Source organism: Staurois parvus, unplaced genomic scaffold, assembly GCF_062004578.1.
Source record: "Staurois parvus isolate SC_StPar_1 unplaced genomic scaffold, SC_StPar_1.0 ptg000209l, whole genome shotgun sequence".
NCBI classification, from domain to species: domain Eukaryota; kingdom Metazoa; phylum Chordata; class Amphibia; order Anura; family Ranidae; genus Staurois; species Staurois parvus.
The window spans coordinates 9,698,937-9,771,025 of NW_028318005.1; the positions used below are offsets into that span (position 1 = coordinate 9,698,937).

The window sequence follows — 72,089 nt, forward strand, 5'->3', positions numbered from 1 at the left end:
AAGACACCCAAAAATCAAAGTGATCAACCTACAGAAAACTGAATTCAAACGATGAGCCATCATTGCGTTCCTAACACATTACACAGTGCATATCAGTATAGATATCTAGCATGATAGGTTTCCCCGTTGAGATCTGATGTGTTTTCAAAGTGTTCCTTTAATTTTTTTTGTGTAAAGGTGAACTTATCCTTTAAAATAAATGCTAAGAGGAATGCACAGTCACATGATTTGTCACAGACTTCCTATCAGAATGTTCTTTGCAGCATAATGTAGGGAGAGATTGGTGGGACATCATAGACTCCTCAATGCAGCCTGTATTTTATGAATGACTGGGTGTCTGTCAAACAGTCATAGCCTTTCTCCAAATATGAATGGGCCCCTAAATCATGAAAATGAGATATAAAAACATGCAGATGAGTTAAACTGACCATTATATTATTCATATTTTTATTATATATGCACTTATTGGTAAAATGTATAGATAAGCAAGCACTGAGAGCTTTGTTCTTTTATCCCCCACAATTAGACGCAGGCGTCATTCTTGGTAAACAGTCTCACTTAAAGGGAATCTTTAAGAAAAGCTATCTGTCCTGTTTTTGCCTTTACAAACACATTTTTCCATTTGGACATGTTCCCTCTCCCTCCATGGCCAGTTGACAATGCAGCTAGCAGGGGGCAGACTGCATTAATAGTTGGCACTTGTCTCCGGCTCCAAGCATTCTCCTAGGAAGAGCACTGGGGAGGTATGCAGATTGGGGGTCTGCATTCCTCAGGCCAGGTTTATCTCCATAAAGTGACCGGAACCAAGTGCTGGATATCAGTGTAACCATCTCATAGTTTAGCTACATTTTTATACTGGGGCCAGGGGGTGTCCTGTCCAACCACAAAGCTAGCCTTGTCTCTGCCAATAAACATGCAGCTGTTAAAAGTCCAGTTGTAGTTTTTCTAGAATTTATCATAAGGCCAATTGAATCCAGAGACACCAAATCTAAAAAAATAAATAAATCATTCAGCTAAAGTGCTGTTCTCCCATATTAAGCCTTGGTGAGGACTGCTGCGCTCTATGTAGACACAACCTATACCAGCTTTTTTTAAAGTCTGCACTCTACGATCTGTGTTTAACCTCTCGAGTGCTTTAAAGGCTTCAAAACAGCTGAATGAAGTTGATAGAAGTTTGCATCTCATACTGCTCTTATTCAAACTAAAGCCTGGGCGAATAAGGCTTAAGACATTGGTCCCCAAACTATGGCAAGGTGGTTACCTTAGACCAACCTCTCCAATAGGAAGGCCCTACAACCAGGGATTTCTAATTGCAAGCCACTGTATGCCGAAAGTTATTGGGTGGAGGGCAGATCATTTCAGTGCCCGTCCATATACCAGACACTATTGGGTCGGGTAAAGGCCTGGTTGTGACTTCCATATGAGGGGCAGCCCAGGACATGGAGACTGCACGTTGTCTCCAAGAACACCAGTGGTAAGTCATATTTCCTTAATACAAGAACCCCATTCCTTCCAGTGACATAGGAGCATTTCTTTTACTCCTACTGCCCACTGATATTAGGATTTTTTTTTTTTGCTCCCAATGACCTCTAGGCCCCCACCCCAAACAGTGTGATAGGCAGTGGACTGGCCTTTTAAGTCTGGGCTTCCATTGCGAATCTCTTCAGAATACACAACTTGTTTGGAGCCTTTTTACAGAAATTATTTGACTTTGTTTTTGGGTCAGTGGCTCATAAAATATCAAATAGAGCAAATACGCAACAAGTAACATCAGAAAATTTCTAAGACCATGACTTGCATTGTATACAGTCAGGTCCATATATATTGGGACATTGACACCATTCTAACATTTTTGGCTCTATACACCACCACAATGGATTTGAAATGAAACGAACAAGATGTGCTTTAACTGCAGACTGTCAGCTTTAATTTGAGGGTATTTACATCCAAATCAGGTGAATGGTGTAGGAATTACAACAGTTTGCATATGTGCCTTCCACTTGTAAGGGACCAAAAGTAATGGGACAAAATAATCATAAATCAAACTTTCACTTTTTAATACTTGGTTGCAAATCCTTTGCAGTCAATTACAGCCTGAAGTCTGGAATGCATAGACATCACCAGACGCTGGGTTTCATGCCTGGTGATGCTCTGCCAGGCCTCTACTGCAACTGTCTTCAGTTCCTGCTTGTTCTTGGGGCATTTTCCCTTCAGTTTTGTCCTCAGCAAGTGAAATGCATGCTCCACTGGATTCAGGTCAGGTGATTGATTTGGCCATTGCATAACATTCCACTTTCCCTTAAAAAACTCTTTGGTTGCTTTTGCAGTATGCTTTGGGTCATTGTCCATCTGCAGTGTGAAGCGGCGTCCAATGAGTTCTGAAGCATTTGGCTGAATATGAGCAGATAATATTGCCCGAAACACTTCAGAATTCATCCTGCTGCTTTTGTCAGCAGTCACATCATCAATAAATACAAGAGAACCTGTTCCATTGACAGCCATACATGCCCACTCCATGACACTACCACCACCATGCTTCACTGAGGAGGTGGTATGCTTAAGAGTATGGAGAAGGAAAGGAACTGCTCATGATCCTCTCTTCCCATCACTCTGGTACAAGTTGATCTTGGTCTCATCTGTCCATAGGATGTTGTTCCAGAACTGTGAAGGCTTTTTTACATGTCGTTTGGCAAACTCTAATCTGGCCTTCCTGTTTTTGAGGCTCACCAATGGTTTGAATACAGAGGGTTCACCACAAGATGTACTCTGGTGAAGTCTTCTCTTGATTGTTGACTTTGACACACATACACCTACCTCCTGGAGAGTGTTCTTGATCTGGCCAACTGTTGTGAAGGGTGTTTTCTTCACCAGGGAAAGAATTCTTCGGTCATCCACTACAGTTGTTTTCCGTGGTCTTCCGGAGTTGCTGAGCTCACCGGTGCGTTCCTTCTTTTTAAGAATGTTCCAAACAGTTGTTTTGGCCACGCCTAATGTTTTTGCTATCTCTCTGATGGGTTTGTTTTGTTTTTTCAGCCTAATGATGGCTTGCTTCACTGATAGTGACAGCTCTTTGGATCTCATCTTGAGAGTTGACAGCAACAGATTCCAAATGCAAATAGCACACTTGAAATGAACTCTGGACCTTTTATCTGTGTAATTGGGTTAATGAGGGAATAACACACACCTGGCCATGGAACAGCTGAGAAGCCAATTGTCCCCTTACTTTTGGTCCCTTAACAAGTGGGAGGCACATATGCAAACTGTTGTAATTTCTACACCGTTCACCTCAAATTAAAGCTGACGGTCTTGTTCGTTTCATTTTAAATCCATCGTGGTGGTGTATAGAGCCAAAAATGTTAGAATTGTGTCGATGTCCCAAAATTTATGGACCTGACTGTAGAAGACAGAGAACCAACTCCTAGGTCAATAGCAATTTCAGAGGAGAGTTTAGTAATGGCAGCCTGTGTATTTCTTTTGGCATTGTTTGGACAGTAAGCTTACATCATTTACAGGGAGCTTGCCCTGAACAGACAAAAGGTCAGATGGGAAGAATGGATTTTCCAAGACATTGTCAAAGTCTTACTTTTTCCGTAACCCCCCTTCCACTTAACTGCTTCTCTGTTGTAACTCACATAAAATACCTGGTTTCACAGCCTAGAAGTAGCAGTGTGGTCTCCTCTGTCATGTGACAGTTCTCAGGCCTAGCAATTGGCTACTAGACCTGAACCCCCCAGCCACATCTTAGCACTATCGAAACTGAAGATCGACCAGCGGATAACATTGCAACTTCCATGGCTTTAACTTTATGGAGCATGAAAAAGGAGGTGCTGGAATATGCAAAGGCAAGTAGGAACACCCATGGGGCCAATAAATTGGAATTTATTACAAGGAGATCATTTTTAGAGAAGTCAAGCCATATAAGAAGGCAAGAATTACCCCACCTAGCAGAATACAACTCTTAAGTTTTATAGTTTTGGGTGGACTGATCCCTTTAGGTATATGGAAGTCATGTCATGGACAACACAACTTGATTCTCCATAATGGCTATTCCTGAGTAAGCTGTATTCATCACAAGAACACGTGGCACAATGCCCTGAATCCTACAACTCCTCTTTTCCTATTTAAATAAGTGAGCATTTCACCATCACACTCAAACAGAAATGTACTAAATATATATATAATCTCACAGAAGTGAATACACCCCTCAACATTTTGTAAATATTTTATTATATCTTTTCATGTGACAACACTGAAGAACTTACTACTTTACACTGTAGCAAAGTGTGAGTGTAAAGCTTGTATAACAGTGTAAATTTGCTGTCCCCTCAAAATAACTCAACACACAACCATTAATGTTTAAACCGCTGGCAACAAAAGTGAGTCCACCGCTAAGTGAAAATGTCCAAATTGGCCCCAAAGTGTCAATATTTTGTGTGGCCACCATTCTTTTCCAGCACTGCCTTAACCCTTTTGGGCATGGAGTTCACCAGAGCTTCACAGGTTGCCACTGGAGTCCTCTTCCACTCTTCCATGACGACATCAAGGAGCTGGTGAATGTTAGAGACCTTGCGCTTCTCCACCTTCCATTTGAGGACACCCTACAGATGCTTAATAGGGTTTAGGTCTGGAGACATGCTTGGCCAGTCCATTACCTTTACCCTCAGCTTCTTTTGCAAGGCAGTGGTTGTCTTGGAGGTGTAATTGGGGTCGTTATGTTGGAATACTGCCCTACGGCCCAGCCTCCGAAGGGAGGGGATCATGCTCTGCTTCAGTATGTCACAGTACATGTTGGCATTCATGGTTCCCTCAATGAGCTGTAGCTCCCCAGTCCTGGCAGCACTCATGCAGCCCCTGACCATGACACTCCCACCACCATGCTTGACTGTAGGCAAGACAAACTTCTTGTGCATCCTTTTTAGAAAAGGCTTCCTTCTGGGACGACAGCCATGGTGACCAATTTGATGCAGTGTGTGGCGTATTGTCTGAGCACTGACAGGCTGACCCCCCCACCCCTTCAACCTCTGCAGCAATGCTGGCAGCACTCATACGTCTATTTCCCAAAGACAACCTTTTGGATATGACGCTAAGCACGTGCACTCAACTGCTTTGGTCGACCATGGCGAGGCCTGTTCTGAGTGGAACCTGTCCTGTTAAACCACTGTATGGTCTTGTCCACCGTGCTGCAGCTCAGTTTCAGGGTTTTGGCAATCTTCTTATAGCCTAGGCCATCTTTATGTAGAGCAACAATTCTTTTTTTCAGATCCTCAGAGTTCTTTGATACTGGTCACTGGAAGTTCAACATGGCACCTCATGGCAGAGAGGGAGAGTAATAACACCAAAGTTAACACACCTGCTCCCCATTCACACCTGAGACCTTGTAACACTAATGAGTCACATGACACCAGGGAGGGAAAATTGCTAATTGGGCCTAATTTGGACATTTTCACTTAGGGGTGTACTCATGCACTAGATGGGCAACAATGAGACGTCCCCCAAAACAGGAATTGTTTTACAGGTGGAGGTCATTTTTTTCCCTACTTCTCTTTTCTGACTGTTTATCACTAGTTTTGCATTTGGTTAGGGTCAGTGTTACTACTGGTAGCATGAGGCGATACCTGGACCCTACAGAAATTGCACAGGCAGTCCAACTCCTCCAGAATGGCACATTAATACATGCCATTGCCAGAAGGTTTGTTGTGTCTCCCAGCACAGTCTCAAGAGCATGGAGGAGATTCCAGGAGACAGGCAGTGACTCTAGGAGACCTGGACAGGGCCGTAGAAGGTCCTTAGCCCATCAGCAGGACCAGTAGATGCTCCTTTTGTGCAAGGAGGAACAGGATAAGCACTGCCAGAGCCCTACAAAATGACATCCAGCAGGCCACTGTTGAGAATGTCTCTGACCAAGCAATCAGAAACAGACTTCATGAGGGTGGCATGAGGGCCCGATGTCCTCTAGTGGGCCCTGTGCTCATTGCCCGGCACCATAGAGCTCGATTTGCATTTGCCTTTGAACACAGAATTGGCAGGTCCGCCACTGGCACCCTGTGCTTTTCACAGATGAGAACAGGTTCACCATGAGCACGTGACAGACGTGAAAGGGTCTAGAGAAGCCGTGGAGAACGTTATGCTGCCTGTAACATTGTTAAGCATGACCGTTTTGGTGGTGGGTCAGTGATGGTCTGTGGACAGATGTCCATGGAGGGACACACAGACCTCTACAGGCTAGACAATGGCACCCTGACTGCCATTAGGTATCGGGATGAAATCCTTGGACCCATTGTCAGACCCTACGCTGGTGCAGTGGGTCCTGGGTTTCTCCTGGTGCATGACAATGCCAGGTCTTATGTGGCGAGAGTATCCAGGTAGTTCCTGGAGGATAAAGGAATTGATACAATTGAATGGTCCCCACGCTCAACTGGCCTAAATCTAATTGAACACCTCTGGGATACCATGGGATATCATGTTTCGGTTTATCCGACACTGCCAGGTTGCACCTCAGACTGTCCAGGAGCTCAGTGATGCCCTGGTCCAGATCTTGGAGGAAATACCCCAATTACTGTCTCATTAGGAGCATGCCCGACATTGTCAGGCATGCATACAAGCACGTGGGGACCATACGAACTACTGAGTACCATTTTTGAGTTGCTGCAATTCAATTTCAGCAAAATGGACTAGCCTGATGCATAATTTTTTCACTTTGTAGGTTGATCATTTTCATTTCCATCAGAGGACTGAATTCAAAGACACCCTGAAAATCAAACGATGGGCATCCTTACGTTCCTAACACATTACCCAGTCCATACCAGTATAGATATCCAGCATGATATTTTTACCCATTGAAATCTGATGTTTTCAAAGTGTTCCTTTTTGATTTTTTTGAGCAATGTGTGTGCATATATGCATGTATACTGTATATAACATTTAAAAATTGGTTAAGAATCCCACAGGACTTCAATTACTGCACCCAGCTGCAATGTCTGCCTACTAACAAAACGCTTTGGTTGGGGCCTGGCTTGTGACATCACATCTGCTGGAGGATCGGCAGCAGCTTTTTTAGCAGTCGTGTCTCCATTATTTGAGTGCAATATACAGTTGTGCTCAAAACTTTGCCAAAATTTGACAATTTCTGCCAGAATATGTAGTGATATTGAAAATATGACTGATCGTGCCAAAAAAATGCTCTTTTATTGAAGGATGATGATCATATGAAGCCAGTTATATGTCCTTTTCCATCTTTATAAAGTTCTGTTACCTTGATATGCAGGACTTTTGACAGTTCTTTTCTGATCCCCATGGCTCAGTATCTAGCCCAGTCAGTGCTTCCATGTAAGAGCTAACAAACTCATTGACTATTTATATACTGACACTAATTACAATTTAAAAAGCCACAGATGTGGGGCATTAACCTCTAATTGGCATTTTAACCCGTGTGTGTGTCACCTTGTGTGTCTGTACCAAGGCCAAACATTCTAGGGGATGTAAACTTTTGATCATGGTCATTTGGCTCCTTTTTAAATCATAATGATAACAAAAATCACCCAAACAACTATTTGATAATAAATGGTGTCTTATGATCATCATCCTTCAATAAAAGAGCATTTTTTGGCATGATTGGTCATATTTTCAATATCAATGCCAAAATATCACAATTTCTGCTAGGGTATGCAAACTTTTGAGCACAACTGTATATGAATAAATACACTAGCTTTAAGCAGTTTTACACTGTGGTTTGCACCCTATTTTTTAGTGGTGCACCAAAATGAAAATTCTGGTGCTGAAACTGATACCAAAAATTCAGAATGCATGTGGCCGAAAACCGAAATGTCTGCGTATGTGGGGGTGGGTTTCATGTATATTTTGATTTATTTTTTTAAACTTATGATTTTATTGCTATCACAAAATGGGACCAATAGTCCCCTATGTGATAGCATATCAGTGACAGGTCCTCTTTGTAGAGGGCAGGGATTGGGGGGAGGGGGGGCAGAAGAGGCGCAGTGTATACAGTGATGGAGCAGTATAGACAGAGAGGCTCCCTCACTGGCTGTCACTATATGTCAGTGCTGCTTTTTAAAAGCAATTGCTGGCTTTTTTTTTTCTTCTTCACTATAGCTCAGATAATGAGCTGTCACTTTCCCCGGAGCCAAAGGAAACTGCTTCTTTTAGCTTAGGGGAAAAAAAACTAAAAAGAAACTGTCTCTTTTAGCTCCGGGAGAGTGACAGCTCATATTCTGAGTTATAGTGAAGAAAAAAAAAAGCCAGTAATTACATTTAAAATCCAGAACTGACATATAGTGACAGCCAGTCACTGTAGACACTGCTTCCCTCCTGCCTTTCTCTACCGCCCAACCTGCCCCACCCTCCATATCTGCAGTACACGCAGTCCCCTCTATCGGCTAAATTTTTCCGATCGGCAAAATGCCAATACGGCTATTTTCGGCTGATATGTTTCAGTGGCTGAAATTTCGGTGCATCCCTACTATTTTTTCTTCATTTCACATGCGGTTTTTGATTGAGAGTGCAGGAATAGGAGGGGCTTAGAGGCCTTGACTACCACCTTTTGTGCTCCAGAGTGCTGCTATGATCTCATCATTTGGAGATCCCACACAACCAGTAAGGGGGTTATCCATAATGGTGGTGGAACCCTCTTGAGTGGAGTGTCACTTTCAACATGGCTGCTTGTGTTTTACTTGAGATATGTCAGCACTGCAATCAAGTGTTAAATTACAAAGGTTTGCATTAGCAAGTTAAATACGTGTATCTAAACTGAAAAACACAAATTTAAAATATCACTTAGCAGTGTTTAAATGTGGTGTAACTCCACTTTTGTTGAGGAAAAAAAAAACCAAAACAGTCCCCTCTGGGTGATCTATGTACATTGCAAGAATTAAAAAAAAAAAAAACAACTTTGTTGCAGATTCTTACCTTTTGTTAATCTGGAGAAATAGCCTTCTGTTTGTGTCCATGTGCAGAGTGAATCTGTATGGGAGCAGTTTAACCTCTTGGCGCCAGCCGAGTGCAAATGTTCGGCCTCCCGGCACCTGGGCTTAGAGGCCGAGCGGCCACACATTTGCGCTCTATAAAAAAAAAAAAACGTGCTGAGAGCGAGGGCCCCCAGCACACACGTTCGGTACTGACGGAAAGGTTCTGATCTCCTCTTTCGATCGGAACCTTTCCCGATCATGTGACCACCGTGACAGCAAATCATGAGAGACAAGTAGATTGGGGCACCGATTTAGTCCCTGGACAAGTAGTTTTTTGGGTTTATTTTCAATCATTTCCACTCCCTGATGTTATCAGTTTACAAGATTTCTGGTAAGATCAGCAGAACTGTTGCTATAGTCAACTCCCCAAGTCAAAGCATTCCTGTAAAAAAGAAAAAAATTACTTGAATGTTGCCTATATTCTTGTACGCCTCTCTATTCAGCCCCACAAAGTCTGACCCCCGGTTTGCATCTATGTGGCTGTGCGGGCTGCATTTTGTACAGGCATGAGAGCTCATTTATTTGAATGGACTCCCGTGCCCGTGACACGCAGGGAAAAAGTCCCTGCACTTTTTTTTGGAAAACGCAGCCCGCACGAGAACCTTGGTTCCCAGTACGGTTGCGTTTTCCAGTGCGGGCGGCGTGCCATTAGAATGGCACCTGCCCGCAGGTCCGCATTTCTCTGTGCGGGTGGTGCGGCTGCATGGATTTTCGTACGGATCCACAGCGGCACCACCCGTGCAGATGTGAACCTAGGGTAATGGGAAACTGGGGGTGTCTGTCTTCTGGATCTACTGCAGCTCTCTCCTACTAACCCCCACATCATTATAGGAGAAATAACGCTCATTGAAATTAAATTATTTTACCAACATCTGCAGATTTTAAAAGATTGAAAGTAATTTTTTTAAAATGTTAACATTCTATAACAATTATTTGTGATTTAGGTTTAGTTCTACATTAACTCTCTCGTTGCCAGAGTAGTTTTTGCACATGTTATATAATGTTTTAGGGTTATTAAGTATTCTTCAGGCCTAAAACGATTTAAATTTTCTGAAACAGACCCTAGAGAACCCCACTGAATAAAATGGTGGTACTGGTGTACCTCGGTTTACAAACACCTTGGTTAACATAATTTTCTGTTTCCGAAAGAAAATCCATTAAAAATAAAGCCTCGGTTTACAAACGTTTTACAAATTTTTTTCGCAATACGAAGTGTATGTTGGTGCAAATTGTTAAATGCAATTACCAGCTTTATTTCCTTCACTATAGCTCACACAATTAGCTGTCACTTTCCCGCAGTTAAAGGAAGCTTTGTTTCTTTTAAGAAACTAAAAGGAAACATTTAGTTTATTTCCCCAAGTTAAAAAAAAAAAAAACAAACAAAGGAAACTTTCTTTCTTTTAGCTGGGGCGAAAGTGACAGCTGAATCTGTGAGCTATAGTGAAGAAAAAAAAAAAGTGGTAATTACATTTAAAAACCGGCACAATACAAAAAAAACAGCATGGCATCCCCCCTCCCATCCATACCAAGCCCTTTGAGTCTGGCATTGGTTTTGAGGGGAACCCCCCATGCCAAAAATAAAAAAAATGGTGTGGAGGTCCCCTCGAAGTTCACACCAGACCCTTATCCAAGCATGCAGGTCAGGAAAGAGGGGGGGGGGAATGAGCGAGTGCCCCCCCCTCTCCTGAACCATACCAGGCCACATGCCCTCAACATGGGGGGGCAAGGGAGCTCCCCCACCCAAAGCACCTTGTGCCTCTTCCCCACAACCCTAACCGGTGGTTGTGGGGGCCTGCGGGCTTATCGGAATCTGGAATCCCCCTTTAACAAGGGGGCCCCCAGATCCCGGCCCCCCCATGTGCATGAGGTACATAGTACCGATACTCATTCACAAAAAGTGTAGTGTGCTAAAAAGACAGGACATAAAATAAATGATATGTGCAATTAAACCATGGCAACATATAATGTTTGTGTAGTATTATGTTCAGCAGACTGTGTTCTTCTATTGTTGTGACTTAGATGACGTTCAGAGCACATTTTAAGCCCAATTCATGCAAAACTCCACGTAATCCCAAGGGGTTCACATACTTTTTCTTGCAACTGTACATTTATTGGTATTTTTATTTATTTTTACAAAAATATGTAGCAGAATACATTTTGGCCTAAATTTCTGAACAAACTTGACTTTTTTTACGTGAATTTTTTTTTATTAGATATGTTTTATAGCAGAAAAGTAAAAAATATTTTTCCAAAATGTTCAAGTAAAGTCTGCCATCACAACACTCTATGCCTACAAGACAGGCAAGATATGGTTTTGAACAGAATGGACACATTTCAGCTTTTTTCCTTCTTTGCTGTTGAACTACAGAATCAGTCTTCAGGCACAAGAGCTTTTACTGTCCCCTCCATTACAGTCTGTCCGCTTTGCGTTGCAACACAAGATACTCTAATAAAAGCCAAGGATTTCTTTAGAGATGTAATCTGTGCTCTTGCTACAACCTCTTCCCCAGCATGTAATGGAGCTGGAAAGCGAATGTCCTGGGAGAGAAGCACACAGCCTCCCCCAGGTAGTTTAGTGCCCAGGACCGCAGACACTAGGCCATTGAGTAGAACACCATGAACAACAGGTTTCCCAAATCTTGTCTTCTTGGCAAACTCCTGATCCAGGTGCAGTGGGTTCGTATCCCCAGTAAGTTCAGAGAACAGGGCGACGTCCTTCTGAGTGAAGATCCTAAGGAGCTCAGCACTATCACCAACCCGCAGGTGTAAAGGCCGCCACAATGCAAAGTTGTACCATTTGTATGATGATAATGGACAGCTGGAAATACCAAGTATTGTTCCTCGGGTGACCAAGTTACAGAACATTTTTCAAAATAGCTAGTCAAGGACTAGTTCTCTGCTGTTACCTGCCAGTGCCAACAAGAAGGGAGAAACCTATATATAGAGAAAAAAAATACTTTATTTAATAATCAACATGAATCAATATGTTTGTATATTTTATAAACACTGCTTGCTTTTATAGTTTTATATGTAATTTTATATGCTTTTGAGACCTGTCATGCCAGGATGCAATATAATGCATACTGCAGGGGTGAACAAATGTAGATGAATTCCAGTCTGTCTAACCCAGGAGCCAGATACACTAACTAGAGTGGACCTCAAAAGGTTAGAGACATTGTCTACCTGGTTCCTGGGATTTGTTCAGCCCTGGCATTCTATGATGAAAAAAAAAAAAAAAAAGATATAATTTTTTCATGGACTGATCCCTTACTATCCAAATGCTGCTTTATAGCTGCACATAAATACCAGGTATGCTTTCTTGCAAACATGAACTTGAACAGTAACAATAAATCTGTGGTGTGTTAGGTTTTGTTTCCATTCCAGAAGCTCAGAAGGATCACAGAACAAGTCTGTCCAGTTAGAAAGTTCACTGGCAGGAGCTTCTGATCTCAGACGTGCATGAAAACCCAGTGTTATTGTTCTGTACAGTGACAGCTTGTCAGATAGGTTTACCTGTAAAACACGCAAAGAGCACTCCTGGTTCTGATACCGTCCCAGAAGGGTCAGCGATGTCCACAGCTTCACAAATCCACTGCAAGAAAAGAATGTCAACTTAATCAGACATGCAATAAACCATTGACAATACATAATATGGAGTTCTGAAAATACATTTACAATAGTGTGCTGCTAGCAAGTATAGAACTTTAAACTAATCACACAATTCTCCATAGATAAGATCTCATGCTTAGTATGTAAAGACTCCTTTTCAATGAAAGACGAGACCCCCTTGGATTGTGCAATTTTTAAATGTTGGGAAAACGATTCTAATCCTACCTCTTTGCATTAAAGCAGTCTCCTAACTTACTCATCTGCAATTAGAGGTTTGTTTACATACAGTGAGGAAAATAAGTATTTGATCCTCTGCAGAATTTTTAGGTTTGCCCACTTACAAAGAAATGAAGGGTCTATAGCTTTTATCGTAGGTGTGTTTTAAAAGATACAGGCAAAATATCAACCAAAATTCCAGAAAAAACACATGATACAAAACGTTATAAATTGAGTTGCAATTCAGTGAGTAAAATAAGTATTTGATCCCCTACCGACCAACAATAATTCTGGATCCCACAGACTAATCTGTGTACCACATGAGCACATAGCCAGTCATGTCAATTTAAGAAGGCACTCCCAACGACAACTTGTTATGTGTATAAAAGACACCTGTCCACAGAATCTCTTTCTTCCATTCAAACTCACCATTAAACCTAAAGAGCTGTCAAAGGACATCAGGGAAAAGATTGTAGAGCTGCGCAAGGCTGGAATGGGCTACAAGACCATTAGCAAGAAGCTTGGTGAGAAGGATACTACTGTTGGAGCAATTATTCGCAAATGGAAGAAATACAAAATAACTATCAATCACCCTCAGTGTGGAGCTCCATGCAAACTTTCACCTCATGGGGTAAGGATAATCATGAAAAAAAGTGAGGGATCAGCCCAGACCAATATGGGAGGAGCTTGTGAATGATCTCAAGGCAGTTGGGACCACAGTCACCAGACAAACCATTGGTAACACAATACGCCGCCATGAAATCCTGCAGTCCCCGCAAGGTCCCCCTCCTTAAGAAGACACATGTACAGGCCTGTCTGAAGTTTGCCAATGAACATCTAAATGATTCAGAGAAGGATTGGGACAAAGTACTGTGGTCAGATGAGACCAAAATTGAGCTCTTTGCCATTAACTCGATTTGCGGTGTTTGGAGGAAGAAAAATGCTGACTGTGACCCCAAGAACACCGTCCCTACAGTCAAGCACAGAGGTGGAAACATTATGCTTTGGGGGACATTTCTCTACTAAAGATACAGGTTGACTTTGCTGCATTAAGTGGCTCAAGAAGAAGCACATTAAGGTCATGGAGTGGCCTAGCCAGACTCCAGACCTCAATCCTACAGAACATTTTTGGAGGGAGCTGAAACTTCAAGTTGCCAAGCAACAGCCATGAAACCTGAAGGATTTAAAGAAGATCTGTAAAGAAGAGTGGATCAAAATTCCTCCCGAGATGTGTGCAAACCTGGTAACCAACTAAAAGAAACATCTTACCTCAATGTGCTTGCCAACAAGGGTTTCTCCACCAAGTACTAAGTCATGTTTTGCTTGGGGATCAAATAGTTATTTTACTCGCTGAACTGCAGCTCAATTTATAACATTTGTATCATGTGATTTTTCTGGGTTTTTTTTATTGATATTCTGTCTCTATCATTTAAAACACACCCATAATAAAAATTATAGACCATTTCTTTGTAAGTGGCCAAACGTCAAATATCTGCAGGGGATCAAATAATTATTTTCCCCACTGTATGTGTTTAGTTTCGCAAATAGTATAAGACCTTTTGAAAAAAATAGCAAAATGTATGATCCTATGTGCTTGCTTTAAAAAAACATCCATCTTTAGAATTTTAGTTTACAGATCTATCCCCTATGGCAGAAATTCTCAACCAATGGAAAGTACTGATAGTCGAGACAAGCTGCAGCAATGAATCAATCATCTTTTCTAGCTTTTGTTTATTCGGCTGCGGCAGGAAAGAAGAAGGGGTAGGTCGGACCTCATAACTAAGGTTAAAAAGCACCTAAAACATGGGACAAGGTACTACATGTACTTTGACTCACCTGGGAAGTGGTTCCCGAACACTGGGTGGTGGCCTCCCTCCTCCCAAATCCCCAGCCAGCTGTAGATTGCCTAACCAAAATAGTGCCCTCTACCTCCCATAATAGCCATCACAAATTGTTTTAACCACCTCCTGTCCAGCTGTTGTATATAAACGTCTGGGCGGTGGCAGGGTCGGGTGGCTGTTTATAAACAGCCTCCCTGCCCCCTGGGAGCACGCAGCACCGCGACCCGGTGCCCGCTGTGTCCTCCGTGCACAGTGGAACACTGATCGTCGGACGGGACCTCTGTGCAAGGTCCCGATCATGTGATCACTGATTGGCCAATCAGTAATCACATGCAGAGTAGTAAGCCAGATGTAATTTCTCACATCTCTGCTTACTATGTGTGAAATCTGTGAATGATCACAGAGGTCACATGGTACAAGGCTATTCACAACAGCCTTGTAACATGTGACAAGCTGTGACCAATCACAGCTCACACAGTAGTTCTCAATGGCTGCAAGAATGCAGCCAGAGAGAAGGAGAAATGTTTGCTTTTACAGCCTTTATGGGTGTAAAAGCAATGTGTAAAAAAAAAAAATAAAAAATAAACCACACACACACACTACAGTGTCACCATGTTGACACTGTACTGCTAGGGTGACAGTATGTATATTAAAATAAATAATATAAAAAAATAAAATAAAAATGTAAAAAAAAAATGTTTAAAAATTATAATTTTTGGTTATAAACTAATTTTGGTTATTTTTTTTACTAAAGAGATAATGGAATACATTTTTTGCCAAGATTTATTATGAAATATTTATTTGCAAAATTTTATAAGAAAAATTTTTTTTTCAAAATTTTTGGACATTTTCATTTACATAGCAAAAAAAATAAAAATCCCAGTGGTGAATAAATACCACCAAAATAAAGCTTTATCTGTCTCAAAAAAATTCATATGCGTAGTGTTGCATGACTGCGCAATTGTCATTCAAAGGGAGACAGCGCTGAAAGCTGAAAATTGGACTGGACAGGAAGGGGGTAAAAGTGTCCGGACTGGAAGTGGTTTTAATATGACTTTTTTTTTTTTTTTACACAAAGTTGTCACTTTAATGATATATTGCTCGCACATGCCATGGGTATATGTGGAATAACACCCCAAAACACATTATTCTACTTTTCACAAGTATGGCCATACCACATGTGAGAGACTTTTTGGCAGCCTAGCTACATACATGCCCCCAAAAACCAATGACCACCTCCAGGCTTTCAAAGGGCATATTTCCTCATAGTACAAACCCCCCCCCCCCCCCCCAAATGACCCCTTTTGGAAAGTAGACACCCAAGGAATTTGATAAGAGGCATGGGGAGTATTTTACAGATATAATGTTTGTCACCAGGGTTTTGAAAAAAAAAAAGAAAATTTTTTGTTTTCTTTCTTCATTTTCCAGAAACGTGGCAACAAATTAGATCTGAAAAACACTCGCCATGCCTCTTAGCAAATAACGTACACATACACACACTTGCTTTACACGTTCTTCACATACCTGCTGTTGATTCTCAATATTGCACACAACGTCTTATCATCATATTTTAACAAGTCCAAGGGACAAGAGGCTCCCACCTAGAAACAAAAACACAAAGAAAAGGATAACTCAGTGGACTGAATAGCAGAAATTGTCATGAACTAAACTGTATATAAAAGGATTTTTTTTAGCTAGTGTAGGGAAAAGTTAAAACCTCTGTCATGTTTTTATTGAGGTCTCTGACTATGATAGGTAGATTCACCCCTCTGTCATGACAATAAATGAGCAAAAATCCAAAATGTAAGCGTTGTCTCCAGAGAAAGAGGTGAGGGAAAGTCTTCCAATGGGGACAGCTGTTCTTGTGGCAAACTTCTAAATGGAAGTTCTGTTCCCTGAAATGGATTTCCTCTCACTTTCTGTTGCATTTCCAGGACAGGAAGTAATGTCCCCAGATGAACAAATGCAGCAAAATAACTGCAAAGGGGTTTTAGCTCTTGATACTCTTTCCAAAACAAAAAGTGTTGGCTTTACATATTATGGCCAGGGATGAAATATTTTATTCATAGGGGCTCATTCATACGAGTGATCAGACTAGGGTTGCCACCTCATCCCTATAAACCCAAACACTTATTAATTACACAGGTTCTGTGGCTGATTAAGGTGGCAATTAAACTCACATAGTGCCTTGTCTGCATTAAATTAGCCTCAGAACCGGTGTAATTAATAAGTGTTCGGGTTTAAAAGGATGAGGTGGCAACCCTAGATCAGACCCATCCTCCGGTCTAAGCTGCCGTCTGCTGCGTGTGTAATCCAACTTGGAACTTCATACAGACAGCCCACAGAGGTGGATGCACGTGCAGCGGCTTCACAGACACAATCACATGTCATAATTTCACATGCAAGCAGGTGCATGGATCCGAATGCACAGGTTCTGTGTTCGTGCAGCTACTGCGTGTGAATCCACTTCTATGGGCTGCCTACATGCAGCTCTGAGGTGGATTCACGCACAGAAAATGAGTCTTTAGTGTCTGTCTATTAGTTGCTCTTTACACCAGTTAATAATGAGACAGGCAATTATAACCAATCACAGAAAAATAAGATAAAATCACAGGTAACAATGGAGTATTCTGCATGTCACAATCAGTTAAAAAGGAAACTACAATGCACCGTCAGGCAGTTCTCAATTTGAGTTAAAGTGGTTGTAAACCTCTGACATGAAATATGAACAAAGTATATCCTTCTATATTGTGTATTTGTATCACCCAGGGCACTAAGCGTAATTTCTTTTTGCTGCCTTGTTCCTCTATCTGCAGTCACTTGTGACAAGTTTTCCTGACACCAAGAGAAAAAAGGTGACAGGAGATGGCACATCCTGTAACTGACAGCCTTGGCTATGTTCCTGTGTGCTGTGTGAAGGAGGGTGTGTGTCCCTTCCCTCTAATCAGCTTTGGAAACGCTTCTCACTGAGTGTAACTTCAGCTCCCCGGCCCCTGTAATTCAGATCTGAGAGATCCTGTGTAAATTCTGCACTTTGAATGGATTTAGAGGACAGATTGCTGTAGATAAACAGGTCCAACTTATGTAGGAGGATTTGTTTCATCTCTGTGTATCACCTGAGGCTAGTCACTTCACTGGGTATGTGAAAGGGCTGGTTCACACCATAGAAACGCAGTCCAGATGCGCTTTTTCACACTTTTTTTTAAAGTGTTCCGGTGCGTTTTTTATGCTTTCCGGTTAATTTTTCCCCCTTTTTTCTCTTCAATTTAAATAGGGACATGTGCATTCCAGTGCGTTTTACTGCGTTCCAATACAGTTCTGTGCAGGAAAAATGCAATTTGTTCTACTTTTTTTCTGCAACTGGAACTGCAAGCACTGATGTGAACTATGACATTGACAACCATATAACCTACTTTCTGTGTAATGTGGAGGCAGAAAAAAAGCAACGGAAATGCATGTAGTGTGAACTGGCCCTAAGGGTTTATAACCACTTCAATTGTTAGAGGACCATTTTTACTATGAGTTCACATATTTACATGTGTTGTGCCTGCTGTGCCACATTTTTATGCTTTTATTTCATGTACAGATAGGGTGGCCTCTAGTGGTTTTCTGATTAGCATCCACATTGAAGAACCAAAGGGATAAAGACAATTATTCCCAAACAGAATCAGTTGTCGTGAATCATTCCAACTGACTGATAGTCTTGCACTGAATAGAACTGTAAAGCTAAGTTCACATTTGTGTGATGTGGTAATGCATGAAAAAAATCACATGAATTCCCGCAAAGAACAAAAAGCGTGCATCCTTTTTGCAGGCACATAGCGACACCCCAACACACCTTGCTAAAATGTGTGTGATGTGTTTTGGTGCAGTGGGATTAAAGGGAAAAAAGTCAACTTTCGCACACGAGAAGCCCAATGAAATGAATGTATACCCTAAATGTGATGCACCAAAATACAGAAACACCTGCATAGGCGTGAACAGAGCCCTACACACACTGCACTGACACTATGCACTACTAGATCCATGGAAATGTGGCTGCTATGCTGTATGCTTGAAATCAATTTAAAAAAAATACTAAATCAGAAAAGTGAAAATAATTCCAATGATGGGCTCATGCACACAGCTGATATGGGCCGTACACTGCCCAGACCAACATAGTTCTGCGGAGGTAACACAGGTGTTCCAATCAGCAGTGGAAGGGCAGGAAACCTGTATAAACCAATAACAGGCTGACAAGGTCTGTGGCCGTCTGTATCTGTTTGCATGTAATTGCACATGGAGTGGTTATCTGCTGTTCGGGATGGATGTGCGCTCCAGGACATGGACATTCTGGGGTTGATTTACTAAAACTGGAGAGTGGAATACCTGGTGCAGCAGTGCACGGTAGCCAATCAGCTTCTAAATTCAGCTTGTTCAGTTAAGCTTTGACAAAAAACCCTGGAAGCTGATTGGTCTCTATGCAGAGCTGCACCAGATTTTGTCCTCTTCAGTTGCAGTAAATCAACCCCTCTGTGTCTATAGGCACGGATCCATCCCTGCACACATGACTGCTTTATATGTAATTACATCTGAACACCAGTGAACAGTGTCAGCCTAGTCGGCTGTGTGCTTTTTTTTTTTTTTTTACTAAAGAGCATAGGAAGTTATGTTGATGGCAGATTAACAATTTTGTCATGTAGGGATGTGAAGAAAAATTCTCAGTCTTCTATCCTGGTATTGGAAGCCATAAAAGTCCATGAAGATCAGACACAACGGGTACTTACCTCTCCATGCAATTCCTTTACAGCAGACACAATCAGTGATTTGTACTGAGCTGCAGTCAGCTTGACACCTTCACGCTGAAATACTCTACAGACCAAACACAAGTATATCAGTAAGTACACAGAGCTCCTATAATTAGGGATGAACACGGGCGTGGTTGGATCCTAGCCTGAACCCAGGTCAGCAAGCCCATCAGGAACTGTTACCTGTACTGGGCTAATCATCTGCAGCTAAGGCATTCCCCACTCCACAGCCAGATGTATACACGCCCCTGGTATATGTGCAGATGCAGGGAATTACTCGGCCACCGATGATTGGACCAGTACAGGCGACAGCTTCCTGGCAGGCTCGCTCCTTGGGTTCAGACTAGGATCCGAATATGGCCAAGTTCATCTATAATTATATTTAGTGTATTGTGCCTGAGCAACTCACAGCTGGATCTTCAGGTACTGATACTCAGAGGGGTTCTTCAGCACAGTCCTTTCACATGAAATTGGTTCCAATGGAACGGGTCGCCCTTCCATGTTTACACAATCCAGTTATTTCTAGGAATATAAATCACAGGAAAATAAAATGCTTCCATTTAGATATATAGGCTCCCTAATAGAAACTAGTGGAAGTGCCCAAACGTGCCCCCTATGCTCCTTCATCCAGAGTGGGGGCACTCTAATACAGGAGGTGTGTTACTGGCCAGATCACCTGGTGAAAACAGAGGGGGAAAAAAAGACTAATTTAGCACATCTAGTGAATGGTAAGCTGCAATATATTTCATGTTTGGGGATAATACCACTTTATTGACAGCTGGCATTATACAGCCCACTTCCTGTGAGCCCAGGTTGTCATGGACACACCACCCTTAGGGTGCATCATCATTGCCAGTCCTGAGCTCACAGTACACAGGATGGCGCTCACATTAGATCACTTCCGGGGACCTGGAATCTTTCGTCCATGAACCCGACTCATCTGTACAGGAGAGCGGGCCGCACTGACATCCTCATCCTTCTCTCAGCTCAGTCATCTGGGAAGTACTGCAGCCAGAGCCAGGAGATGTGTATTGTAGGAGGATGTCAGCCATGGCAGCCCCTGGCTTTCCTCTATTACATGTACACCAGCCTTTCTTCTCAGCTGTATAATCCAGACAACCTATAAGAATCACCATAACCCTCTGTACTCTGTATGTCCTACACCCCGGAGCCACTACACTCACCATCCCTCCACCTGGACACCTCTCACACCGAACACCAGAGGAAAGACAAACCTGCACAAGGCTAACCAAACATGTCTGCACTGCCGGGGCAGCGAGTTCTCCAGGATCCAAGGCGACCGCCATATGTAAGAGGACCAAAGAACTAATCACTTTAGCTGCAATGTCCTCCGCAAAATGGCTCCGAAACGGAGACAAAATAAGAACTAAGCATGACCTCTATGGACTGTATCCTGCGGGCGTAACTTTGTAAATTGTCCCTCTAGAAACTGTGACTTGATCTGCATAGTTCCTACAGCAAAAGTATATTCTATGCAGTACAAAACCTGGTGTGTTACTGCCATCTAGTGGACAAATAGGAATTTACACTAGCGATAGACAACATCACAATGCTATAGTTTTCACTCCTTACATTTCATAACATTGAAATAAATTGGTTCAATAACCGGCGTGTTACTGCCACCTGGTGGACAGATAGGAAGTTACACTAAAGTCATAATACAGAAATTAGTTCAATAGCCGGTATGCTACTGCCACCTAATGGAAAAATGGGAAGTTACACTAACGTTACTACATCATAATCATATACAGGTGAAACTCGAAAAATTAGAATATCATGCAAAAGTTCATTTGTTTCAGTAATGCAACTTAAAAGGTGAAACTAATGTATGAGACTCATTACATGCAAAGTTCATGATAGTTCAAGCTGTGATTTGTCATAATTGTGATGATTATGGTTTACAGCTCATGAAAACCCCAAATCCACAATCTCAGAAAATTAGAATATTACATGCAATCAATAAATCAAGGATTGTACATAGAACAATATAAAAGTATAAGCATGCATATGTACTCAGTACTTGGTTTGGGCCCCTTTTGCAGCAATTACTGCCTCAATGCGGCGTGGCATGGAAGCTATCAGCCTGTGGCACTGCTGAGGTGTTATGGAAGACCAGGATGCTTCAATAGTGGCCTTCAGCTCTTCTGCATTGTTCAGTCTCATGTCTCTCATCTTTCGCTTGGCAATGCCCCATAGATTCTCTATGGGGTTCAGGTCAGGCGAGTTTGCTGGCCAATCAAGCACAGTAATCCCACGGTCATTAAACCAGGTTTTGGTGCTTTTGGCAGTGTGGGTAGGTGCCAAGTCCTGCTGGAAAATGAAGTCAGCATCCCCATAAAGCTCGTCTGTGGAAGGAAGCATGAAGTGCTCCAAAATCTCCTGGTAGACGGCTGTGTGGACCCTGGACTTAATGAAGCACAGTGGACCAACACCAGCAGATGACATGGCTCCCCAAATCAACACAGACTGTGGAAACTTCACACTGGACTTCAAGCATCTTGCAGTGTGCGCCTCTCCATTCTTCCTCCATACTCTGGGTCCTTGGTTTCCAAATGAGATGCAAAAGTTGCTCTCATCAGAAAAGAGGACTTTGGACCACTGAGCAACAGACCAGGTCTGTTTTTCTTTAGCCCAGGTAAGATGCTTCTGACGTTGTTTGTTGTTCAGGAGCGGCTTGACAAGAGGAATACAACATTTGAAGCCCATGTCCAGGATCCGTCTGTGTGTGGTGGCTCTTGATGCACTGACTCCAGCCTCAGTTCACTCCTTGTGAAAGTCCCCAACACTTTTGAATGGCCTTTTCCTGACAATCCTCTCCAGGCTGCGGTCATCCCTGCTGCTTGTGCACCTTTTTCTTCCACACTTTTCCCTTCCACATAACTTTCTATTAATGTGCTTTGATACAGCACTTTGGGAACATCCAACTTCTTTTGCAATTACCTTTTGAGGCTTTCCCTCCTTATGGAGGGTGTCAGTGATGGTTTTCTGCACAACTGTCAGGTCAGCAGTCTTTCCCATGATTGTGATTCCTACTGAACCAGACTGAGAGACCATTTAAAGGCTCAAGAACCCTTTGCAGGTGTTATGGCTTAATTAGCTGATTAGAGTGGGACACTTTGAGCCGAGAATATTGCACCTTTTCACAATATTCTAATTTTCTGAGATTGTAGATTTGGGGTTTTCATGAGCTGTAAGCCATAATCATCACAATTATGACAAATCACAGCTTGAACTATCTTGTTTGCATGTAATGAGTCTATCTCATCGCAGTAGCCCCCCTCCCCTTAAAGTTTGAAGGCATGTAAACTGGCCCTTTGTTTAGAAGATTTGGAGACCCCTGTTTTGGAATATTGAAATATATTGGTTCAATAAACAATGTGTTACTTCTCTACCTAGTGGAGGAATAAGAATTCACACTAAGGTTGCAATTCATCACAATTATATACTGTATTTTTCACACCTTTCATTTTAGTGGTCTCCAAACTGTGGTCTAGGGGTTGGATGCAGCCCTTTGCTTGTTTTTTTCCAGCCCATGGGCCGTTATACCCCCCACTGTTAGCTACAGTGGGGACTAGTTTTTGCCCCTGACACAGACAACAAGGTACTATTCCTCCCACTGACCCAACAATGAGGCACTATTCCTCCCACTGACACCATCGATGAGGCACTATTCCTCTGACTAATACCAATGATAAAGCACTATTCCTCCCACTGACACCAACAATGAGGCACTATTCCTCCTACTGACACCATCAATGAGGCCCTATTCCTCCCACTAATACCAATGATGGGGCACTATTCCTCCCACTGACACCAAAAATGGAGTACTATTCCTCCCCCCTATTACCAAAAAGAAAACATTGTTCACTCCCATTGGCACCAAGACAATTTCTACTCCCGCTGGCCACAGTCTGTGCCTCCTAAAATTTGAAGGACATTAAACTGCCCTTTGTTTATGTTGAAACAGTTTTATTCAGTAAAAGGCACAACCGTAAAAGTTCATGTCTATGTCCAATAAATGTACAGAGATGCATAGAGGCCAGAGTAATGTAAGACGAGACATCACAAGGTTATGAGAAAGTAAAGGTCATTAAGACATGTGAAGATTAGGAAAGCATTTGCAGATATTGTCAGCTCTATAACCATAAATAATATAATGTGAGAGATCACAATGAAAAAGTTATACTGGTCTTTGTTTAGAAAGTTTAGAGAACCCTGTTTAAGATCATTGAAATAAACTGGTCCAATAACTGGTGTGTTACTGCCAGCTAGTGGAGAAATAGAAATTTACACTGATTATAATAAGCCCAATCATATAAAGTACAGTATGTTTTCACTGCTTATATTGTAGAACAGACTGGTTCAATAACTGGTGTGTCACTGCCAGCTAGTGGAGAAATGGAAATCCACACTAAGGTTTTAATCCATCACAATCATACATTTTTCTTTGCATTTTAGAAGAACATTGAAATAAACACAGCTATACACTTAATAAGAATCTTGTTTTGTTTATTTATTTATTTTAGAATGGCATGGTGCGTAAAGAAAGTGTATTTAGGACAGTCTCAGTTGAATAAACATTTGTATGTATATTTGTAATACGTTGAATCTTGTTTTCTCATTCCATTGATACATTCTTTTCTCAAGTCTTCAAATAATAGAGTATTCCCCTAGGTGCCACCAGTATCTGCAATGTAATGTCAAATTATTTTTTTTTATAATTATATTACAATGATTTGTATATCATAAACATTTGCCATTTTTAAATAAAGTACAGTTTTCACCCATTTTTTGTTGCTTTTTAGTGTTGCTGATTTTCTGCATCTTCTTTGCAGCCTCTACCTGTCTATGTGCACACCAGCGATAGCTGTATGGCATTTCTCAGGATGGTGACAGCAATGTACCATGCCTGTGCAATGTGCATTTGAACAGTCGCTTGTAGTTTCAATTGCATTGGCATGTGACAGGGTGACAACGCAAGAGAACAGCTGGGAGGTAGAGACAGCATGTTGTCACCCTGTACTAGGAAGTGTCTGAAGAAGGACTTTCATGTCAGGATCACCAGATAGTATTTTAATGAAAGCTGCAAATTTAAAATGGTTTTAAAAACCCTTTTTTTTGGTTGCTTTAATATGGTAAAACGTATATGAGATTTTAGTGATTGGGATACATATTCTTTAACAACAGGGATGTTTTTTCAAATTGGCCTAATATGTTAAACTGTCTAAAGAAAAAGTATTGATTGTCCCCAATTAACTTTTTGGTCTGTTAAATATAACATTTAATTCATTTTGTTATATCTGTTTATTAACTACTAAAAAATCTTGTTGATCCTGCCAGAAATCTTGTGAGCTGATAACGTACTGAGCTCTCTTTCTGTGTGGACTGTTATCAGTTACAATGCTCACAGCCATCTTTGTGGACAACAGAACACCCCCATGTTATGGAGAAGAGGAGAGGGGGAGATGTTCCCTAGTCCCATCCTATGGTGACAACACTGCTCTATTGATAAAGTACAGAAATAAGTGTTGTCGCACTAGAAATAGAAAGTGAGTTACCAGCAGGATCAATAAATGACAAAAAGGAAAAAAAAAATAATACAGCCACCACATCCAAGGAGCTGCAATATATTACATTTTTATTCCTGAATTTAGATAAACTTGAAAGATTTTCATTAGAATTAGTTACTAGTAAGCCACAAGTCCACTTATCTACCAACCTACCCAGCTGGGCATACTCACCTTTCCTTCACTCTAACGCCACTTCATTCATCCACCAGTATCAGGAGCTTCTGGTAAGGGAGGAGCATATGACTCATTTCCCCTCCCCCCTGCCTCCCTTGTAGAATGCTAATGCTAGATTGGGGCTCAGCAACCCGTAGATTGCTGTCTGGGCTTGCTGACCCGCCACCCCAGAGCATCAAACAGTGCAGTGCAGAGGGATACTTGTAAAGTTGGAGCTGTAGCAAGAACCCCACAAGCCGATGCCTCTTCTGTAGTGCTGGCTCCTGTCCTATGCAGAGTGATACCAATGCACTCCACCTCTTATCCCAGCTAACGATCTCCAACCACCCCAACCACACCTTCTTTAGGTGCAGTAGTCAGGGGTGTACACACGTGGCAGGAGTTATGCACCGTCATGGTTGGTGGGTGTAGCACCTGCCAAGCATGACCCATTCAAGTAAATGAGGCTACTCTGCAAATACCCTGCAACTGTGTGCAGTACAGCAAACAAGGGGTTAAAGCAGGCAGTGTTGTGTTGCTTTCCTATCACCCACTTTAACCCCCTGGACCCCGCAAAAGCATGCAGTTGCAGGACATTTGCAGAATGGCCCCATTTACTTGAATAGGTTGCGATTGGCAGGCAGTAGCACCCACCAAAAGCAACATGGGGCTTAATTCCGACTGCAGCATGTGTACATCTTTGGCTGCTGCCTCAATAGCTAAAGGGGGGGAGGGAATGGGGGTGATAAAACCGCAACTCAGCCGCAGGGTTTTATTACCCCCAACTTTACATGTGAACCAGCCCTAAGGGTGCCAATGCCAAATGCAGCTAAGGGCTCATTCACAAGTGAAGCAGGCACTGCTGTTCCTCTGAAAAGCAATCTGAGTGTGTTTGATATGTGGTGAGAAGGTGATGTGTTGCCTCCCCACCACCTGATTTAAACCCATGATTACGTGCAATGCACATGATTGCGACATGGTAGTACGGCAATTAGAGGTTTAAATCAGGTGTGAGAAGGCAACACTGTGCCTGGTGATCTTTGACTTCTCCCATGTTAATCAGGTAGATCTCCACCTCTTTCAAGGATGCCTATCCCTGTGCTAGATGATTGGCTGGTCAGGTACCCAAAATTCTCTGTGAACAGTCCATGTTGCACTTACAACTAAAATCCATTGTCATCGAGGGGATGCACATCAACGCTGGTAATATAACATCCACATCAATAGCAATAAGTCAGCACCCCAAAGCTGAAGTTTAACAATTTACTGAAGTTCAATGGAAGTTCAAGTGGACAGGAAGGACCCATTTCTCTGGGTAGCAGGTAGAATATGCATTCTGTCTGTTGCCTTGATAAAGGGAAAATCTAGAAATGCAATGTCATACCTAAATATTCAAGTAAATAAAAAAAAGTTTATTCCAAACATAAATATAAAGTCCAACATGTTTCGGAAGTTACTCTCAACCCCCTTCATCAGAGCTGAAACATGAGCTAAAAAATATATATAGATAGAGATACACAGTATATTGCCAAAAGTATTGGGACACCCCTCCAAATCATTGGATTCAGGTGTTCCAATTACCTCCATGGCCACTGGTGTATAAAATCAAGCCCCTAGGCATGCAGACTGCTTCTACAAACATTTATGAAAGAATGGGTCACTCTTAGGAGCTCAGTGAATTCAAGCGTGGTACTGTGATAGGTTGCCACCTGTACAATAAGTCCATCCGTAACATTTCCTGGCTACTTAATATTCCACAGTCAACTGTTAGTGGTATTATAACAAAGTGGAAGCAACTGGGAACAACAGCAACTCAGCTGCGAAGTGGTAGGCCACGTAACATGACAGAGCGGGGTCAGCACATGCTGAAGCTCACAGTGTGTAGAAGTCGCCAACTGTCTGCAGAGTCAATAGCTAAAGACCTCCAAACTTCATGTGGCCTTCAGATTAGCACAACAACAGTGCGTAGAGAGCTTCATGGAATGTGTTTCCATGGCCAAGCAGCTGCATCCGAGCCTTACATCACCAAGTGCAATGCAAAGCGTCGGATGTAGTGGTGTAAAGCACGTCACCACTGGACTCTAGAGCAGTGGAGACATGTTCTGTGGAGTGACGAATAATGCTTCTCTGTCTGGAAATCTGATAGATGTGTCTGGGTTTGGCGGTTGCCAGGAGAACGGTACTTGCCTGACTGCATTGTGCCAAGTGTAAAGTTTGGTGGAGGGAGGATTATGGTGTGGGGTTTTTCAGGGGTTGGGCTTGGCCCCTTAGTTCCAGTGAAGGGAACTCATAAGGAGTCAGCATACCAAGACATTTTAGACAATTTCATGCTCCCAACTTTGTGGGAACAGTTTGGGGATGGCCCCTTCCTGTTCCAACATGACTGCACACCAGTGCACAAAGCAAGGCCCATAAAGACATGGATGAGTGAGTTTGGGATGGAGGAACTTGACTGGCCTGCACAGAGTCCTGACCTCAACCCGATAGAACACCTTTGGGATGAATTAGAGGGGAGACTGCAACCAGGCCTTCTCGTCCGACATCAGTGCCTGACTTCACAATTGTGATTCTGGAAGAATGGTCAAACATTCCCATAGACACACTCCTAAACCTTGTGGACAGCCTTCCCAGAGGAATTGAAGTTGTTACAGCTGCAAAGGGCGGGGCCAACTCAATATTGAACCCTACGGACTAAGACTGGAATGCCATTAAAGGTCATGTGCGTGTAAAGGCAAGCATCCCAATACTCTTGGCAATATAGTGTATATATAAATTGCAATTTTTTTTTTATTGTGTTTTGGCCTTGATTAAGAGGGTGAAGTGTAGCCCTTGAAATGTGTTGGATTTTATATACACTTTAAGTTTGAAATAAACCTATTTTTCGAATCTTATAGTATGGGGCTTAATTGCTAGGTTTAATTATCTCCATTACAACCTGATTTGATCGTAGAAATCTTTCAGTGCGCAGAAGGTGCCCACATATTATTCCCATCTCCCACAGTCACACCATCAACATACTATTGGATGACATCATTCAACCAAGTTTCAGGGTTCCAGAGCCTCTAACCCGCGAAGAGGGGCCCCTACCTGTCCCTGAATCATCCATCTCCATGGAACTTCAGTACACTTTTGAATCTCACTTTTGGAGTGATGGTTTTTTGCTAGTTAATAGGTAGCCATAAACTAATGGATGTGTATGGACTATATTTGGAGGATATTGTTAAATGTTCTCCTAACTTCAATAGCTAAGACAAGTCTGTTCTTAGATTCTATCAGTTATGAACAGCTCTGCCATCAGCATATACACTGCTCCAAAAAATTAAAGGAACACTTTGAAAACACATCAGATTTCAATGGGGAAAAATATCATGCTGGATATCTATACTGATATGGACTGGGTAAAGTGTTAGGAACGTAAGGATGCCCCATTATTTGATGGAAATGAAAATTATCAATCTACAGAGGACTGAATCCAAAGACACCCCAAAAATCAAAATGAAAAACTTATGCAGCAGGCTAGCCCATTTTACTGAAATTTCATTGCAGCAACTCAGAATGGTCCTCAGTAGTTTGCATGGCCCCCACATGCTTTTATGCATGCCTGAGAACATCAGGGCATGCTCCTAATGAAACGACGGATGGTGTCCTGGGGTATTTCCTCCCAGATCTGGACCAGGGCATCACTGAGCTCCTGGACAGTCTGAGGTGCAACCTGGTGGCATCGGATGGACCGAAACATGATATCCCAGAGGAGTTCTATTGGATTTAGGTCAGGCAAGTGTGGGTGCCATTCAATGGTATCAATTCCTTCATCCTCCAGGAACTGCCTGTACAGTCAGGTTCATAAATATTGGGACATTGACACAGTTCTAACATTTTTGGCTCTATACACCACCACAATGGATTTGAAATGAAACAAACAAGATGTGCTTAACTGCAGACTGTCAGCTTTAATTTGAGGGTATTTACATCCAAATCAGGTGAACGGTGTAGGAATTACAACAGTTTGCATATGTGCCTCCCACTTGTTAAGGGACCAAAAGTAACGGGACAGAATAATAATCATAAATTAAACTTTCATATTTTAATACTTGGTTACAAATCCTTTGCAGTCAATTACAGCCTGAAGTCTGGAACGCATAGACATCACCAGACGCTGGGTTTCATCCCTGGTGATGCTCTGTCAGGCCTCTACTGCAACCATCTTCAGTTCCTGCTTGTTCTTGGAGCATTTTCCCTTCAGTTTTGTCTTCAGCAAGTAAAATGCATGCTCAATCAGATTCAGGTCAGGTGATTGACTTGGCCATTGCATAACATTCCCCTTCTTTCCCTTAAAAAACTCTTTGGTTGCTTTTGCAGTATGCTGTGGGTCATTGTCCATCTGCACTGTAAAGCGGCGTCCAATGAGTTCTGAAGCATTTGGCTGAATATGAGCAGATAATATTGCCCGAAACACTTCAGAATTCATCCTGCTGCTTTTGTCAGCAGTCACATCATCAATAAATACAAGAGAACCAGTTCCATTGACAGCCATACATGCCCACGCCATGACACTACCACCACCATGCTTCACTGATGAGGTGGTATGCTTAGGATCATGAGCAGTTCCTTTCCTTCTCCATACTCTTCTCTTCCCATCACTCTGGTACAAGTTGATCTTGGTCTCATCTGTCCATAGGATGTTGTTCCAGAACTGTGAAGGCTTTTTTAGATGTCGTTTGGCAAACTCTAATCTGGCCTTCCTGTTTTTGAGGCTCACCAATGGTTTACATCTTGTGGTGAACCCTGGCCAACTGTTGTGAAGGGTGTTTTCTTCACCAGGGAAAGAATTCTTTGGTCATCCACCACAGTTGTTTTCCGTGGTCTTCCGGGTCTTTTGGTGTTGCTGAGCTCACCGGTGCGTTCCTTCTTTTTAAGAATGTTCCAAACAGTTGTTTTGGCCACGCCTAATGATTTTGCTATCTCTCTGATGGGTTTGTTTTGTTTTTTCAGCCTAATGATGGCTTGCTTCACTGATAGTGACAGCTCTTTGGATCTCATCTTGAGAGTTGATAGCAACAGATTTCAAATGCAAATAGCACACTTGAAATGAACTCTGGACCTTTTATCTGCTCATTGTAATTGGGATAATGAGGGAATAACACACACCTGGCCATGGTACAGCTGAGAAGCCAATTGTCTCATTACGTTTGGTCCCTTAACAAGTGTGAGGGACATATGCAAACTGTTGTTATTCCTACATCGTTCACCTGATTTGGATGTAAATACCCTCAAATTAAAGCTGACAGTCTGCAGTTAAAGCACATCTTGTTTGTTTCATTTCAAATCCATTGTGGTGGTGTATAGAGCCACAAATGTTAGACGTGTGTCGATGTCTCAATATTTATGGACCTGACTGTATACTCTCGCCACATGAGGCCGGGTATTGTCGTGCACCAGGAGGAACACAGGACCCACTGCACTAGCGTAGGGTCTGACAATGGGTTCAAGGAGTTCATCCCGATACCTAATGGCAGTCAGGGTGCCATTGTCTAGCCTGTAGAGGTCTGTGTGTCCCTCCATGGATATGCCTCCCCAGACCATCACTGACCCACTGCCAAAACCATCATGCTGAACGATGGTACAGGCAGCATAATATTCTCCATGGCTTCTCCAGACCCTTTCACGTCTGTCACGTGCTCAGGGTGAACCTGCACTCATCTGTGAAAAGCACAGGGCGCCAGCGGTGGACCTGCCAATTCTGGTGTTCAATGGCAAATGCCAATCGAGCTCTATGGTGCTGGGCAGTGAGCAAAGGGCCCACTAGAGGATGTCGGGTCCTTAAGCCACCTTCATGCTCATCCTGTTCCTCCTTGCACAAAGGAGCAGGTCCTGCTGATGGGTTAAGGACCTTCTACGGCCCTGTCCAGCTCTCCTAGAGTAACTGCCTGTCTTCTGGAATCTCCTCCATGCTCTTGAGACTGTGCTGGGAGACACAGCAAACCTTCTGGCAATGGCACGTATTGATGTGCCATCCTGGAGGAGTTGGATTGCCTGTGCAACCTCTGTAGGGTCCAGGTATCGCCTCATGCTACCTGTAGTGACACTGACAGAAAAAGATGAGTAGGGAAAAAAATGTCAGTGGTCTCCATCTGTAAAACTATTCCTGTTTTGGGGGTTGTCTCATTGTTGCCCATCTAGTGCACCTGTTGTTAATTTCATTAACACAAAGCAGCTGAAACTGATTAACAACCCCCTCTGCTACTTAACTGACCAGATCAATATCCCAGGAGTTTCATTGACTTGATACTATACTCTGATTAAAAAATGTTCCTTCAATTTTTTTGAGCAGTGTATAATAATATTAGCAGAAATCACTGTAACTATAAAATATTGAACACCGGACACACTGTTATAACAGAGGGAGGTTTATAACCCCTGTCAGGTTTTTTTTGCCATCTGTGTCCCATTGTGGAGATTTCCTTTCACTTCCTTTCCCATAGCCAAAACGAGAAATGAGAGGAACTAGTCTCCCCATTGGAAGATTTCCCCTCTGTCCCTTTTTTGGTGACAACCCAAAAATTGGGATTTTCTTTCACTCTCATCAATAATGGTAAACGGGACAAGAAGAGAGGGGGACACAGACAGCAATACAAAGCTGACAGGGGTTCTAGTCCCTCTCCACTCCATCAAAAATCAAAGAAAAAAATGTTTTACCTTTAGTTATACTTTGATCTCCATGCTCTTGCTTACCTTTGGATCTTTTTAGGCAGCATATGTAAAATACAAAATGGGATGTATAGTGAGGAAGCTGTACAGGTAAACTCTCCCCACCCCCACCTCTCACGCGGTGCTCAGTGGCTCCATTCATTCTACTTACCTATTCACGCCATCTTCCATGTTGTCGACTCCAGGCTCAACTACATGCGTTGTCTGTGTTGGTGGTCTGTATTATAAGAAAGAGATTTCGAAAAACATTTATGAGTTTTTTTTTATATATTGAAACAAACTTTTCAAATATATATTTGCCACCTGACATTTGGCTGCCTGCTTTTGCCTTCAGGTGGTTTAAGAATTTAGCTTTAGCTTTAAGAATTTTTCCCAAGGACAGATTTTCTTTAAAGACACCTGGATTTGGTTTGGTATCAGTCTCTTGTAATCCTCTGTGCAGGAGAAGGAGAGCCAATCAGGTCTGCTGCAAACACGTGTGCTGACATGAACATGCTGACAGGAGGAGAGAGTACAGTGAGCGGGGAAGGGGGGGGAGTCTTGCTGCTCCTCCTTCACTGTCCAATCACAGGCCAAGGGAAAAGACCATATGTACAGTGTACAGTCTGGCAGGTCTGTTTAAAGCTCAGGAATGGATGGACAGAATCCAAACCTGTCATATATGACTCTCATATACAATATCTCACAGACGTGCGTACACCCCTTACATTTTTGTAAATATTTTATTATCTTTTCATGTGACAACACTGAAGAAATGACACTTTGCTACAATGTAATGTAATGAGTGTATTTACAAATATTTACAAAAATGTGAGGGGTGTACTCACTTCTGTGAGATACTGTATGTATTTCAAATGTGTGGTTAGCTGTTTGCCAAGAGCAGAGCTGTAATATGTCAACTAACATCGTGCATAGAGATCAATAGCAAATGCCTCATTGTTTATGTTAAAAAGATTTAATCATAGTTGAAAATGATTCGTCTTTTGACCCCTCTGTGTAAAAAGATGGAGCACATTCTACTCCCGCAAATATTTATTTTTCCAGTTAGGTGCTAAGCCATAATTACAATTTTACCTTTAGCACCACCTACTGGTAAAATCTGGGACTATTACTAGTTTGGTCAGATGAAAATATGTCCTAAGAACATATTATATAGGATAGGGACACATTTTTGAGCACTGGGTTGAGAGTTTTACTTTCTTAGAAATAGGCTGATGGAAATGTGTATTCATGTTCCCTATATGGAAGGGACCTTTAGCAAAAGAAATATTACAAAAAATAATTTGATTGTTTCCTTTAGAACTCAAATGAGCCTTTGGTTTAAATCCACTAAATACATTTCGGGTGAATCAAAACAGAAGATGTTTAAAGTCTTACAGTTCATTTTCCTTGGGAGTAGCCACAACTTGAGTAGTAAAGCCAGTCCCTTGCCAGCATGCTGCAGAAGAAGGACCCTTGATCTCTGCGTGGAAGCAATGATCTCTCTGCAGAGTTCCAACACATCCCCTTACATAGTCAAACCGTGAGCCCTCCAGGTAGCAAGTCTTATGAACCTTGCTGACTGGACAGCTCTAGGTCTAACTTAGAAGGGGATGTGTTAGACCTCTGCAGAGAGACCTCTGCTTCCACACAGAGGACAGGCTTTTCTTCTAAGGTTGTTCCTGCTTTGTAAATAAAATTGCTTTGTAAAGCAAAACAAAACCCTCCTATCCTTTACAGCCAAGAAAGTTGATTCTGTTTGATCTGCAAATGCCGTGATGCTGCACATGTGATCAGTTATGACACCAGCCATTTGATGGTTTGACAGTTTGGTTGGGAGCAGAAGCAAATTTGGCATTCCTGGTATGCCTTGAATGTAACTGTTAAATGGATGGGTTTAGTTCCACTTTTACCGTAAGACTCTGCGCACCATTTTTTACATACTTGGAATATACAGTATTTAGCTGATTTTAACTGAAAGTTCAGTTGAGCTTTAAACATGGCAGAAAGTTCTATTCAAAATCTAATTCAAGAGGAAGGTTTCAATTCAGTCCATGACTGCTAAAAGAAATACACAAAATACAAGCATCACCAAAATCTTACCTGCCCTCACTGTCATTCCTAGTCATATTGTGAAACAAATGAAACAGAAAAAAATAAATGAAGTGAATAATTAGATATTGATTTGTATTCTCATCCTGCTTCTATAGAACATCTCAGTACAAAAGTGGAATGACTATGAATGTAATGAATTTAGCATTTGTACATGAACAATACTACTGAATTCAAATGATACTGTTTTAACAAATTTTAGACACATAATAAGGGCTCGGTTCACCCTATTGCGAGCTGTGTTTTGTGCGTAAGCAGCCCCTTCAATGCAGTGGTGTAAAGCACGCTGCCACTTAACTCTAGAGCAGTGGAGACATGTTCTCTGGAGTGACAAATCACGTTTCTCTGTCTGGCAATCTGATGGACCAAGTGTAAAGTTTGGTGGAGGGGGGATTATAGTGTGGGGTTGTTTTTCAGGGGTTGGGCTTGGCCCCTTAGTTCCAGTGAAGGGAACTCTTAAGGTGGCAGCATACCAAGACATTTTGGACAATTTCATGCTCTCAACTTTGTGAGAACAGTTTGGGAATGGCCCCTTCCTGTTCCAACATGACTGCACACCAGTGCACAAAGGAAGGTCCATAAAGACATGGATGAGTGAGTTCGGGTAGAGGAACATGACTGGCCTGCACAGAGTCCTGACCTCAGCCCAATAGAACACCTTTGGGATGAATTAGAGCGTAGACTGCGAGACAGGCCCTCTCATCCGACATCAGTGCCTCACCTCACAAATGCATTTCTGGAAGAATGGGCAAACATTCCTATAGACACACTCCTAAATCTTGTGGACAGCCTTCCCAGAAGAGTTGAAGCTGTTATAGCTGCAAAGGGTGGGCCAACTCAATATTGAACCCTACGGACTAAGACTGGGATGGCATTAAAGTTCATGTGCGTGTAAAGGCAGGCGTCCCAATACTTTTGGCAATATAGTATATGTGAACCTAGCCTTGAGAAAACCTCAATTTTGGCTAAAAAAAAGGAATTGCAACACAATCAGGTAGTTATATATTCTATTATATTTTTGGGTCCATGCACACTGGCTTACAAAAACGCTGCTCCTAGAGGAATTTAGTGTTTTGCCTGTAGAAGCAACTAATGTGATCCTATAGGGTAGATTTACTAACACTGGTTCCCTCAGATTCTGGTATAGCTGTGCATGGCAGCCAATCAGCTTCTAACTTCAGCTTCTTCAATGAAGCTTTGGCAATAAAACCTGGAAGCTGATTGGTTTGTATGCAGAAGTGCAACTAATTTTGTACTCTCCAGCTTTAGTAAATAAACCCCTATGTGTCCATGCACGTTAGGTCGTTTTACAGGCATATTTTTTGCTCAGCGTTTAGAGGCAGAAAAAAAAACTTCTGTTTTGCGTTTTTGGGAGCAGTTTTCTGGCAGAAACAATGCTGAACGCTCCTAAACGCTAGTATAAAAAATGCTCAAAATTAGAGATTTATTTCTGCCAAGAGCACTGGCGGGTTTTTTCTAAGACAGTGTGTATGGACCCTTAATCTTTACAGACCCTAATCTACCAAGGTTGCTTCTTTGTGATACTGTAACCAAGAGATGTTCTATGCATTGTTGGTGTACACAATGGCCCCAGAACTCTCATTTCCTGCTTGTGTGATTGGCTCACTGCTTTTGCCAGAAGCCTTCACAAATTTTAGGCATCCCACACTGTAAAGAGAGGGTTTCATTTAAACAAGAATTGCTGCCTAAATATACAGCATTTGAATAGAAGTCAAATAAAATAAAATAATAAAAATAAATATAAATTAGAAATAATGGAATTTTTTTTAAATAAATACAAATAAATATATACTTAATATATAATAATATATTATTTAAAGAAATATAAGCGAACGCATATAATGAGATCTTATAGTTAGTGTTATACCTAGTAGTCGTTAGTACTGTAGGGTATAGGTAATAATTTATATATTCATAAATTCACACAAAAAGAGAGTATAAAAGCAAGTTCTTTATTTATAGAAGTTTATATGTAAAATTATGTAAATAAATTAATTACGGATAAATGAAATAGCTGCTAGCACTTAAGGTATCGGTAACTGTCCCAATGTAAATGTATATCATAAAAGTGCAGTGCTATAAACTCATGAAACATAAATATCTTATATCATACTCGAATATATAAAGTGCAAACAAGTGCGTGAATAGTGCAATCAAATAAATAAATGAATTACTGAGAGTCCGTGACAACCACATATATTATAGAGCAGGCAGTGAAAACTGCTAATGTCATTTATCCAAGTATGAGATAAGATGTTTATGTTTCATGAGTTTACAGCACTACACGTTTATGATATACAATAATATATTATTAAATATTATAAAAAATAATAATAGAATATATAATATTAAAATATATAAAATATAAGTAAAAAATGGCCATAAAAATAAATAATAAAAGTATTACCTTTGCAAATGTTTTTCATTTAAGCAATTTTTTTTTTAACTTAACTTGTCTTGTCTTTGGGCTAAAAAAAGCCTAAAACAGTAGCTACAGTTCATTTGACCAGAAGAGAAAATACCTTTTGACCGCAGCCTAAGAACATTCAAGCAGAAATGACAATACCTTAAGAACATTCGATTTTGTCTCATTTGCAGAACAGGCACAGCTTTATACATTGTACAAAAAATCCCTAAAACTGATGATCCAATGCAGGTTAATTCACACAGAACATATGTACAGTACATGCAGTTTCAATGGACTACTCTTTTTTTTGATACACGCCTTCTGAGTGATGTCCAATGCCACCCACAGGTGTCAAACTGTGTCCCTCCAGCTGTTGAGAAACTACAAGTCCCATCATGCCTCTGCCTTTGGGAGTCATGGTTTCCACTGTCAGCCCTGAAATGCCTCATGGGATTTGTAGTTCTGCAAAAGCTGGAGGGCTGCAGTTTGACACCATAACCACTAGCATGATATAGAAGAAAATGGTCTTACCAGTCTCTACAGTCTCGTACAGCTAAGGGAGAGAAGGAATTGTTACATGATGGTATGTAAGAATAACATAAAATTTATTTTATGGATTATTTTCATTACTGTCTGCCTGTGTCCCCGTTGGGGAGATTTTCCCTCACTTCCTGGCCATACCCAGCCCAGCATTATTGCTTGCAGAAATTCTTGCAAGAATCCAACCCTTAGGAATGTTACTAGACTAGAAATAATAATACATTTGTATTTGTAATAATTGAAGGTCTACATTACCAGCATCCACAGAGGGCCCACAGCCCATGGCTGCAGAGAATAATGGTCACTCTTTGAGTCACCTCCCAGCGGCTGCTATTTCATTTAGAAGATTGGAAGATTATTTTCACAAAATAATTAATCTTCAAGGATTATGAATGGTTGGTATGATAAGAAGGCAGAAGCTGATGGTTTAGTGTTCTCATAAAAAGAAGGTTTAATTTGTTGGGCCAGTCTGTCCAGAACTGATATTTCAGTTTTGTGTAGATGCTCCATACAAGATGCTTATTGTTGGAATACAGAGTTCATGTATTTTGTGCAATAACTACATCAGTATTCAGTAGAGATATGCTCTTCAACCAGCAGATGGCAGTGTTTATACATTTGTAGCTGCATCTATGGTATACTCTATGTCTTTTCTCTGAATAAAGTTTCCTGCTTCCTTGTTGCAGTGAAGCACAAAAGCACATGTGCACTGTCTGTTCTGTAGGGCTATATACAGATTTCTAACACCTATACAAGGTGGAGTGATAACCAACTTGTTCCTGGAAGCTTCTTGTCTCCTCTGTATCACCAGGTATAGTACAATTAGATTGCTCAGTGAGATACCAAGGCTGTGCGGAAAACATTGCAAAAGTGCTATCGGGAGAAAGTCACTTCATCCACATTCCAGAGAGAACCTCATACTGTATGTAGGGTGGGTGGGTCTGCTGGGTGAATCAGTGCTGTGTAAGGCTCCATTCACACCTATGCAGTTTGCTTTTTGTCCATTTTGAGGTGCTTTTCGAAGCTTGTTTTGCGTTTTTCTACACTTTTTTTTGGTGTGTTTTTACAGCATTTTGCATTTTTTTCTCTGTTTTTTTAAAGTGGATTTTTTGTTTAGCTGGGAAGAATATTTATTTATTTCAGGTACTTATATAGTGCTGTCAATTTACACAGCGCTTTACATATATATTGTACATTCACTTCAGTCCCTAACACTCAAGGGGTGTACAGTCTAAGGTCCCTAACTTACATTCATACATACACATACTAGGGCCAATTTAGACAGGAGCCAATTAACCTACTAGCATGTCTTTGGAGTGTGGGAGGAAACAGGAGTACCCGGAGGAAACCCATGCAGGCACAGTGAGAACATGCAAACTCCAGGCAGGTGGTGCCATGGTTGGGATTCAAACCAACGACCATAGTACTGCCAGGCGGACGTGCTAACCATTTAGCCACTGAGCTGCCCATATAAATGCAAAATGCAAAACACAAAACGTGGCAAAAAAGCACTACCATGCATTTCAGAAGATTCTCCATTGAACTCTACTGTAGCAAAAATGCTGCTTTTTGCTTTTGAAAAAGTCCCTGACCCTTTCCAAAAACGCAGCAGCTCAAAAAAGCGTAGATGTGAACATGTTCCATAGGAAACTATGTTAAATGGACTGCAGTGCGTTTCTGCAAAAAGCACTAAAAAACGCATTGGTGTGAACGGAGCCTAATGCAGGCCATAGACGGGGAGAATACCGGATGGTTTTTTAACAAAAAAATGAAAAATCGGTCGTTCAATAGGCCGACGTTACCACCAACAGTAGAAAAAATCAGCCGATTTTCTTCCGGTCTACAGCCGGCATTTAATTACTTCTGTCCCTGCAGAGAGCCCCGCTATTATATTTGACATTAAAAAGTATTGTGGTTGCAACATTGTATCTATTTATATCCATTTCGGATACAGATGGGTTTTTTCGGATACAAATAGATACATTGTTGCAACCGCAATACTTTTTAATGTCAAATATATTAGCGGACTGGAATTCTCCTTCTTTCTCTTCTTCTTCTTTCTCTTCTTCTTTCTCTTCTTCTTCTTTCTCTTCTTCTTTCTCTTCTTCTTTCTCTTCTGCTTCTTTCTCTTCTTCTTTCTCTTCTTCTTTCTCTTCTTCTTCTTTCTCTTCTTCTTCTTTCTCTTCTTCTTTCTCTTCTTCTTTTTTCTCTTCTTTTTTTTCTTATTCTGCTTTTTCTTCTTTTTCTTCTATTTTTATTTTTCTTCTTCTTTTTCTTGCATGTCACGGCTCATGATCAAATTTTTTATTGGTAAAAAGATCGGCCGATTTGCCCATCATTGCCGATCGGCAAAATTGGCCAATTTTTTTCCAAATTAACCGATCAAAAAAATCTGCCAAAATCCAGAAAAACAACCGACCAATTAACCCATTAACGGTGCGAAAATTGGCCGATTTTCAACCCATCTATGGGCTGCATATCTCTATATCTCTTACTCAATGACAGCTGTACAAAAGGAGCTGAGAATATTCACACAACAAATCGAGTGAATTTTCTCTTCAGCATATCCCTGTTCACATATTGCACCTGATTGGACCAGGGTTTCTCATCCTTTTCTCAGTCAGGGACCTTTAGATACAAGTATGCAAAATGCCGCAGCACCCCAGTCTAAAATGTAAAAAAAAATAAATGTTACCAATCAAAGGGTAACCTGAGCCTGGAACAATGCACACAACCACCTCGATGAAAGTACCTTCACATCAGAAGCCCCATCATGGTGATTCACCAATCACATCAGAGCCCCCCCATCATATCATCAGTGTTCTTCATATGTATTAGAGCAGTGGTGGGCAACCTTTTTTTTCAACTGAGCCAAATCTCGCCAAAACCACGATTGAAATTTATTTTGAGAGCCACATTTTTAAAACTGAAAATACATCCCCCATATAGTAATTCATCCCCCCTAGTAATTCATCCCCCATATAGTAATTCATCCACCATAGTAATTCATCCCCCATATAGTAATTCATCCCCCATAGTAATTCATCCCCCATAGTAATTCATCCCCCATATAGTAATTCATCCCCCATAGTAATTCATCCCCCATATAGTAATTCATCCCCCATATAGTAATTCATCCCCCATAGTAATTCATCCCCCATAGTAATTCATCCCCCATAGTAATTCATCCCCCATAGTAATTCATCCCCCATATAGTAATTCATCCCCCATATAGTAATTAATCCCCTATAGTAATTCATCCCCCATAGTAATTCATCCCCCATATAGTAATACATCCCCCATATAGTAATTCATCCCCCATAGTAATTCATCCCCCATATTAAGTCCCCAAGTCCCCCCTGTGTCAATTCACTTACCTTTGCTCCGCGCGTTCCTCTCGCCGTGTTCCCGCGCCGTTCTGGTCTTCAGGGCGGACTGTGAGAGGAGAGGCGTTCGTCACGCTGCCCCGCCTACATCCTGGCTGCCCCGCCTACATCCTGACAGCTGCAGAGTCCTGACTTTTGGGGCGGCCGCCCCCCTCCCTCCTCTCGGGCGGCCGCCCCAAAAGTCAGAGGAGGGAGGGGGGCGGCCGCCCGAGAGGAGGGAGGGGGGCGGCCGCCCGAGAGGAGGGAGGGGAGCGGGCGCCCGGCACACAGAAGAGCCGCATTTAAGTTTGTAAAGAGCCGCATGTGGCTCGCGAGCCGCGGCTTGCCGACCACTGTATTAGAGTAACCCTTAAATGTTAGGGTCCCCCCTATCATATGAGAGTTTTCTGCATGTCAGAGTTCCCCCATCATGTCAGAGTACTCCCATAACGTCAGAGTCCCCCCATCTCATCAGAGTTATCCCCATATATCAGAGCCCCCCCTATAAATCAGAGTCCCGCCATCAATCCCCTCATCTCATCAGAGCTTTCCCTATTTGTCAGAGTCCCCCCTATATGTCAGCATCCCTCCATCACGTCAGAATACCCCCATGAAACGCCAGAGTCCCCAGTCATATCAGAGTTTACCCCCATAACAGAGTGCCATGTCTCATCAGCGTTCTCCCTATTTGTCAGAGTCCCCCCTATATTTCCAAATCCCCCTGTATATTAGAGTACTCCCATAACACCAGAGTCTCCCCATCTCATCAGAGTCCTCCCTATTAGTCAGAGTCCACCTTATACATCAGAGTTCACCCTATACATCAGAGTCCCCCACATCATGCCAGAGTCCCCACATCTCATCAGAGTTCTCCCTATATATCAGAGCCCCCCCTATATGTTTAGAGTCCCCCATCATGTCAGAGTACCCCTATAATACCAGAGTCTCCCCATTTCATCAGAGTTCTCCATATTTGTCAGAATCCCCCCATATGTCAGAGTCCCCCTATACATCATAGTACCTCCATAAAGTCAGTGTACCCCCATCTGATTAGACTTCACCCTATATGTTTAGAGTCCCCTATAATGTCATAGTACCCCCATAACATCTGTGTCCCCCATCTCAACAGAGTTTTTGTATACTTCAGATTTGCCCCTTCATGTCAGATTCCCCGATCACTTCTGAGTACCCCCATCATGACAGAGTACTCCCATCACGTCAGAGTACCCCCATAGCTTCAGAGTCTTCCCATCTCATCAGATTTCTCCGTATACGTCAGAGCCCCGCATCACATCAGATTCACCTCATCATTGAGTCTGCTCATCACATCAGAGTCCCCCCATCACACAATCCCCCCATCACACAATCCCCTCTCCCCATCAGAGCACTACCATTTGGCTCCAGCAGGGCAAGCAGAGGGCAGAAGGTGGAACAGGTCTGGGGGAACCAGACTTCTATCCTTGGGAGATGGTCCTGTACGCTGCCTGCTCTGGATGAGTGTCATGAGTAGCCATGGAGCGGGTGGGTTGGTCACCTTAGCACCATATAACACTGTGTGTACTGTCCTAGATCATCATTGGTTGCTATGGTGCTGGTGGTGGGCCCCGTCTGCACCATGGCAACTCATTCCACTGCTCCAGGGCAAACTGCTTACGGCACCCAAGGGAACGTAAACAGCACCCCAGGGTGCCATGGCAGCCCAGTTGAGGAACACTGGATTGCATTGCATAACTCCAGAATAAGAAAATATTGTCTATATATGAAATACATGTGTATTATTACTTGAATTGTGGGGTGTTTTGTGTATTTTTTCCGGATCTGTGCAGTAATTCAGTGTGACACTTTACCTCTGTGCAGGAGCTTCCTGTAATAAAGACCGCTCACTGCTGCTCTTTCCTTGTGTAGGGTGACTGGTCTTGTCTCCGCCCTCTCCTGTAATTTTCTGCAGGCAGCCTGTAGTGGGTGGGTTGTGCTGAACCCCACCCATAGCTCTGTTCTCCGCACAAGCTATGTACAGCACAGTGATAATGTCACCGCTACATTTACAAGGTAATACCTGGGTTTGTAAAGGCATTTGGTGCACAAAAAGTATATAACCTTTATGGCTATTGATGAATTTATTTACATGGAAAGTGTTCCGGATTTCAGCTTTAAATCAAGATGATTATTGTGTGTTTTGTAAAAAGAAAAGTGCTTTTAACATATAATTGAATAAAAGGTTTTCTTTGGATATTATGAAATATTGTTATTGCATGACAGAAAAACAAAATTCTAATGCCACCTTTAACCCGCTAACAATATATGTGTAATAAACACTTGTCTTGGCTCCACACTCTGTAATATTAGTCAACATGTCCCACAAAGCTATTCTTGTAGTAGTTATTGCAGCATGAGATCCCAATCTCCAGTATGGGAAGTTACAAAAATAATAAAAAAAATTAATCATTTGCACAGTCTGTGTAGGATTCAACGTGAAAGAACAAATTCTGTGGAGGTCTTCTCTGCTCCCTGGGGCTCTAGCAGGAAGACCCTCCACCCCCTACCTATAGCACCATGATGGGCAGAAAACGTAGGCTATCTGGAAAAATGATTGTAATTATAACAAAGGCCCTGTGCATATTTTTTGCATATGAAACAAATAACCACTTGACTACCGGGCACTTCTACCCCCTTCCTGCCCAGGCCAATTTTCAGCTTTTGGCACTGTCGCACTTTGAGTGACAATTGCCTGGTCATGCAACACTGTACCCATATGAAATATTTATCATTTTTTTTCACACAAACAGAGCTTTCTTTTGGTGGTATGTAGTCACCGCTGGGCGTTTGATTTTTCGCGCTATAAACAAAAAAAGAGCAAAAATTTTGAAAAAATAATGTTTTTCTCTTTGTTTCTATTATAAAATTTTGCAAACAGGTAATTTTTCTCCTTCACTGATGTGCGTTGATGAGGCTGCACTGATAGGCAGCACTGACGGGCACTGATAGGCGGCACTGATGAGGTGGCACTGAAAGGCGCAACTTATATTATATGGTTTTTGGTAAATCTATAGCAAAATTCTCAAGAAAATTGTATTGTCTTAGACTGGCCATACATTATACAATTTTCTTGAGATTTGTGCTATAGATTTACCAAAAACCATATAATATGAGGTCAAACCTAAACGACACTTTCAATTGTATATAATTAGGCAGGCCCTTGCATTACATAGTTGAAGGTAAATCTAAAGGAAATTGTAAGAAAATTGTATAGTGATAGAACTAAAGGTTTGTTGGGTAACATTTGTCTTTTTGCTGATGACACAAAGGTGTGTGATAAGGTTGATATTCCTGGAGGTGTTTAACGTGGAACATGATTTGGCATTGCTGGAAGATTGATCAAAAAAGTGGAAATTGCAGATCAATGTTTCTAAATGTAAAATAATGCATCTAGGGAGAAAAAATCCCTAGAGAGAGTACAACATTGGCCAGCACTACAGAGGAAAAGGACTTGGGGGTACTTATTTCAGATGATTGCAAAATGAGCAAACAGTGTGGCCAGGCAGTGGGGAAAGCAAATATAATTCTAGAATTCATCACTAGAGGGGTCACCAGCAGGAGGAAAGAGGTCCTGATTCCCCTACATAGCTCTTTAATTAGACCTCATTTAGAATGCTGTGTCCAGTTCTGGAGACCTCACTTACATACTGTAAATATATTGATAAAATCAAGTGAACAAGTCCAGAGGGCAGCATTTTCACCAGGAAATCAAAATCAAGAACACGGGGACATGACCCTAAACTAACTGGAGGAAAACTATTCTCAGAAAGTATTATTTTACTGAAAGAATAGTTGAGGCTTGGAATAAACTTCCAGCAGATGGAGTGAGCCAGTCAACAGTAAATAGCTTCAAACATGCTTGGGACAAACATATGTTTCTATCTAATCCTCACTGTGGTGGTGGGTGACAATGATGTTAGCGGATGAAGAGAGATGTTGTGGAGAACTAATACTTTTGATTCACTCAATGTGGACTAAATTTGTTTATAATAGTTTATAATACTATATTTGTTTTTTTTCAGAGGAGGCTTACATCCTTTTCATTTTCTGTGGACTTTCCTTTCTGCACAATTTTTTAAAAATATTTCTGTTAACAATTATTGATCATTTTATTAGTTTTATCAGCGCAAAACGTATTATTGTATTGCATGTAATTAGAGAGGATATGCTCTTATGTGTTCGCTGCTGTCTTTTAATTTATGTACAGTTTTGCATAGTTTCCACCTTGTTTTATTGACTGACAAATAGTAGACCCTTTAAGATGACCCGCTTTATATAGTACAAAATAATTTGCCCTTAAACATCTGTCACTGAACTACTGCAAAGAGTCAACTGTCATTTGATTTAATTTCCCTCAATGTAAGGCTGCACAGAGTCTGCTATAACTGTCAGTTGACTTTATTTCCTCAGCAGGGGCGGACTGACAACTCATGGGGCCCCCGGGCAATAGGGGATCATGGGGCCCCTGTGTCCTTGCCAGGGGTGTATTTACCACAAGGCAAACAAGGCAGTTGTCTAGAGCGGCATTTTTCAGGGGGGCAGCAACATTTTTCAGGGGGGCAGTGGCATTTCTCAGTGGGGCAGTGCCATCCCCTGAAAGAAGGAAAGGAAGAAGGTACACGCGCAGCACGGGGACCAGGTGGGATCTGAGAGAGGCTGCGGGCTGCTTGATGGTGTCTGCAGAGCATGACTCTTGTTCCCAGGGAGCTGTGAAGGTGGGTGTCTTATCTCTTGCCAGGGTTGGGGGGGGGGTTTGCCAGAGCATGGGGGGCGGTGGTAGTGGAAGGCTCTCTCACGTGGGGATGGGCGGGGGACTGGGGTGTTGTTGGTCAATGTCAGGCTCTCTTCGTGGGGAAGGGGGGTGTTGTCTGGTGTCAGGGTCTCTCCATGGGGGTTGTGTTGCCTAGGGCAGCACGAAACTTAAATACACCACTGGTCCTTGCCCAAACTCAAAAAAGCCTATGAAAAAGGTACCAGGGGCATCTCATGTGGCCCCCTACTGACCTTGGGCCCTCGGGCAGTGCCCGAGTTTCCAAATGGTCAGTACGCCCCTGTTCCTCAGTGATCTCTTGTAAAGAGTCTGTCAGTTGAGGTTAGTGGAACTATAGGCAAATTAAAAAATGACGCATGCTGCAGTCTAGCATTAGGCTCTGTTCACAACAACGCATTTTTTAGTGCTTTTTGCAGAAACGCACTGCAGTTCATTCAACATGGTTTCCTATGGAACATGTTCACATCTATGCTTTTTTGAGCTGCTGCATTTTTGGAAAGGGTCAGGGACTTTTTTAAAAGCAAAAAGCAGCATTTTTGCTGCAATAGAGTTCAATGGAGAAGCTGCTGAAATGCATGGTAGTGCTTTTTTGCCGCATTTTGCATTTTAATTCTGCCCAGCAACAAAAAAAATTCCACTTAAAAAAAAAAATAAAGAGCTGGCTTGTAAGCAAGGATTAGTACCTCTTTTAGCGAGACACCACCCCTGGGTGGGTACTGTGGATTGGGCCAGCTTATCTCTTTATAAGCAGGGTCCCGGAAGAACCATAGTGGGTTGACTGGAAGTCTGCAAAACAACACCATGTAGGTACACAGTCTGAGTGGAGCATGCCCCTCAGGGTAGGCCTAATATAGGCCCCAATGAGAACCCATCTCAGGAAACCTAAGGATGAGATAAATGGAAGCATTGTTAACTTTGAGTTTGAACTGAACAGTAATGCTAATGTCTGATGAAAAGAGGAAGAGGTGTACGTGTGTATGAGGAAGAACTGAGCATAGTAAAGCATTCAAAAGGCTGATTGTGTGGACATTCTTCTATTCCTGGAGGAGGGTATTTTGGCTGGGAGCATGTAGTTATTCAAAATGGCTGAACACATTTGTTGTACAGGTGAACGATACCCCATCTCGTTCGTGTTGCAGGAGTATGATGAGAGGTGCCCTGAGCCAACATGATTGTTGCTGGTGGCGAATCCGGTCCTTGATTATAAGCTAGGTATGTGCTGTTCTCCTCATATTTGTTATTTAACTGTGCATTGTATTACCAATTCTTATTTCACCATGTTGTTTCTATGTCTTGATCTGTTGCTGCCATCTGCTGGCCAGAATTTGCATGCTGCATGCCTTTGTTATAGCTAGTAAGTGTTTTCTCTGCTGGGCGTGGTTTTAGGCAAGCCTTGGTTCTGGTCACTTCCTGCAGCCATTTTATCTGCTATGTAGCTGTGTGACAGGACATTCATTACCCTGGGCTTGTGAAGGCATCAGTTTTTGACCAGCAGTTAGCCTCAGGAAAGATATCACAGGACAGCATCAATACCTCTACTACCTTACAGTATTGTATCACTGTTTGTCGCTGTATTTTGGACCAAATAAACCCACGCTGATTTCATTCCCGTGTATACGTTTGGATCCATCTAACCTGAACATCTGCCGGTCCGGTCTGCTCCACTGCTTGGATACGAAGGTAGGAAGTTACACAGCCATTATCAGATATACCTTCATTCGCCTTCATGTGGGGACAGAACAGTCAAAAACTGCCTTAAAGTCCATACCCCGCTACAGATTCCCTCAGAGTCCAGTACCACACTCAGGAATCTCCCTAGCAACAGGCCCACTTGCAGCAAATCTGCCCGGCTACAGTGCATGTTCCACAAGCCTATGCGGAAGCACTGCACATACGCAGTATCTATAGTCTCGCCTGGAAGTCCTCCACAACTCGCCAAGCCATTCCTAAAGTCCTATATGAACTTTTCCTCGCATAATAGAAGTACTGTTTATGCACGCTCCTTACATTGCTGTGGCCCGCAAAACCCCGCAATTCACTCTAAACATCTTAGAAATTTTATCAAAGTGCCCTATCGGAGCCGTGCTGCGATTTTCAGCGCCCAATTCAAAACTTCATTTTCTTAAAGGGACAGCGCACCTTAAGTCAAAATGGCCGAAAAGGACTTTGCACAGTTCCCCAGTGATGAACTAAAGCAAATACAACCTGATACTGATCATTATGAAGGGCAGGGAACAGAATCCACACTTCCAGCAGAACAAGTCGTACGACCAAGACGCTCTCTCAAACCGACAGTAAAAGTCATTGAAAATTATCACACCACGAAAGATGAGCTATGTGATAACCTGGAGGAACAATGGGAACGAGTTTCCTCCCTTATGTCCGGACTTAAATCCTCCTCAGGTGATGCCACAAGCTTACAAGTTGCCATCGGGCGGCTGGACACAGCTCAAGAAAGATACAATAAACTGTCCACAAGGTATATAACCTTTCTAAAAGACTCTAATATCGATGAAGCCCTATCAGAACTGAGCAAGGCAGAATCAATAGCCAGACAAAGAGACGTCATGGTGCTGGATGTTAAAGGTAAAGCGGAACTCCGTATCTCGCATTTGCAAGAAACTAAGTCACACAGATCAAATTCATCTAAACATTCCTCTCGGTCATACAGATCATCGTGCTCAAGAAGCTCAGCCTTGAGCGACAGATTACTAGAGGCCCGCATAAACGCAGAGCAATCCAAAGCGAGACGCTCCTTCACAGAAAAAGAAGCTCTTGCAAGGGCAGAGGCCAAGAGGGCAGAAGCAGAGGCAGAGGCCAAGAGGGCAGAAGCAGAGGCAGAGGCCAAGAGGGCAGAAGCAGAGTCAGAGGCCAAGAGGGCAGAAGCAGAGGCCAAGAGGGCAGAAGCAGAGGCCAAGAGGGCAGAGGCAGAAGCAGAGGCCAAGAGGGCAGAAGCAGAAGCAGAGGCCAAGAGGGCAGAGGCAGAGGCTCGAATAAAGATTTTCGAATCAGAGATGCAGGAGGAAATTGCATTAGCTAAAGTAAGACTACTTGAGCAAGCATTGAGCCAAGGTCTTGATCCAGTCTGCTCGCTACCACAGGAGATAGATGATCCAGTTGATCGCACCAGTGACTATGTACTGAATCAGTTATCTGCGCCACCCCCAGTTTGCAGTACCGTCCAAGCCGAGAACACTGAAACCTCCAAGTCAGCTCTACCTGCGGTACCAGTGCCACCCACAGCACCCGAGCAACCTAATAACCGTTACCCGGAAGTGCCCTCTCAAGGACGATTGTTACAGAAAGATCGCTATCAGGCGTTTTCTGGCCTACCTCCACAGCTCAAGCAGCAGTCATCACAATATACAGAGGCTAAACGAAAGCTTAACCCTGCAGCTACATCATTCTACCCGGAAGCATCTCACCCCTTCATGCCAGGCAGCCAATACGCCCCAGGGGCATCACAAGTCGTCATGGCAACAAGCAGTGAGAAATCAGATATGTCTGAGTTTGCCAGGTTTATGGTGAGCAGAGAGCTAACCAACACCAGTCTCTCAAAATTTGATGACCGTGCAGAGAGCTACAGAGCTTGGAAGGCAACCTTCAAGGCCGCCATCGCTAACCTCAACCTAACCGCAGAGCAGGAGTTTGACCTCTTGATCAAATGGCTGGGCCCAGGCTCCACAAATCGTGTCAAGAGCCTCAGAACTGTCTATGTGGGACAAGCAGAAGCAGGTCTTGCTGTCGCCTGGCAGAGACTCGAACGTACCTTCGGCAGTGCAGAAGCAATAGAGAAGGCCCTATTCAAGAGACTGCAGAACGTTCCAAGGATCAATCTCAAGGATGTCCAGAAGCTTCAGGATTTAAGTGATCTGCTCATGGAACTGGAGCTTGCCAAGGGTGACCCTCGTCTGTCTGGACTTTGCTACCTGGATACAGCTCATGGAGTGAACCCAATTGTCGTGAAGCTACCATACAGTCTGCAAGAAAAGTGGGCGGCATCAGTCTCAAGGTACAAAAGAGAGCATGACATCACCTTTCCCCCATTTATTCACTTCTGTAGATTTATCGATGAACAGTCCCAGATGAGGAATGACCCCAGCCTCGACTTCCTGGAGTTCAACACTACAGCTTCAGCAACATCATCGTCAAGGTATGAAAGCATCATGCATAAACACAGAGACTTCAAGAGCAGCGTGAGTGTTAGAAAGACTAACCTACCATCTCCTGCAGTACCCACGGGTAAACAGTACACCACCTCATCAGGAGATAAGACCTTCAATCGTGAATGTCCCATTCATAAAAAACCACACTCTCTGAACAAATGTAGAGGGTTTAGATTCAAAACCATACTGGAGCGCAAGAAAATCCTCACCGAGCTCGGGGTATGTTTCAGATGCTGCGCTTCATTGGAGCACATGGCTAAGGACTGTAAATCTGTCATCAAGTGTGAGGAGTGTCATAGTGAAAGACATGCCTCAGCTATGCACCCAATCCCACTCTCCAGAGATTCACCCACTGCCGTCACCACCAGTCCTGCTCCAAGTCATGGCGGGGAGCCCCAAAATTACGCTAATGCAGCGACTGCTGTTTCCTGCTCATGCTTGGATGTATGTGGGGAGGGCCAGTGCGAGAAATGTTGTGCCCGAATATGCCTAATCAAGGTCTACCCAGAGGGACTACCAGAAAAGGCAGTAAAAATGTATGCCATCATTGATGACCAAAGCAACCGGTCCCTAGCAGGTCCTAAATTCTTTGAAGCCTTTGGAATAAAGGGACCATCCGAACCCTATACCTTAAACACCTGCTCGGGCCGCATAGAGACTAGCGGCAGAAGGGCACAAGGATTCATCGCTTCTCCAGTCAGTGGGGATACGGAAATACCCTTACCGACGCTGATCGAATGTGATCAAATACCCAACCATAGGGATGAGATTCCTACCCCAGAAGCTGCATTTCACCAACCTCACCTAAGGCACCTAGCCAACGTTATCCCACCTATGGACATCAACGCCGAGATTCTACTCCTGCTCGGCAGAGACAATCTAAGGGTACACAAGGTGCGTCAACAGTGTAATGGTCCTGACTATGCACCATACGCCCAGAGACTGGACTTGGGATGGGTAATCATAGGAAATGTATGCTTAGATCAACCAGGAATTGACTCTTTCAAAACGTACGTGCGTGCAGATGGACGCACAACTTGCATTAAGCCGTGTCCTCATCACTATGAGGTGAAGGAGAAGTCTCCAGGCCTCATACAACCACCTGACGTCATTACTCCCCTCTTTGCCGACAACTTGGGGAGATCAGTCTTTCATACAACCAAGGACGACGATAAAGTAGCCTTGTCAGTAGAGGACAGAGAATTTGTCAAGATAATGGACAGTGAGTTTTTTAAAGACGAAACCAATCACTGGGTTTCTCCATTACCCTTCCGAGCTACCAGGGTAAGACTCCCGAACAACCGGGAACAAGCTCTGTCTAGATTTAACTCTCTTCAGCGTACCATGAACAGCAAGCCTGAAATGAGAGAACACATCGTTGCCTTTATGGATAAAATATTCCGTAACAACCATGCAGAACCAGCTCCATCCTTAAGGAAGAACGACGAGTGCTGGTACTTGCCTTCATTCGGAGTATATCATCCACGAAAACCTAATCAAATTAGGGTTGTCTTTGATTCAAGCGCCAAACATCAAGGTGTATCTCTTAACGATATTCTTCTCACAGGTCCTAATCTGACTAATAACCTAGTCGGAGTGCTGATGAGATTCAGGAAAGAGCTTGTCGCCATCACTGCTGACATTGAACATATGTTCCATTGTTTTGTAGTCCGAGAGGACCACCGGAATTTCCTCAGGTTTCTGTGGTACAAGGACAATGACACCAACGCAGAGATGATGGAGTATCGTATGAGGGTACATGTGTTTGGAAACAGCCCTTCACCAGCCGTAGCGACTTACGGGCTTCGGAGAACTGCAATAGAGGGGGAATCTGAGTATGGTACAGATGCCAAAGACTTTGTGGAAAAAGACTTCTACGTGGATGATGGGCTCAAATCGCTACCAACTGAAGAAGCGGCTATCGATCTGCTCAAAAGGACTCAAAATATGTTGTACCAAGCTAACCTTAGACTACACAAAATTGCTTCAAACAGCCTAACCGTAATGAGAGCCTTCGAGCGAGGTGATCATGCACCTGGATTCAAAGACATTAACCTGGGACTGGACAGTCCACCTGTGCAGAGGAGCTTGGGCCTCAGATGGGATCTCTCGGCTGACTCCTTTGGTTTTCAAATAAGTTGTGCAGACAAGCCATTCACAAAACGTGGTGTCCTATCAGTGGTAAACAGCCTATTTGATCTGCTGGGATTTGTAGCGCCCATCGTCATACAAGGTAAATCCCTACTGAGACAACTTTCTGAAACCATCAAGGATTGGGATACCCCACTTCCCTCCGATAAAGAGCAAAAATGGGAAGCCTGGAAGCAATCTTTGTGTGCTTTGGATGAGTTCCACATCCCAAGATGCTATATTAAAACCTCACTTACTTCTAGCGTAAAGAAGGAACTCCACATGTTCTCGGATGCCTCCACAGAGGCCATAGCAGCGGTCGCCTATCTGAAGGTCACAGAACCCAACAAGCAAAATCACGTTGGATTCGTCTTTGGTAAGGCTAAGTTAGCCCCCAAGCCTGATCATACTATTCCCAGGCTTGAACTCTGTGGGACTGTGTTAGCAGTGGAGATTGCGGACTTCATACAAGAAGAACTAGGTGTCAACATAGATGAAGTTCAGTATTACACGGACAGTAAGGTCGTATTAGGTTACATCTACAATCAGACGAGACGATTTTATGTTTACGTCAGTAACCGCATAGAGAGAATCAGGAGGTCCTCCAAACCTGAACAATGGTACTATGTACCATCCGAACTTAATCCAGCAGATCATGCCACTAGACCTATGTCTGTAGGTTCCTTTACTAACTCTACTTGGCTTACAGGTCCGGAGTTTCTGCTAAAACAGGCGGACGATTGTGTACAGGAAGTTTTCAGCATCCAGGATCCGGATAATGATCCAGAAATCCGCGCTGAAGTCAGTGTATTGGTCACTGGAACAAAGCAAATCTCCAGCCTCGGTTGCCAGCGCTTTGAACGTTTCTCCAGTTGGATGAGACTCGTCAGGACTATCGCAAGGTTAGTGCACATTGCGAAATGTTATCACAATACTCACGAAGATAAAGATTGTCACGGTTGGCATGTCTGCCATAAACCCTTCTCTGCGGAGAACATCTCTCATAGTGAGTCCCTCATAATACATCACGTCCAACAAGAGGAATTCAATGTAGAATGGAAGTGCTTATACAACAAACAGCAGATTCCAATAAAAAGCCCTCTCGCCAACTTAAATCCAGTTATTGACAGTTTTGGCTTGCTCAGAGTAGGTGGTCGTTTGAATCAAGCCCACCTAGGAGTTGCAGAACAAAATCCTCTCATCATTCCCAGCAAACACCATATCACCGTCTTGCTGATTCGACACTACCACAAAAAGACTGAACACCAGGGCAGGCAAATCACTGAGGGCAAGTTACGGTCTGCTGGCCTTTGGATTATAGGTATGAAAAGACGTGTGGCCCAAGTACTGCATGACTGTGTTCACTGTCGCAAAGCTAGAGGAAAACAACTACACCAACAAATGGCTGATTTGCCTGCGGACAGACTATGTACAGAGCCGCCTTTCACCTACGTTGGCCTAGACGTCTTCGGGCCATGGATGGTGTCCGCACGCAGGACCCGTGGCGGTCACGCAAACAGTAAGCGTTGGGCTGTACTATTTACTTGCATGAGTGTGCGAGCCGTTCACTTAGAGGTCATAGAATCCATGGACACATCCAGCCTTATTAATGCCTTAAGACGGTTCTTTGCAATCAGAGGACCAGTGAAACAGTTGAGGTCTGACCGTGGAAGCAACTTCATTGGAGCCTGTAGAGAACTGAACATAGACACCAAATCCATTCAAGATCACTTGGCGGAAAAGAGTTGCACCTGGATTTTCAATCCTCCTCATAGTTCCCACATGGGGGGCTCCTGGGAGAGAATGATCGGCATCTCACGCAACATCTTGAATTCTATGTTGATGGATGTAAACTCTTCAAGACTCACACATGAGACTCTAGTCACCCTTCTCGCTGAAGTTTCAGCTATTATCAATTCTAGACCCCTCGTGCCAGTATCTATGGATCCTGAAACACCAGCCGTACTGACTCCAGCTATCCTACTTACCCAAAAAACTGAGATTACGCTATTACCTAGTGGAGAATTTACTCATGCGAATATCTACCAAAAACACTGGAAACGTGTACAATACCTAGCTGATTACTTCTGGAACAGGTGGCGAAAGGAGTATCTCAATATTCTTCAAGGAAGAAGAAAGTGGCAACACCACAAACCAAACCTAAAAGAAGGCGACCTCGTGTTAATGAAGGAGCAACATACCGTACGGATTGACTGGCCTATGGGACTAATTACAAAGGTTCTTCCTAGCAAGGATGGCAAGGTCCGTAAAGTGGAGTTGAAGATCTTCAGAAAGGGTGAGCTTAAAATATTCGCAAGGCCAATTAATGAACTCATTTTGATACTACCCATCGAGAACATTCCTGCTGGGTGAACTCTCCTGAACTTGAACTTTGTGGTTCTTCTCTATTCCAACTCGGAATCTACTATATTGTTATGTTTATTGCATTCTAACATGTTCTTTGTTACAGGTTGTTTTATATTTTATGGACATTCGTCATAGTGAAATCCCTTATGGAATTTCAGACGGGGAGTGTGCTGTTCTCCTCATATTTGTTATTTAACTGTGCATTGTATTACCAATTCTTATTTCACCATGTTGTTTCTATGTCTTGATCTGTTGCTGCCATCTGCTGGCCAGAATTTGCATGCTGCATGCCTTTGTTATAGCTAGTAAGTGTTTTCTCTGCTGGGCGTGGTTTTAGGCAAGCCTTGGTTCTGGTCACTTCCTGCAGCCATTTTATCTGCTATGTAGCTGTGTGACAGGACATTCATTACCCTGGGCTTGTGAAGGCATCAGTTTTTGACCAGCAGTTAGCCTCAGGAAAGATATCACAGGACAGCATCAATACCTCTACTACCTTACAGTATTGTATCACTGTTTGTCGCTGTATTTTGGACCAAATAAACCCACGCTGATTTCATTCCCGTGTATACGTTTGGATCCATCTAACCTGAACATCTGCCGGTCCGGTCTGCTCCACTGCTTGGATACGAAGGTAGGAAGTTACACAGCCATTATCAGATATACCTTCATTCGCCTTCATGTGGGGACAGAACAAGGTACATTTGGCTCTGTCCTGGCTGCCTTGAGTTCTGGCCTGACTGGTTGGGCTGAGATTTGCTCTGGTTGGCTAGGATCGGCCCATCAGAGCAATATATTATTTAGTTAGGATAGCACAGCGGTCAGGAGTAAGTAATGCAGAGTGCAGAGCAGGGGCGGACTGACAACTCACGGGGCCCCCGGGCAATAGGGAATCATAGGGCCCCTGTGTCCTTGCCCACACTCAAAAAAAGCCTATAAAAGGTACCAGAGGAATTTCTTGGGCAGTGCCAGAGTACTCAAATGGTCAGTCCGCCCCTGGTGCAGAGTTGAGTAACAAGTAATGCAGAGTGCAGAGGTCAGTAGGAAGTAATACAAAGTGCAGAGGACAATAGGAAGTAATACCGTGTGCAGAGGTTTTCAAATCTGACAGATAGTACAGGGGGGACTTCTCCCCATATTATGTCAGAGAGATGGGGGGGGGGGGCAGCGGGCGCAGCTACAGCTATAGGAACATGTTACATGTTTCACCCTAAAAACAGGTGGAACATGTAACAAGTAAAAGGTGAACTTATCCATTAAGCTCAATGCTACCTTTTTAACAACTACTTTCCTTTGCTTCAGCAGGCAAAACATTTAGTATAGTGTGACCTTTTTGTTAGATAAAGTGGATGTGAACTAGGTGCAAAAGCTGGCGTCCAGGGAGACCAGATATAGTGAATGCGGGGTCCGGGGAGACCGGATATAGTGAATGCGGGGTCCGGGGAGACCGGATATAGTGAATGCGGGGTCCGGGGAGAACGGATATAGTGAATGCGGGGTCCGGGGAGACCGGATATAGTGAATGCGGGGTCCGGGGAGACCGGATATAGTGAATGCGGGGTCCGGGGAGACCGGATATAGTGAATGCGGGGTCCGGGGAGAACGGATATAGTGAATACGGGGTCCGGGGAGACCGGATATAGTGAATGCGGGGTCCGGGGAGACCGGATATAGTGAATGCGGGGTCCGGGGAGACCGGATATAGTGAATGCGGGGTCCGGGGAGAACGGATATAGTGAATGTGGGGTCCGGGGAGACCGGATATAGTGAATGCGGGGTCCGGGGAGACTGGATATAGTGAATGCGGGGTCCGGGGAGACCGGATATAGTGAATGCGGGGTCCGGGGAGACCGGATATAGTGAATGCGGGGTCCGGGGAGACCAGATATAGTGAATGCAGGGTCCGGGGTTTAGTAACACTTTAACTAAGACCAAATGTTTTATTCGCAGGTGGGGCTGTGTGTCAATCTTAGAAACTTGCACTGGTTTGATGAAGCCGACCCTGATTCCTTTTTTCCTCGTTGCTACAGACTGGGGGCTGAAGATGAGAAGAGGACTTTCATTGGTAAGGCCTTTTATCACCTCTAAGACTTTGTTTACATGGGAAGTACAAGGAGGTTATATACATGTGGATGCAGTGCTACAAAACATCTCCTCCATATGTGATATATGATGGGTATGCAAAAAAATTATAAACTATAAAATTAACGCACAAAAACAAAACAAATAAAGATAAGAATCCACATGGTGTTAAAATTACCAAAATATATGTACTATTAAATCCTAATGTTTCACCATCCTCAGAACATATTTATTCAGTGTAAATCCAACCAAATATCATTAGTCATGCAACAACAAACAGTTAATAAACACAATTTTGTGTGGTACTACGACACACCTCCCCCCATTACAATATATGACATTATAAAAGTCCTATATGGTGTTAATTAAAAGTCCAATAAAGTGCTTAATAGTGACACGTTTGTTATGTTGATCTGTTTTGTTTTTGTGGGTTTATTTTATAGCTTAGAATGTTTTGCATACCCATCATATATCACATATGGGGGAGGTGTTTTGTAGCACATCCATGTGTACATAACTTTGATTGGTTGTATCTCTTTTTGGATATGATTTTTAGGTGCTGGCAGCCACATGTTAGGAGTTTGTACACCATAGCACTGGACCTATTGCTATTTATCAATACAAGGGGGTGCCCAAATTCCATTCTCTATGCCCTTTGAGCGCCCCTTCCACTTCTCCATGTCATAAGGATGGATCTCAGCAATTCTTAGTAGAGTGTTACATTTTGCAGTCTTCAATGTTACCTGTAATATGTGGCCAGAGAGAGAAGTCCCTTAAATATCATGTCTACCCTATTAAAGTGTTACTAAACCAACAACAGTAAAATCAGTCTGTATATGCAGTAAAGCATGCTTGTTATATTCACTGTGGAACCCAAGGGGTTAATCCTCCGCATTGCTTACAAAGGATGTTTGATCCTGTCTTCTCTGATCCTCCCCTTCTTCTACTGTCCCCAATCCATCTGCTGATAGTACAGATCCTTGGGGGCATGCTGCACATGCTCAGTTTGGTGAGTTTTATTTTCTCTGGGAGAGTGCATGTGATTAGCACAGGGCCAATCAGCACTCTCCAAACAGAGGGTTAGGGGTCATGCAGCCTCATAGGACAATCAGGGGTGAACTAAAACTCCTCCTACAAGCTTTAACCAGTGCTCAGTCGGACACTGATAGAAGTCACAAGACTGCTCTAACTACTGATGAGAAAAGGTATTTAGCAGTTTATATTTATTAAAATAATTGCATTTCTATGTTGTGTGTACTGTGGGAGACCAGATATAGTGAATGCAGGGTCCGGGGGACCAGATATAGTGAATGTAGGGTCCTGGGAGACCAGATATAGTGAATGCAGGGTCTGGGAAGACCAGATATAGTGAATGCAGGGTCCGTGAAGACCAGATATAGTGAATGCAGGGTCCGGGGAGAGCGGATATAGTGAATGCGGGGTCCGGGGAGACCAGATATAGTGAATGCAGGTTCCAGGGAGACCAGATATAGTGAATGCAGGGTCCGGGGAGACCAGATATAGTGAATGCAGGGTCCGGGGAGACCAGATATAGTGAATGCGGGGTCCGGGGAGACCAGATATAGTGAATGCAGGGTCCGGGGAGACCAGATAAAGTGAATGCGGGGTCCGGGGAGACCGGATATAGTGAATGCGGGGTCCGGAGAGACCAGATATAGTGAATGCGGGGTCCGGGGAGACCAGATATAGTGAATGCGGGGTCCGGGGAGACCAGATATAGTGAATGCGGGGTCCGGGGAGACCAGATATAGTGAATGCGGGGTCCGGGGAGACCAGATATAGTGAATGCGGGGTCCGGGGAGACCAGATATAGTGAATACGGGGTCCGGGGAGACCAGATATAGTGAATGCGGGGTCCGGGGAGACCAGATATAGTGAATGCGGGGTCCGGGGAGACCAGATATAGTGAATGCAGGGTCCGGGGTTTAGTAACACTTTAACTAAGACCAAATGTTTTATTCGCAGGTGGGGCTGTGTGTCAATCTTAGAAACTTGCACTGGTTTGATGAAGCCGACCCTGATTCCTTTTTTCCTCGTTGCTACAGACTGGGGGCTGAAGATGAGAATGGGACTTTCATTGGTAAGGCCTTTTATCACCTCTAAGACTTTGTTTACATGGGAAGTACAAGGAGGTTATATACATGTGGATGCAGTGCTACAAAACATCTCCTCCATATGTGATATATGATGGATATGCAAAAAAATTATAAACTATAAAATTAACGCACAAAAACAAAACAAATAAAGATAAAAATCCACATGGTGTTAAAATTACCAAAATATATGTACTATTAAATCCTAATGTTTCACCATCCTCAGAACATATTTATTCAGTGTAAATCCAACCAAATATCATTAGTCATGCAACAACAAACAGTTAATAAACACAATTTTGTGTGGAACTACAACACACCTCCCCCCATTACAATATATGACATTATAAAAGTCCTATATGGTGTTAATTAAAAGTCCAATAAAGTGCTTAATAGTGACACGTTTGTTATGTTGATCTGTTTTGTTTTTGTGGGTTTATTTTATAGCTTAGAATGTTTTGCATACCCATCATATATCACATATGGGGGAGGTGTTTTGTAGCACATCCATGTGTACATAACTTTGATTGGTTGTATCTCTTTTTGGATATGATTTTTAGGTGCTGGCAGCCACATGTTAGGAGTTTGTACACCATAGCGCTGGACCTATTGCTATTTATCAATACAAGGGGGTGCCCAAATTCCATTCTCTATGCCCTTTGAGCGCCCCTTCCACTTCTCCATGTCATAAGGATGGATCTCAGCAATTCTTAGTAGAGTGTTACATTTTGCAGTCTTCAATGTTACCTGTAATATGTGGCCAGAGAGAGAAGTCCCTTAAATATCATGTCTACCCTATTAAAGTGTTACTAAACCAACAACAGTAAAATCAGTCTGTATATGCAGTAAAGCATGCTTGTTATACTCACTGTGGAACCCAAGGGGTTAATCCTCCGCATTGCTTACAAAGGATGTTTGATCCTGTCTTCTCTGATCCTCCCCTTCTTCTACTGTCCCCAATCCATCTGCTGATAGTACAGATCCTTGGGGGCATGCTGCACATGCTCAGTTTGGTGAGTTTTATTTTCTCTGGGAGAGTGCATGTGATTAGCACAGGGCCAATCAGCACTCTCCAAACAGAGGGTTAGGGGTCATGCAGCCTCATAGGACAATCAGGGGTGAACTAAAACTCCTCCTACAAGCTTTAACCAGTGCTCAGTCGGACACTGATAGAAGTCACAAGACTGCTCTAACTACTGATGAGAAAAGGTATTTAGCAGTTTATATTTATTAAAATAATTGCATTTCTATGTTGTGTGTACTGTGGGAGACCAGATATAGTGAATGTAGGGTCCTGGGAGACCAGATATAGTGAATGCAGGGTCCGGGAAGACCAGATATAGTGAATGCAGGGTCCGGGGAGAGCGGATATAGTGAATGCGGGGTCCGGGGAGACCAGATATAGTGAATGCAGGGTCCGGGGAGACCAGATATAGTGAATGTAGGGTCCTGGGAGACCAGATATAGTGAATGCAGGATCCGGGAAGACCAGATATAGTGAATACAGGGTCTGGGGAAACCAGATATAGTAAATGCAGGTTTCGGGGGAGACCAGATATAGTGAATGTAGGGTCCTGGGAGACCAGATATAGTGAATGCAGGGTCCGGGGAGACCAGATATAGTGAATGCAGGGTCCGGGGAGAGCGGATATAGTGAATGCGGGGTCCGGGGAGACCAGATATAGTGAATACGGGGTCCGGGGAGACCAGATATAGTGAATGCGGGGTCCGGGGAGACCAGATATAGTGAATGCAGGGTCCGGGGTTTAGTAACACTTTAACTAAGACCAAATGTTTTATTCGCAGGTGGGGCTGTGTGTCAATCTTAGAAACGTGCACTGGTTTGATGAAGCCGACCCTGATTCCTTTTTTCCTCGTTGCTACAGACTGGGGGCTGAAGATGAGAAGAGGACTTTCATTGGTAAGGCCTTTTATCACCTCTAAGACTGTGTTTACATGGGAAGTACAAGGAGGTTATATACATGTGGATGCAGTGCTACAAAACATCTCCTCCATATGTGATATATGATGGATATGCAAAAAAATTATAAACTATAAAATTAACGCACAAAAACAAAACAAATAAAGATAAAAATCCACATGGTGTTAAAATTACCAAAATATATGTACTATTAAATCCTAATGTTTCACCATCCTCAGAACATATTTATTCAGTGTAAATCCAACCAAATATCATTAGTCATGCAACAACAAACAGTTAATAAACACAATTTTGTGTGGTACTACGACACACCTCCCCCCATTACAATATATGACATTATAAAAGTCCTATATGGTGTTAATTAAAAGTCCAATAAAGTGCTTAATAGTGACACGTTTGTTATGTTGATCTGTTTTGTTTTTGTGGGTTTATTTTATAGCTTAGAATGTTTTGCATACCCATCATATATCACATATGGGGGAGGTGTTTTGTAGCACATCCATGTGTACATAACTTTGATTGGTTGTATCTCTTTTTGGATATGATTGAGGTGCTGGCAGCCACATGTTAGGAGTTTGTACACCATAGCACTGGACCTATTGCTATTTATCAATACAAGGGGGTGCCCAAATTCCATTCTCTATGCCCTTTGAGCGCCCCTTCCACTTCTCCATGTCATAAGGATGGATCTCAGCAATTCTTAGTAGAGTGTTACATTTTGCAGTCTTCAATGTTACCTGTAATATGTGGCCAGAGAGAGAAGTCCCTTAAATATCATGTCTACCCTATTAAAGTGTTACTAAACCAACAACAGTAAAATCAGTCTGTATATGCAGTAAAGCATGCTTGTTATATTCACTGTGGAACCCAAGGGGTTAATCCTCCGCATTGCTTACAAAGGATGTTTGATCCTGTCTTCTCTGATCCTCCCCTTCTTCTACTGTCCCCAATCCATCTGCTGATAGTACAGATCCTTGGGGGCATGCTGCACATGCTCAGTTTGGTGAGTTTTATTTTCTCTGGGAGAGTGCATGTGATTAGCACAGGGCCAATCAGCACTCTCCAAACAGAGGGTTAGGGGTCATGCAGCCTCATAGGACAATCAGGGGTGAACTAAAACTCCTCCTACAAGCTTTAACCAGTGCTCAGTCGGACACTGATAGAAGTCACAAGACTGCTCTAACTACTGATGAGAAAAGGTATTTAGCAGTTTATATTTATTAAAATAATTGCATTTCTATGTTGTGTGTACTGTGGGAGACCAGATATAGTGAATGCAGGGTCCGGGGGACCAGATATAGTGAATGTAGGGTCCTGGGAAGACCAGATATAGTGAATGCAGGGTCCGGGGAGAGCGGATATAGTGAATGCGGGGTCCGGGGAGACCAGATATAGTGAATGCAGGGTCCGGGGAGACCAGATATAGTGAATGTAGGGTCCTGGGAGACCAGATATAGTGAATGCAGGATCCGGGAAGACCAGATATAGTGAATACAGGGTCTGGGGAAACCAGATATAGTAAATGCAGGTTTCGGGGGAGACCAGATATAGTGAATGTAGGGTCCTGGGAGACCAGATATAGTGAATGCAGGGTCCGGGGAGACCAGATATAGTGAATGCAGGGTCCGGGGAGAGCGGATATAGTGAATGCGGGGTCCGGGGAGACCAGATATAGTGAATGCAGGGTCCGGGGAGACCAGATATAGTGAATGTAGGGTCCTGGGAGACCAGATATAGTGAATGCAGGGTCCGGGAAGACCAGATATAGTGAATGCAGGGTCTGGGGAAACCAGATATAGTAAATGCAGGTTCCGGGGGAGACCAGATATAGTGAATGTAGGGTCCTGGGAGACCAGATATAGTGAATGCAGAGTCCGGGGGAGACCAGATATAGTGAATGTAGGGTCCGGGGAGACCAGATATAGTGAATGCAGGGTCCGGGGAGACCAGATATAGTGAATGCAGGGTCCGGGGAGAGCGGATATAGTGAATGCAGGATCCGGGGAGACAGGATATACTGAATACAGGGTCTGGGGAAACCAGATATAGTGGATGCAGGTTCCAGGGAGACCAGATATAGTGAATGCAGGGTCTGGGGAGACCAGATATAGTGAATGCAGGGTCCGGGGAGAGCGGATATAGTGAATGCGGGGTCCGGGGAGACCAGATATAGTGAATGCAGGGTCCGGGGAGACCAGATATAGTGAATGTAGGGTCCTGGGAGACCAGATATAGTGAATGCAGGATCCGGGAAGACCAGATATAGTGAATACAGGGTCTGGGGAAACCAGATATAGTAAATGCAGGTTTCGGGGGAGACCAGATATAGTGAATGTAGGGTCCTGGGAGACCAGATATAGTGAATGCAGGGTCCGGGGAGACCAGATATAGTGAATGCAGGGTCCGGGGAGAGCGGATATAGTGAATGCGGGGTCCGGGGAGACCAGATATAGTGAATGTAGGGTCCGGGGAGACCAGATATAGTGAATGTAGGGTCCTGGGAGACCAGATATAGTGAATGCAGGGTCCGGGAAGACCAGATATAGTGAATGCAGGGTCTGGGGAAACCAGATATAGTAAATGCAGGTTCCGGGGGAGACCAGATATAGTGAATGTAGGGTCCTGGGAGACCAGATATAGTGAATGCAGAGTCCGGGGGAGACCAGATATAGTGAATGTAGGGTCCGGGGAGACCAGATATAGTGAATGCAGGGTCCGGGGAGACCAGATATAGTGAATGCAGGGTCCGGGGAGAGCGGATATAGTGAATGCAGGATCCGGGGAGACAGGATATACTGAATACAGGGTCTGGGGAAACCAGATATAGTGGATGCAGGTTCCAGGGAGACCAGATATAGTGAATGCAGGGTCTGGGGAGACCAGATATAGTGAATGCAGGTTCCAGGGAGACCAGATATAGTGAATGCAGGGTCCGGGGAGACCAGATAAAGTGAATGCAGGTGCTGGGTTTAGTAACACTTTAAGAAAGTGTTAGAAAGCCAGGTGGAATATTTCCACAAGCCACACAAGTGTTGAGGGGTTCTTGAGTCCAGCATAAGGTCTAGTTGCTGTGATATCCATTGTCCTCTGGGATGGACACCATCAGTCAGTAAACTCTGAGACAAACCCTAAATGGGTGACCATCAAGGCCCTTTATGTATAGTCCTTCTTTTTTCTTCAGCTGTCACTCTGTTTGGTCCAAAGTCAGGATCTGTAGACGTAATGCTCTGTTCTACAGCACAATACTACAGTATATGGGAAATATTTCTGTGTAAGATTTTATAACTACCAAATTACAAATAAAATAATTATAAAATCACAACACATTCTTTCTAAAATTTCACTTTGCACAATAAATATATCCATTTCCGTGGGAATTTTAACCTTTAGAAGATTTCTGGCTGACGGCTGCTCGGAGTATTCTCAAGAGAGTGTCGGGAAGAAGAAGCATTTCGGCTACAGATACAGAGATCATCGCATTGATCCCGGAGAATGCAACTAATCCAAAGAATGAACTAGGTAAAAACAGATCCCAACATGTTGGCATTGGACTGATGTAAAACGTACCTGTCACCAGATAAATAAAAACAGAAGAACATATAAAAATAAAGAAGATGGTGGCCAAAAACAAGTGTTTTTCCGTACATTGCCTGAGAATAGACATGTTTATCTCGAGTATGGGAACTGCTGGGCCTGTTTTGAAAATATTGGTTCCTGGTGTCATTGAAGGGTCTCATTTATCCAGGCCATGGTATAACTAGTAGTAGTCACATTGCACCTGAATTGTTCTGTAATGTTGAAGACATTTGTAGCTTCTACAAGCCACTTCTTCAGTTCTACCGGATGTTAGGAAGATAACCCAGCATCCATACGCACAGACATATTAATCCAGGTAACAAAATCAAAACAGGGCACACTCTCTTAGTGCATTGACGTAGTACACCAAGAATTTAATATAAAGCATAAAAATGCATACTCACAAACCGATGGGGGATAAAAACAGACAAGAAGAGTCCATAATAACAGTCCAAAGTGAGGATAGACCCTTAGTGAGGTAAGCTAACGCATTTCAGGAGACGAACTCCCTTCATCAGAGCCAGTTACCATGAAACGTGTAGATGTTGATTGTCCAAGAACAGGATGGGAGGTGAGAAAAGATGTGATACTTAACTAGAACTTGGTGGTACCACAACTTTCCCATCTCCGATCCAGTTCTTGGACAATCAACATCTATATATTTCTTGGTAATTGGATTAAGGTGTCTGTGCTACTGATGTAGGATTAAATGTTGGGGTATCTTCCTGCTAACAATTGGAGCTGAAGAAGTGGCTTGTAGACGCTACGAAATGTCTTCAACATTGAAGTTCAGCTGAATATGACTTACTACTACTAGTTGTAGTTCCCTGGCTGTACCTGGTTCTAATACCTTTGAGTCACTGACCTGCTGTATAATGTTGGAATTCCTTATCTCTTGTTCCAGATCAGTGATTCAGAAAGTATTAAAATGGTTGTAAACCACAGACATGAACTATGAACAAAGCATATCCTTCTATAGTGTGTACTCATTTCAGAGCACTAAGTGTCATTTCTGTCTTCTGCATTGTTTTCTACTATCAGCATGAATCGCTTCTGACAAATTTTCCTGACACCAAAAGAAAAATGGTGACAGGGGAGGGACCTTCAGTTGACAGCCTCAGCTCTGTTCCTTTGAGTTTTCTGGAGGGTGGTGTCTTTTCCGTCCAATCAGTTCTACAGAGCTCTCCTCACTGAGCTCTGCAGAGTGTAACTTCAACTCTCCACCCCCTTTTTTTATTTTTTTTTTTAACTCAGGCTTTAAAAAAACTGGACTTTGAACTGATACAGAGAAGAGAATACTGCAGATAAACAGGTACAACTTATGTACAACATATGTAGGAGGATTTGTTTCATCTCCTTGTATCACCTGAGGCCAGTCACTTCACTGGGTATATGGAAGGGTTTACAACCACTTTAAAGATAATGTATCAACATGACAACTATTCTCAAGGAGATAGTCAACAAGGGGAGCCCCCATACTTTTCCCCTAACAAGGTCACTTTAGATTCACTTGCAGTTCAAACTCACAATTGACCTAAACACTGCATATTTCTATTATGTTGCCATTCTGAATGAGGTAATTGAATTGTACTATAAACCATGTGATGACCCAGGTGGGACTTGAACCCACAATCTCCAGCTCTGGAGGCTGATGCCTTCTCCCAGGGGCGTATATACAAGGCAAACAAGGCATTTACCTAGGGCAGCATTTTTCAGGGGGGCAGCACTGTCCCCTGGAAGAAGGGACTGAAGAAGGGACACATGCGGCATGGGGATCAGGTGGGATCTGAAAGTGGCTGCGGGCTGGTTGACAGTATATGCAAAGCCCAACTCTCATTCTCAAGGATGTCCAGAGCTGTGAAGGCGAGCGTCTTTCTCTCTCTTGCCAGGTGGGGAAGGCGGTGTATGGGGGGCAATGGTAGTAGAAGGCTCTTTCAGGTAGGGGGGGCAGGGGTGTTGTTGGTCAAGGTCCCAGGCTATCTCCACCACGGTGGTGGGGAAGTGGTGTTGGTTGGTGTCAGGCTCTCTATACAGGGGGGGGCGATTTTTGTGTTGCCTAGGGCAGTACAAAACCTACATACACCACTGCCTTCTCCATTAGGCCACTGGGCCAACTATAGGGAAGCTATGTAACGCCGCAGTATCTTTCTGCAGTTTCTGTGGACCCCTTGACATGCTATAGGTAATCTAGGTCTATTGAGATTCTTGCTGTTAGGGAGATTGCTGAAAGATACCCTCTAAAAAAAATTGGAGCAAACAAAAAAAATGTCCTTTTGCCCATAGCAGCCAGAGAGGTTTCATTTCTTTTATCGTAGATAAGAAAATGAAAAGAGGAACTTGATTGGTTATTATCTTTCACACCCCTGCCCAAGCTCTACTTGTATTTTTCTCTAATGGAGAAAGCATGAGCTCTGGAGGCTCTTTTAGGCCACTGGGCCCACTATAGGGAACCTATGTAGCTCAGCAGTATCTTTCTGCAGTTTCTGTGCACCCCCTGATGTGCTATAGGTAAGCTAGGTCCATTGAGTTTCTTGCTATGAGAGAGATTGCTGAAAGATACCCTCTAGAAAATGAAAGAAGGAACTTGATTGGTTATTATCGTTCACACCACTGCCCAAGCTCTACTTGTATTTTTCTCTAATGGAGAAAGCATGTGCTCTGGAGGCTGATGCCATCTCCATTAGGCCGCTGTGCCCACTATAGGGAACCTATGTAACTCCGCAGTATCTTTCTGCAGTTTCTGTGGACCCCTTGACATGCTTTAGGTAAGCTAGGTACATTGAGATTCATGCTATTAGGGAGATTTCTGAAAGATACCCTCTAGAAAATGAAAGAAGGAACTTGATTGGTTATTATCATTCATACCACTGCCCAAGCTCTACTTGTATTTTTCTTGTTTTCTTTTTGTCTGCAGATGCCAAAAGAACAAATAAACATGGAGGACGTGTGTCAGCTCAGGTGATCAGTACCGCCATCCAGGCCTGTGAGGCCTACCTGAACAGCCTGGAACATGATGACATTGACATGGAAACATGCTCAGCTTCCATCATGACAGATACAGCGTGGGAAGAATTTCTGCGTCATTATTATCAGGTCATCCAGTAAGTGAACACCCAAGGAATCATTTATGATGTAATTTTTTTTTTTACATCCAAACATGATGTCATTTTTATATTATCAGACATCTGGCGTGAACTCAAAATTCCAGGCAGATATAAAAAAAAACATTCAAAATAAAAATTATATTATTAATGAATAATAATATTTAGTGCTGCGCTCCCGTGCTAAATTAATTATATAAAAAAATTTGCAACAGTGATTATCAGTTCATAATCAAACTATATACTCAAAAACATATTAAAATAACAAAAACAATATAGTATAATAGCCTTGATGCAAACAATTTGTGTGTTAAAAGAACAGTCCTCTTGATAAATCCAAAAACTCGTGTCACCAAATGGGGAAAAACACCGATGAATATTAATATATATTGCGCTCACCTCCAATTTTTGCCTGATATATAAATAGGCAAAAAACATGTTTTGTCCTGACAGGACAGATGAAAACTACTCCTGCTCCAGATCTCTCACTCAGCTGGTTGCACGTTGTTGTATGCTAATGATCCACCTGGTGTCTCTCCACAATGCTGCTTAACCTCCCTGGCGGTTTTCCCGAGTGTAGCTCGGGGTAAAATTTCAGTACCACAAGCGGTGTCCCCGAGCTACACTCGGGCTTACCATGCGGCGCTGCATAGGGAGTCCCTGCAGCACTTACCTTGTCCTTCGTTCCCTCGATGTGTCCCCTGCAGCGTCCCCGGCCATCTCCTCCGGCCGATGCCGGCATCCGGCTTCTGTGTTCCGGTTCCCATGACGTCGGGACATACGGGCGCCGCCGGCGGCGGGAAATTTTAAAAACGTCATTTTTTTTTTCTTTAATTTTACATAGTAAAACATTGCTGTTTCATCCCATTTCACATACATATTGTCCCTAGTGCTTTGTCCTGTGCCCTGCCTGCATTTTGTCTGTTCTTTCTGCCTGAAAACTGAGAAACGTCCATGGCGTCCAAAAAGTGTCCCTTTACGTCAAAAGCGGTTTTAGATCAGCTAGAGAACAGCGATAGTAAATCAGAACCACTTGCAGAATTGAGTGATAATGATTTGTGAGGAAACTTTCCTAAAAATTACAGCCTACAATAAAAAACTATTTCCATGCGAAAAAATGGTACCGCTTTCAGCACAAAAAATCGGAAAGAATCATACCGCTAGGGAGGTTAATAAGATGGATATGGAAGGATTCCTCACTCGCACCTCCAGGGCTCTATTTGTCTATATATCCCCTCCAGAATATTCTGATCACTGGAGCTGGGTGTAAGGTGCCACCATAGCATGACTTCTGTAGTACTGAAATGGAGCTGAGTAACTTCACCAAAAAAAAACATATCACTTGATTTTTATAAAAAAAACATTGTTTAATTCTGGGAGGTATTCATTAATAATTTAATACATTTTTTAAAATGCAACTAGTGTAACAACCTGAATATGACTTGGTAGCGGCCTCTTGCGGTCCTTGTTCAAACCTAGAGGTAGGAATAGCCGTAGGAACACTTCAGGTGTGCTGCATGCAAATATACTAAAAGGGAACAAGATGAGAGGAAGAGCAAGCAGGAGGATGATCTCAACAGTCTGCTTATCCAATCAGTGGGATAGGAGTAGAAAGAGGACATCACTGTATTTCTGAACTGTATGTGGCATATTCTGGCTGTGATGTATGATGGGGCTGTGTCAATCTTTGGACTGGACAGACAGATAATAAAAATGCATCAGAATGGAAGAGCAGGTTGAAGTGTTTCTTGACTAAATAAAGTTGTTTAGGAGATGAAGGTTTGCAGTATGTTGTCTTGCCTCGTAGAATATGCTAGCAGAACAAGGTAACAAGCCCCAATGCTGGGTCATGACTGGAATGTGTAGCTTGGGGGGATGGGTGAATGGACTCATGGAACCGGAAATACCTACCGTAACATTATAATAGTACAGTATGTTCTGGCTGTTAAATAATCACTTCCTATCTCATTGCAGTGATGGAGCTGTGATAGACCAATCGTCCTCCTATGTGGACCAGTGTGATCATGTTTTAAGACGATTGGCAGACATGAACCCACAGCTGGACATTGAAGGAGACAGAAACATCTGGATTGTTAAACCGGGTGCCAAATCCAGAGGTAGAGGTGAGAGAACAAGAATCACATGGCCTTATGTCCTACCATACCTTGCCATACTGGCATACCCAATCCATTTTGTCTGGAAGTTTTGTTTTCTCTGCCACAATTCATTACATCAAAAGAGTCAGCCCACCTAAGACTAATTTATCGGTTAGGAATGGAGAGTGGTTGATGTTGGAGTATTATATGCAGCCAATTATTATCTAGCACCTCACAGACCCTGAAGAGCTAGTAGTCAACATGTGTCAAACGCCTATGAATCTACTTTGGAGATACACTCACCAGCTACTTTATTACGTACACCTTGCTAGAACCAGGTTGGACTCCCTTTTGCCTTCAGATCTACCTCCATTCTTTGTGGCATAGATTCAACAAGATGCTGGAAACATTCCTCAGAGATTTTGGCCCATATTGACATGATAGCATTACGCAGTTGCTGCAGATTTGGCGGCTGCCCTTCCATGATGCGAATCTCCCGGTCCACCACATCCCCAAAGGTGCTTTATTGGATTGAGATTTGGTGATTGTGGAGGCCATTGGAGTACAGTGAACTCATTTTCATGTTCAAGAAACCAGTTTGAGATGATTTGAGCTTTGTGACACGGTGCATTATCCTGCTGGAGATAGCCATCAGAAGATGGGGACACTGTAGTCATAAAGGGATGGACATGGTCAGCAACAATACTCGGGTAGGCCATGGCTTTTAAACAATGCACAGTTGGTACTAAGGGGCCCAAAGTGTGTGAAGAATATATCCCTCACACCATTACACCACCACCAACAGCCTGAACTGTTGATACAAGGCAGGATGGATCCATACTTTCATGTTATTTACACCAAATTCTGACCCTACCATCTGAAAGTCGCAGCTGAAATCGAGACTCATCAGAACAGGCAACATTTTTCCAATCTTCGTTTGTCCAATTTTGGTGAGCCTGTGCGAATTGTAACCTCCGTTTCCTGTTCTTAGTTGACAGGAGTGGCACCCGGTGTGGTCGCCTGCTGCTGTAGCGCATCCGTTTTAAGGTTCAACGTATTGTGCATTCAGAGATGGTCTTCTGCATACCTTGGTTGTAACGAGTGGTTATCTTAGTTACTGTTGCCTTTCTATGATCTCAAACCCCAGTCTACCCATTCTCCTCAGACCTCTAACATCAACAAGGCATTTTTGTCCACACAACATCCGCTCACTGGATATTTTCTCTTTTTCGGACCATTCTCTGTAAACCCTAGAGATGGTTGTGCGTGATAATCCCAGTAGATCAGCAGTTATGAAATTCTCAGACCAGCTTGTCTGACACCAACAACCAGGCCACATCCAGAGTCACTTAAATCCCCTTTCTTCCCTATTCTGATGCTCGGTTTGAACTTCAGCAAATTGTCTTCACCACATCTAGATGCCTAAATGCATTGATTTACTGCCATGTGATTGGCTGATTAGTAGTTTGTGTTACCACACAATTGAACAGGTGTACCTAATAAAGAGGCCGGTGGAGCAAATGGAAGAAACACAGGAGCACATGGAAGAAAACTGTGCAAACACAGAGAGCAGATACAGACTCCATGCAGATGATTGGGACCTGATAAGAACTGCACCCAAGACCCTAGCATTGCAATACTGTACAACAAAATAGTTCTAGTTGTTCCATATGTGTTGAGATCATCCAAGTTACAGGCAGATGGATGTGGTTGGCGGAATCTCTAACATGGTTGAACTTCCTTTTTTCCAGGAATAATCTGTATGGATCGTCTGGAGGAAATTCTGAAGTTGGTGGATTGCGATCTCATGATCGTTAAGGATGGCAAATGGGTGGTGCAGAAATACATTGAGAGACCACTGCTCATCCATGGCACAAAGTTTGATGTCCGGCAGTGGTTCCTTGTTACGGACTGGAATCCGCTGACCATTTGGGTTTACCGAGAATGTTACGTCCGCTTTTCAACCCAGCCGTTCTCCCTGGAAAATCTAGACACGTAGGTTAGGTTGGGACTGTACAGAAACTAGCTGTTTAAAAAAAACTTTTATATGTTAAACATGCAGGCTAGGCTACAAGGTTTGGTTTGCACAGTTTCACAGATACCAACCGGCTAGGACAGTGGTCGGCAAGCCGCGGCTCGCGAGCCACATGCGGCTCTTTACACACTTCAATGCGGCTCTTCTGTGTGCCGGGCGCCCGCTCCCCTCCCTCCTCTCGGGCGGCCGCCCCAAAAGTCAGGACTCTGCAGCTAGCCCAGCAATGGGCAAACTATGGCCCGGTGGACCTTTTAATCCGTCCCGCAGAGCGTGGCAAACATTGGCTGTCAGGATGTAGGCGGGGCAGCGTGACGAACTCCTCTCCTCTCACAGTCCGCCCTGAAGACCGGAACGGCGCGGGAACACGGCGAGAGGAACGCGCGGAGCAAAGGTAAGTGAATTGACACAATATGGGGAATGAATTACTATAGGGGGGATGAATTACTATAGGGGGATGAATTACTATATGGGGGATGAATTACTATATGGGGGATGAATTACTATGGGGGATGAATTACTATATGGGGGATGAATTACTATATGGGGGATGAATTACTATATGGGGGGTGAATTACTATATGGGGGATGAATTACTATATGGGGGATGAATTACTATATGGGGGGTGAATTACTATGGGGGATGAATTACTATATGGGGGATGAATTACTATATGGGGGATGAATTACTATAGGGGGGATGAATTACTATGGGGGATGAATTACTATGGGGGATGAATTACTATGGGGGATGAATTACTAGGGGGGATGAGTTACTATGGGGGATGAATTACTATGGGGGATGAATTACTATGGGGGATGAATTACTATATGGGGGATGAATTACTATATGGGGGATGAATTACTATATGGGGGATGAATTACTATGGGGGATGAATTACTATATGGGGGATGCATTACTATGGGGGATGAATTACTATGGGGGATGAATTACTATATGGGGGATGAATTACTATGGGGGATGAATTACTATATGGGGGATGAATTACTATATGGGGGATGTATTTTCAGTTTTAAAAATGTGGCTCTCAAAATATATTTCAATCGTGGTTTTGGCGAGATTTGGCTCAGTTGAAAAAAAAGGTTGCCCACCACTGGGCTAGGACCATATACGTGCTGCCATGTCACCCGCCGTGGAAAGTGTTGTCAAGATAACTCCATACTGACAAAGCAAAATGATGAGGGGCTCCATTATCATGTATATTGTACATCAATGTATAATGTAGAGGTAACAAATACCTACTTTGGGCCCACCCTATATATGCAGCCACAGTTCTGCGCTCACAGTGTACAGTTGACCCAAACTTTACCCAATATATTTTACAGGTGTACGTCAATAGATAGACTC

General features: G+C 43.0%; 2 protein-coding genes and 1 long non-coding RNA gene across 4 annotated transcripts; all 3 read right to left on the reverse strand.

The window, feature by feature from the left end:
• Positions 1–11,084: 11,084 nt before the first annotated feature.
• LOC149461148 (hydroxyacyl-thioester dehydratase type 2, mitochondrial-like) lies at positions 11,085–11,846 on the reverse strand. Its single transcript, XM_089678756.1, has one exon. The coding sequence runs from the start codon at positions 11,844–11,846 to the stop codon at positions 11,352–11,354; it is 495 nt and encodes a 164-aa protein (XP_089534882.1). The 3' UTR covers positions 11,085–11,351.
• LOC149461149 (ribonuclease P protein subunit p14-like) lies at positions 11,777–20,672 on the reverse strand. Of its 2 annotated transcripts, XM_089678758.1 has the most exons (6): positions 20,619–20,672; positions 19,844–19,956; positions 19,414–19,498; positions 16,172–16,248; positions 12,495–12,573; positions 11,777–11,915 (listed from the first exon to the last, which is right to left on the reverse strand). In XM_089678758.1, the coding sequence occupies exons 2-6, from the start codon at positions 19,933–19,935 to the stop codon at positions 11,859–11,861; spliced, it is 390 nt and encodes a 129-aa protein (XP_089534884.1). In that variant the 5' UTR covers positions 19,936–19,956; positions 20,619–20,672; the 3' UTR covers positions 11,777–11,858. The 2 variants fall into 2 exon arrangements, with proteins under 2 accessions (XP_089534884.1, XP_089534883.1); XM_089678757.1 differs by lacking the exon at positions 20,619–20,672 and having other exon boundaries at positions 19,844–20,591.
• Positions 20,673–23,953: 3,281 nt separating this feature from the next.
• LOC149461150 (uncharacterized) lies at positions 23,954–32,089 on the reverse strand. The gene is made up of 2 exons (XR_016312954.1): positions 31,875–32,089; positions 23,954–24,142 (listed from the first exon to the last, which is right to left on the reverse strand). It is a non-coding gene; the product is annotated as an uncharacterized LOC149461150 (long non-coding RNA).
• Positions 32,090–72,089: the final 40,000 nt, after the last annotated feature.

What these genes read in the sequence shown, in the direction of transcription:
- LOC149461148 (XM_089678756.1), bottom strand. Translation starts at nt 11,846, where the DNA reads ATGTTCTGTAACTTGGTCACCCGAGGAACAATACTTGGTATTTCCAGC.
- LOC149461149 (XM_089678758.1), bottom strand. Translation starts at nt 19,935, where the DNA reads ATGGAAGGGCGACCCGTTCCATTGGAACCAATTTCATGTGAAAGGACT. An exon ending in CAGTACCTGAAGATCCAGCT is followed by an intron (nt 19,499 to 19,843) that starts GTGAGTTGCTCA and finishes TTTGGTCTGTAG; the next exon opens with AGTATTTCAGCGTGAAGGTG. An exon ending in GCTCTTTGCGTGTTTTACAG is followed by an intron (nt 11,916 to 12,494) that starts GTAAACCTATCT and finishes CTCTATATATAG; the next exon opens with GTTTCTCCCTTCTTGTTGGC.